Here is a 72,089-nt window from a genome sequence, read left to right as displayed (position 1 = left end):
AAAAAAAGAAACCATGCTTATATATTTAGCCATATGGGAGATTTTTGATCCTATTTTGTTAACGTGCAATCAGTCAGTCATTTTTTTTCCCATGCATTACGACGCAGTTTTATACAACTTTCTTTTGCAGACAATTACATGCAGGAGCTTAAAAAAAAAAAAAATCACTGAAATAGTAAGAATTGCCTATATGCAAATAATTGCTGTTCCAATTCAAAGAGAGAAAATAAAAGGCTTGTGTGGCTGTTGGCATTCACTCACATGATCAAGTAACTTAAAAAAGCCTAAAAAAGCCTATCAATTTTACTGAGTAAAAAAGATGTGCTCCAAAGTAGGTGATTGCTCACAGACTATGTCAGGCATGTGACTAGAAATCCCCTGTATAGTGAAGGGTCAGTGCTGAACCGGTATAGATGCTATTGATTTTCCATATAATATGGTTCAGGCATTTCGCTGCTACGGCACGAGCCTAACTGACCCCCTGGGTCAACCAGCCTGGCTGGATCCTCCAAGTTTGTGAGTTGGTAGATAGTTTACTGCATGAGTAACCCTTTTTCTTTGTAAATCTATAATACACAGTGACAATGCGTACATAAGCAATCATTTTTTTGCACCCCACCTTGTAGATTTGCGCCTTCTCCGCCACCAAAGTAGACCGTTCTGCCCCTTCTCCATACTTGTTTTGCCGAGTTGTGACCTGGCCAGGGAATGAAAAGGAGGTCTCAGAGTGATTCACAACTAGGCTGTAGAGAATGTGCTGACATAACAGTTCAGCTGGGAATAGAGGAATACTATTATCCTCCAGCACTGCCAGGGATACACAAGAGGGAATAACCATTTCTCATTGTAAGGATACAAAACCCCTAAAACAAAATACATAATGGGATGGCCTGGGTGAAAAAAAAATTGTGCTGTGTCTGGACAATTCTCCTCCACTCTTTATTCCAAAAGGCACCTGAAGCTGTCATTGCAGATCAGCCCACACTGCCACCTGTAGGTGAAACCTGGTAAACAGCCGACTATAGTGCATTTGCAGTGAATTTTGACATAGTGTATTCACAGAAAACCTAAATGAGAAATGTGATTTTAAAATATTGTCCTTACCATATTTTCATAATGCAAAATATCTGTATTTAGAATTATGCTCTGGGCTTTCAGGAGGCGAGATGCTGAACGGGTGAACCCATGATACATGCTGGGCCCCAACAGGTGACAGTCTGATCATAACATGTAATGTCCATCCATAATGGGATGGCCTAGGGTGAATAAAATTGTGCTGTGTCTGGACAATTCTCCTTAACTCTTTATTCCAAAAGGCACCTGAAGCTGTCATTGCAGATCAGCCCACACTGCCACCTGTAGGTGAAACCTGGTAATCAGCCGACTATAATGCATTTGCAGTGAAGTTTAACATAGTGTATTCACAGAACACCTAAATGATAAATGTGAATTTTAAAATATTGTTCTTACCATATTTTCATAATGCTAAATATCTGGATTTAGAATTATGTTCTGGGCTTTCCGGAGGCCAGATGCTGAACGAGTGAACCCATGATACATGCTGGGCCCCAACAGGTGACAGTCTGATCATAACATGTAATGTCTTCCACAGCTGTGTCATCACTGGCGACTAACCTCCTGTAAAGGAAAACAAACAAGAGATGTAAGAGGAAAGATGAGAGAGAGAACATGGGGCCCAACAAACAGCACAAAGGGAAAAGTGCCAAGACCTAGGGGCTTCAACCCCATAGCAGCCAATGAGAAAAGTCTCTACTGACAGGCTAGTAAAAGATGGATTTTGTTCAGCTTCTATGGGAGCTGCACTCTGCCCCCTGCACTGTTCATTGAGTAAGAATAAAAGAGAACAATTTAAAAAGAGCAAAAAAGAGGACGGGGGGGGGGGGGGGGCAGCTTAAGGAGAGGGGGCAGACATCAGACAGAATAGAAGCGTAATAGAGAGAATTTAGAGGAAGGTTTAAAGACAGAAGGGAAGAGGGAAGGCAAGGGAGCGAGAAGAGAAAGAGAAGATAGAAAGATGTGAGAGGGAAAAGAGACAAAGTGAGATAGAGGAAAAGCAAGAGAAAGCGAGAAAAGGAAGAGAAAGAGGCAAAAAGAGCTGTAATCTCTGACCATCTTCTGTATCATGCCTGCAGTCTCTGACCATCTTCTGTATCATGTCTGCAGTCTCTGACCATCTTCTGTATCATGTCTGCAATCTCTAACCATCTCCTGTATAAAGTCTGCAATCTCTGACCATCTTCTGTATCAAGTCTGCAATCTCTGACCATCTCCTGTACCATGTCTGCAATCTCTGACCATCTCCTGTAATATGTCTGCAATCTCTGACCATCTCCTGTACAATGTTTGCAGTCTCTGACCTTCTCCTGTATCATGTCTGCAATCTCTGACCACCTCCTGTACAATGTTTGCAGTCTCTGACCATCTCCTGTACCATGTTTGCAATCTCTGACCATCTCCTGTATCATGTATACAGTCTCTGACCATCTCCTGTACAATGTTTGCAGTCTCTGACCATCTCCTGTATCATGTCTGCAATCTCTGACCATCTCCTGTATCATGTCTGCAATCTCTGACCATCACCTGTATTGTGTCTGCACTCTCTGACCATCTCCTGTAATGTGTCTGCAATCTCTGACCATCTCCTGTATCGTGTCTGCAGTCTCTGACCATCCCTTGTAATAATGTGTCTGGAGTCTCTGACCATCTCCTGTAGTACCTCTGTGGTGTGTGAGTGTGAGGTGTATATGTTTTATACAGGCTGCATGTAAGTGAAATTACACAGACACCAACACACAGAAAAAAATATTCACACGTATACTGACAAAACATACACACACAAATAAAAATCACATGTATACTGTCATTACAAACAGAAGAAAAAACTTAATAGCCCTGCCCTCTGTATGTATTATCCTCCTGAGCCCTGCACGTAGCATCCTCCTGAGCCCTGCCCCCCATACGTAGCATCCTCCTAAACCCTGCACCGTGCACATAGCATCCTCCTGAACCCTGCATGTAGCATCCTCCTGAACCCTGCGCCCTGCACATAGCATCCTCCTGAACCCTGCGCCCTGCACATAGCATCCTCCTGAACCCTGCAGGTAGCACCTTCCTAAATCCTGCACCCTGCATGTAGCATCCTCCTAAACCCTGCATCCTGCATGTAGCATCCTCCTGAACCCTGCACCGTGCACGTAGCATCCTCCTGAACCCTGCACCGTGCACGTAGCATCCTCCTGAACCCTGCACCGTGCACGTAGCATCCTCCTAAACCCTGCACCGTGCAGGTAGCATCCTCCTGAACCCTGCACCGTGCACATAGCATCCTCCTGAACCCTGCACATAGCATCCTCCTGAACCCTGCACGTAGCATCCTCCTGCACCCTGCACATAGCATTCTCCTGAACCTGGCACCGTTCACATAGCATCCTCCTGAACCCTGCGCATAGCATCCTCCTGAACCCTGCACCCTGCACGTAGCATCCTCCTGCACCCTGCACATAGCATCCTTCTGAACCCTGCACGTGGCATCCCCCTGAACCCTGCACATACCATCCTCCTGAACCCTGCACCCTGCACATACCATCCTCCTGAACCCTGCACCCTGCACGTAGCATCCTCCTGCACCCTGCATGTAGCACCTGCATACAGGGGGCACACTGACCACCAGCATACAGGGGGCACACTGACCACCAATATGTAGGGCCAGTGGTTACCAGTAAACAGAGGACATAAGAAATCAAGTAAAACAACTACCATGCAACTAAAAAATCTCAAGCGCACAAAGAGAATCTTGTTAGCTGGTTCCCTCATCTAACGCAAATTAATAAAAAGCAAATAACTGCAGCGCTGCCCTACACTTCATCTATAAAATTCTACAAACGGACTGATAAGTGCAATGGTAAAACCTATACATGAATATTCAGTGCAAATCAACCAATGTATTGCAATATAGTAGTGATGATGTCACCCCCCCCCCCCCCACAAAAATATTCTGAGAAATTGCAGAACTTCAATGTGAAAATAATGGTGAAACTCCCTACATACAATAATAATAACAACAGAGCTGCAAATCAACCAATGTATACGAACATAGTAGTGATGGTGTCACCCTCCCTGCAAAAGGTAAAAAATATTGCGAAGCTGAAATGTGCAAATAGTGGTGATTTACCAAAAATATGTAGCAGAAAACAAATTGGCCTAAAATGTTAAAAAAAAAATTTGATTTGTAAAATTTTTTGGGGGAATGTTATATATCAGAATGTTAAAAATATTGTTTTTTTTTTTTTTTTTCAAAATTGTCGCTCATTTTTTAAAAAAAATAAAAAAAATCGCACAGGTGATCAAATACCACCAAAATAAAGCTCTATTTGTGGGGGGAAAAAAGGACATAAATTTAATTTGGGTACAGCGTCGCACGACTGTGCAATTGTCCGTTAAAATAACGCATTGCCGAATCGCAAAATATAGCCTGGTCAGGAAGGGGGTAAAATCTTCTGGTCTTAATGTGGTTAAAAATACGCTCATTGAGAATTTTTTTGTCAAAGACATGTAGCTAAATACATTTTGGCCTAAATATATGACAAAAATTGTATATATTGGATATTTTCTAACTGTCAAAGTAGAAAATGTCAATTTTTACGCAAAATTTTCGCTCTTTTTTTATTAATATCGCAAAAAATAAAAAGCGCAGAGGTGATCAAATACCACCAAAAGAAAGCTCTGTTTGTGGGGAAAAAAGGACAAAAATTTCGTTCGGGTACAGCATTGCATGACCGCGCAATTGTCAGTTAAATTCGCGCAGTGCCAAGTTGAAAAAAGTGGCCTGGACGTTAAGCAGGAAAATCCTCTGGTCTTAACCACTTAAGCCCCGGAGGATTTGGCTGCTAAAAGACCAGGGTTTTTTTTGCAATTTTTTACTGCGTGACTTTGACGGACAATTGCGCGGTCGTGCGACGCTGTACCTAAACTAATTTCACGTCCTTTTTTTCCCACAAACAGAGCTTTCTTTTGGTGGTATTTGATCACCTGTGCGATTTTTTGATCACGCGCTATAAACAAAAAAAGAGCGTAATTTTTGCAAAAATAACAATATTTTTCACATTTTTTTATATGAAATTCCCCCCCAAAAAAATGTAAAAATCTAATTTTTTTAACATTTTCGGCCAAATTGTTTTACGCTACATATGTTTGGTAAAAAAAAATCGCAAAAAGCGTATTTTGATTGGTTTGCGCAAAAGTTATCGCGTTTACTAACAAAGGGAAAGATTTTTGTCATTTTTGGTGTTTTTTTTTTTAACGAGTAATGGCGGCGATCTGCGATTTTTTTTTGCGGTACTGCGACATTGCGGCGGACAGATCGGACCCTTGACTGACATTTTTGACACTTTTGGGGGTACCAGTGACATTACTGCAGTAATCAGTGCTATACATATGCACTGTTACTGCAAAAATGACACTGGCAGGGAAGGGGTTAACTTTATTGGACAGGGAGGGGTTAAGTGTGTCCTAGGGGCGTGTTTCTAACTGTGCAGGGACATTGCTATTGGTGTAAAAACAAAGATCAACCGTTCTACATAGTAGAACTGTCTGATCTTCATTTTTACACCAGGGAGAATGACGGGCGGCTTGTTTACATAAGCTGCTCCGCCTTTCTCCCTTCACAGGAGCGATCGTAGTGTGACCGGCGGACATCGTGTCCGCCGGACACACGCGCTGACTTGTCTGTGAACGAGCCGCGGCGGGCGCGCGCCTCGGCGGGCGCGCGCCCGCCCACAATAGGCTCGCAAGTCAGTGACAGGCGAGTGACGTATCCATACGTCACTCTGCCTGGCCGGGGCTGACCGCCGCAGTACATAGTCGTGCGGCGGTCGGCAACCGGTTAAAGTGGTTACGTTTGAAATTCCCGTTTCAATTTCCTGCAATTCTCTCTTTATTGAGTAGACCCTATGAGCTGATGATAAGTAGGCGGAGATTAATTATGCAGTGGGCGGAGATTCAGGGAAGTGGGTGTGGTAAGTAATAGCTGTGCTGCAAAGTGTCCCTGGAAATTTTTTTCAAATGTTGGCAACTAAGTGATAGATGAGAAGTGCATTGTATATACATTGTATATAGATTGTATATAGATCAGACCATTGTATATAGATCAGACCAAAATGAGGGGCAAAATATGCAAGAAAGAGGGACAGAGGGACTTTGTTCTGAATTAGGGACAGTCTCTCGGAATCGGGGACAGTTGGGAGCTATGCTATGTATAGCACAGCAAGTCAGCAGAACATTTCATCTCTTGTTAGAGTCCAGGAACACAGCTATGGGGTTGTCAGCCTGATAAACTGTTTACTGTAACAGGAAATGACTGAACACACCTTGCTTAGCCCATTCATACAGAATAGTTCATGAATAGTGCAATGTTAAAGCTAAGAATGGAAAAGCAGTGCCATCTAGTGTTCATTTAACAGTATTGCAACAAATCTACCCAGAAATGTGCAATTTACTCTTCTAAATTCACTATAAAACTTTTGTTGGTAGATTTCCTTTAGATTTACCTTCAACTATATAGTGTTAAGCCCCGTACGCATGATCAGATTATCAAATGATCTGTCGTCCGTTTTTTGTGGCATGCTAGTCTGATGTGGAAAGTGAAGAGGTTATTTTCATACGAATTTTCCCGTACGACAGAATTCTACTTCAGAAGTGATGTCATGTGTTGGATTGCTTTGTATGTGTTCTTTCGTCTCTGAGCATGCCTAGTCTTGCTCTTAAGATTTTTTTCCGTTGAAATCTGTACTAATGATATATTGATGTATGATGTATGATATATTGCTAAGACATTACTATGATACATGTATACAATTCTTGTACCGTATTTGCTAATTTTCATATGCACTCTACAAGCTCACCATGGAAGATGTTCCGCTACCCTGTTGTTTCTTATGTTACCTACATCACGTTGATGTTTTCTTGTTCTCATGTATGTTTTCCCTTTTTAAAATGCAAATAAAAATGTATTGATTGAAAAAAAAAAAGAAATCTGTACTAATGAGACGAAAATCAGACGTTGTTTTGACGGACGACAAAAATTTTATAGCCTGCATATCAGGATTTTGTCGGCCGAAAAGTCGGAGTCGGCTGTCGAAAGCACTATACTAACAATCCGAAAATCGACAGATCGGTCGTCGGATGAATTTTACCTTCAGATTTTCGTATCGTGTGTACGGGCCTTTAAGCTTGATACACACTATACAATTTTATTTAGATTTTTTCCTTTAGATTTACCAAAACCATATAATATGAGGTCAGACCTAAACCCTTTCAATTTGTATGCAATCAGGCTGGCCCTTGCACCTCATAGTTGAAGGTAAATCTAAAGGAAATTGAACAAAAGTTGTATAGTGTGTATACAGCTTTAGGCTGGCCTTACATGTTCAATTTTCTTGTACAATTTTCTGCTAGATTTACCAAAAACCGTATAATAGGAGGTCAAAACTGAACAACACTTTCAATTGTATCCTATAAGGCAGGCCTTTGTACTACATAGTTGAAGGTAAATCTAAAGAAACATGTAAGAAAATTGTATAATGTATGGCCACCCTAAAGCTGGATACACACTATACAATTTTCATTCCATTTTTTCCTTTAGATTTACCAAAACCATAGAATATGAGGTCACACCTAAACTTTTTAACCCCTTTAAGACCGGAAGATTTTGCTGCTTAATGACCAGGCCCTATTTTGCGATTTGGCACTGCATGACTTTAACGGACAATTGCGCGGTCGTTCGACGCTGTACCCAAACATAATTGACGTCCTTTTTTTCCCATAATCAGAGCTTTCTTTTAATGGTATTTGATCACCTGTGCAATTTTTATTTTTTGCGCTATAAACAAAAAAAGAGCGACAATTCTGAAAAAAATAACAATATTTTTCACATTCTTTTATATAAAATTCTCAAAAAAAAATGTAAAAATCAATTTGTTTTCTGCTACATATTTTTGGTTAAAAAAAAAAATCGCAATAAGCTATTGCGTTTACTAACTAAGGGAAAGATTTATGTAATTTTTATTGTTTTTTTCTTTTTACTAATAATGGCGGCGATCTGCGATTTTTTGCGAGACTGCGACATTGCGGCGGACAGATGGGACCCCAAACTGACATTTTTGACACTTTTGGGGGTACCAGTGACATTACAGTAATCAGTGCTAAAAATATTACTAATAATGGCGGCAATCTGCGAATCAGTGCTAAAAATATGCACTGTTACTGTAATAATGACACTGGCAGGGAAGGGGTTAACAGTATTGGTGATGAAGGGGTTAAATGTGACCCTAGGGGCGTGATTCTAACTGTCAGGGGGCGTGGCTTGTGAAGTAATCACAGAGACATGTAATCCTATATAGAAGGATCACATGACATCTGTGATCATGTCAGGCTAGAATGACAGATGGCTGTGTTTACATCAGCCGTCCGTCCTTCTCTGTCAGCAGCGGGAGATCGCCGCCTGATACCCGCACTGGCTTCCCCGCGTATGAGCGGGGGCGGGAACGCGCCGTCAGCAGCGCGCGCTCGCCCCCTAGCTCCTCCCAGGACAGGGTTTCGCCTGGGAGAGCCAACTTGCCGCAGCACATCTACGGCGGCAGGTTGGCAAGTGGTTACATTTCTATGCAATCAGGCAGGCCCTTGTACTACATAGTTGAAGGTAAATCTAAAGGAAATCATACAACAAAAGTTGTATAGTGTGTATCCGGCTTTACTCACCCCCCACTCTTGTATGTGTGGATGTTTTTTCTTCAGTTATTGACCAAGATGTGACACGACTGCGTCACAAAATGTATTCATTTTCAAGCAAATTTTAAGAAAATTGGGTTCATGAACTTGGTTAAAGACATAGACGTGCGCACAGGGTGTGCTAGGTGTGCCTGGGCACACCCTAATCACCCCTTGTGGTGCGGATTCCCCCTGTTTAGACCCCTGATATTTCACCAAAGCTCCCTAACTGGGCTAACAAAAAAAATTGTAAAAAAGAATAAAAAATAACAATAAAACTACAGACACCGATCTCTACCCTACTGACACCATCCGTATATACACAGGGATATGTGTTTGAGGTTTGGGGTGCAGACCCTGATGCAATAGGCTGCACACACCTATGGTTAAAGAGAACCAGTCTCAGCTGGGCTTATGCAGGAAACTGAATGTGCAGGCATGCAGAATCTACTGTTCTCTCATTAGAGTCTGATAAAAGTGCCTGTATATGTAAAGTCTGAGAATTTTATAAACACTCACTGGACACTTTATTAGGTACACCTGTTCAATTACTAGGTAACACAATCACCCAATCAGCAAATCACATGGCAGCAACTCAGTGCATTTAGGCATCTAGACCTGGTGAAGATGACTTTCTGAAGTTCAAACTGAGCATCAGAATGGGAAGAAAGGAGATCATTTAAGTGACCTTGAACGTGGCGTGGTTATTAATGCCAATATGCTGGTCTGAGTATTTCAAAAACTGCTGATCTACTGGGATTTTCATCTCTGGGGTTTACAGAGAATGGTCCGAAAAAGAGAAAATATCCAGTGAGCGACAGTTGCATGGAGGAAAATGCCTTGTTGATGTCAGAGGAGAATGGGCAGACTGGGTTGAGATGATAAAAAGGCAACAGTAGCTCAAATAACTGCTCGTTACAACCAAGCAGAGTTGTATAAAGTACTCAAAACCCATACTTGAGTAAAAGTACAAGTGCTCGATCAAAAAGTGACTTGAGTAGAAGTAGAAATGCTCAATCAAAAAGTGACTTGAGTAGAAGTACTAAAGTATTCAACATTTTTTGTACTTAAGTATTGCAAGTAGTTTTTTTAAAAATTTTGCTACTCAAGTACTGAAAGTAAAAGTACCAGTAGTTTTGAAAAAAAAAAATGCTACTCAAGTAGTGAAAGTAAAAGTACAAGTACTGTGTTATGTAGTTATTAAAGAAAGAAGTCAAAAGTTTGAACATCATATTGTTTTTTATTATTTCAAATGCAGCTTTTATTTATACATACAGTAGCATTTATTTTCGTATGCGCTGATAATACACATGTTTTGAGCTTCATGAAACCTGCCATCTACTGTTCTGGCAGTGGTAATTTTTATAATAGTAACGAGGAACTATGCAGCACAAAAAAAAAAAATATCAGAGTAGAAGTATTGAAATCATCGAAAAAATGTAGTGAAGTAAAAGTGGAAGTAGGAGAAAAAAATTCTACTCCAGGAAAGTACAGATACCGCCTTTTCGGTACTTAAGTACAGTAGTGAAGTAGTTCTACTTAGTTACTATACATCTCTGCAACCATGGTATGCAGAATACCATCTCTGCATGTACATCAGCTACAACACATTGAACCTTGAAGCAGATGGGCTACAGTAGCAGAAGACCACACCCGGTGCCACTCCTGTCAGCTAACAGGAAGCTGAGGCTACAATTCCCACAGGATCACCAAAATTGGACAATAGAAGAATGGAAAAACGTTGGCTGGTCTGATGAGTCCTGGTTTTAGCTGCTAAATTCAGATGGTAGGGTCAGGATTTGACACGAACAACATGAAAGCATGGATCCATCCTACCTTGTATCAGTGGATCATGTGGTGTAATGGGAAAATCGCATCATGGAAGTGCAGCCGACAAATCTGCAGTAACTGTGTGATGCGATCATGTCAATATGGACCAAAATCTCTGAGGAATGTTTCCTACACCTTGTGGAATCTATGCCACAAAGAATGAAGGCAGTTCTGAAGGCAAAAGGGGGTCCAACCCGGTACTAGCAAGGTGTACCCAATAAAATGGCCAGTCAGTGTATATTTAACCACTTTACCACCGGAGGATTTTGCTGTCTTACGTCCGGGCCACTTTTTGCGATTCGGCACTGTGCGACTTTAACTGACAATTGCGCGGTCATGCAACGCCATAACCAAACGAAATTTACGTCCTTTTTTTCCCACAAGCAGATCTTTCTTTTGGTGGTATTTGATCACCTGTGCGATTTTTACTTTTTGCGCTATAAACAAAAAAAAGAGCGACAATTTTGAAAAAATAACAATATTTTTCACATTTTTTTATATGAAATTCCCCCCCCAAAAAAAATGTAAAAATCTAATTTTTTTAAAATTTTTGGCCAATTTGTTTTCTGCTACCTATGTTTGGTAAAAAAAAAATCACAATAAGCGTATTTTGATTGGTTTGCGCAAAAGTTATTGCGTTTACTAACTAAGGGAAAGATTTCTGTCATTTTTGGTGGGTTTTTTTTTTAACGAGTAATGACGGCGATCTGCGATTTTTAGCGGGACTGCGACATTGCGGCGGACAGATCAGACCCTTGACTGACATTTTTGACACTTTTGGGGGTACCAGTGACATTACTGCAGCTATAAATATGCACTGTTACTGTAAAAATGATACTGGCAGGGAAGGGGGCTAACTTTATTGGAGAGGGAGGGGTTAATGTATGCCTGGTGCTTACTGACGTGTGTGGGGGGAGGTGACTGAGTGACACAGGGACAAATCGCATGTTCAGCTATGCTGAACCCTGCAATCTGTCACTGTTTGTCACTTAGGAGATCCGCCCGCTTTGTTTACACAAGCGGGCGGATCTCCAAACTCGATTCCCCGACGATCTGGGAAGAGCAGCGGCGATCGCCGCCGCTCCTCCCCTGGCCCGACTCCCGCTGTGACAGAAAACAGCGGGAGCGAGCCTCCGGCGGCGCGCGAGCGCCGCCCAAAAGGGGAGGAGTCCAGCGACGTAGGTCTACGCCGCTGGACGGAATCAAGCCACTTTGCCGCAGTACAGTCAACGTGACTGGTCGGCAAGTGGTTAAACACATATGAACGTACAATATGATTGACCCACAAACGTTTATCATTTCCTGTTAAACCTGCGTATTCAGACTTTGGCATAGCTCCAATGGTGACTGGTTCTCTTTAAGCTTAGCAGTGCAGTTCTGTTCAACAATGCATTAAACCTGAGTGACTTCTCCGTATCACAAATGAAGGAGATCTTTGACTCCCCATCCAACCTCTGCCTTCATCATGCCCGTGTCAGTTTGGTATTATGCTGATTGGAGATGTTGTGTGACCCATATCTTCCTATGGAATGTTCACCAATAAATGGGTGACACCCCTACTGAGCAAAAAGCTAAATGAGATGTTCAGAGGGGCCTAAACACAATTTTCATCTCTAATGGCTTTTTCAAGAGATCCCTTGAAAAAATCCTTTGAGACAAGACGTGTTGGATGGAGGGGCCAAGCACGCATTTTGTCACATTGATCTTTTTCAAGGGATCCCCTAAAAAAAAAAAAAAAAGCCTGTTGTAACTTTTTCAAGGAATCATTTGATATAGCCCTTTGTGATGAAACGCGTCGGTGGTAAGGATCTGAGCATGCATTTCATTACATTTTTTTCAAAGGAATTTTTTAAAGGGATCACTACAAAAAGTCATTTGTGACAAAAATAATTTTCAGCTTTTTTAAGTAATTTGTGACTTTTTCATGGGATCATTTAAAAAGATTCTGTGAGACAAAATGGGTTGGTTGGAGGGGCCTAAGCAAACATTTTGACACAAAGAACTTTTTTAAGGGATCCCTTGAAAAGTCCTTTCTGACGAATAAAATGATTTGTGACTTTTTCTAGTATTTTGTGATCATTTCAACAGATCTCTTGAAAAAGGTTCTTATGACTAAACGCGTTAAAAGAAGGGAGTGAGCATGCAGTTGCACAAATCTCTGCTGGCTGTGGAAAAATATCAGGGACAGAGACAGCTATGTTATATTTTAGCAGATGATGACAGTAATTTATCAGCAGCAGGGGATTCTAATACACATATGCTGTCATGACAGGGGGGGATCCAGGGGGGGCAAAGGGGAAATTGCCCCCCCCCAAGAAACTAATGAGCCAGTGAGCAGGCTGGCAGGCAGGCAGACAGGTAGGTGAGTGCACTGAGCAGGCAGACAGGCAGGTGAGCGGGCAGCCCGGGCAGGCCAGTGGGCGGACAGGCAGGTAAGTGGGTGGGCAGGCCAGTGAGCGGGTGGGCGAACGGTGAGCAGAGAGATGAAATCACCGCCCACCCTGTATCACCGCTGTTTAGCTTGTGACAGAGCCCCGCTCTCACTGTGCAGCCATGGACAGCAGGGATTACATTATCTCTCATTGCCCGCCCTCACACTGGGACACAGCCAATGGCAAGTGACAATCCACTCTAGGTGGCATCTGGTGGCAGGCGAAGTGGCAAGTGACAATCCGCATCTGGTGGCAGGTGAAGTGGCAAGTGACACTCCACATCCGGTGGCAGGTACCGTGGCAAGTGACAAGCTGCATCTGGTGGCAGGCAATGTGGCAATTTGTAATCTGCATCTGGTGGCATGGGACGTGGCAAGTGACAATCCGCATCTGGTGGTAGGTGACGTGGCAAGTGACAATCTACATCTGGTGGCAAATAACGTGGCAAGTGACAATCCACATCTGGTGGCAGGTGATGTGGCAAGTGACAATCTGCATCTGGTGGCAGGTGACGTGGCAAGTGACAATCTGCATCTGGTAGCAGGTGACGTGGCAAGTGACAATACACTTCTGTTGGCAGGTGACATGGCAATTGACAATCTGCATCTGGTGGTAGGTGACGTGGCAAGTGACAATCCACATCTGGTGGCAGATGACGTGGCAAGTGACAATCTGCATCTAGTGGCAGGTGACGTGGCAAGTGACAATCCACATCTGGTGGCAGGTGACGTGGCAAGTGACAATCTGCATCTGGTGGCAGGTGACGTGGCAAGTGACAATCTGCATCTGGTGGCAGGTGACGTGGCAATTGACAATCTGCATCTGGAGGTAGGTGACGTGGCAATCCACATCTGGTGGCAGGTGACGTGGCAAGTGACAATCTGCATCTGGTGGCAGGTGACGTGGCAAGTGACAATCTGCATCTGGTGGCAGGTGACGTGGCAATTGACAATCTGCATCTGGTGGTAGGTGACGTGGCAAGTGACAATCCACATCTGGTGGTAGGTGACGTGGCAAGTGACACGCTCAGGGCACCCACTGATTCTGCATTATGGTGAGTTGAACAATTTCATTTTATATTACAATGTAATAATAGAAATAATGCGCTTCAATTATCCTGACACCATACCAACCATGGTGCCGTGATAATTGAAGCGCCAACACCAGCCATTGCCTGCGATAAACCGCATTGCCCCTCCTGAGACTAGACTCTGGATCCGCCCCTGTCTCATGATCTGGTGCAGTTTTTCGCACCCTTAGATGGGAGTGCAAGCTTTGTTTTTTTATTTTAAATAATGTGATTTTATCAGTATAACACTAGGTGGCGCTGTATGCGTTTTTATATTACCTGGGAGGCTAGGCAGAGTTTGTAGCACTATCAGACCCCATAGTGGACAAACAATTAAAGAACGGAGGGGAGGGGGGGGGGGGGGGGGGGGTTGTTTGAACCAAGAGCATTGGACCTAAATATTCACAAAGGTCATACTACCCTGGTGGGTTTATCTATGAGCACAGCTATTGGGCACAGTGCTGGTTTAACCACTTTACCACCGGAGGATTTTGCTGTCTTACGTCTGGGCCACTTTTTGCGATTCGGCACTGTGCGACTTTAACTGACAATTGCACGGTCGTGCGATGCCGTACCCAAACGAAATTTACGTCCTTTTTTTCCCACAAACAGAGCTTTCTTTTGGTGGTATTTGATCACCTGTGCGATTTTTACTTTTTGCGCTATAAACAAAAAAAGAGTGTTTATTTTGAAAAGATAACAATATTTTTCACATTTTTTTATATGAAATCCCCCCCCCCCCCCCCCCAAATGTAAAAATCAAATTTTTTTTTTAATTTTTGGCCAATTTGTTTTCTGCTACCTATGTTTGGTAAAAAAAAAATCACAATAAGCGTATTTTGATTGGTTTGCGCAATAGTTATTGCGTTTACTAACTAAGGAAAAGATTTCTGTCATTTTTGGTGGTTTTTTTTAACGCGTAATGGCGGCGATCTGCGATTTTTTTTGCAGGACTGCGACATTGCGGCGGACAGATCGGACCCTGGACTGACATTTTTGACACTTTTGGGGGTACCAGTGACATTACTGCAGTAATCAGTGCTATAAATATGCACTGTTACTGTAAAAATGACACTGGCAGGGAAGGGGTTAATTTTATTGGAGAGGGAGGGGTTAATGTATGCCTGGTGCTTACTGACGTGTGGGGGGGGGAGGTGACTGAGCGACACAGGGACAGATCGCATGTTCAGCTATGCTGAACACTGCAATCTGTCACTCCTTGTCACTTAGGAGATCCGCCCGATTTGTTTACACAAGCGGGCGGATCTCCAAACTAGATTCCCCGACGATCGGGGAAGAGCAGCGGCGATCGCGCGCGCCGCCGAGAGAGGGGAATGTCTGGTGACATAGACCTACGTCGCCAGACGATAACGAGCCACTGTGCCGCAGTAGCAGCACAGTGAGCAGTGAGGAAGTGGTTAAAGCATGTACATACTCAGAGATGGAGGATTAGTGCCCCTTTCACACTTGTGCAACTTGTCCTGTGATTTGGGACTGCAAAGTCGCATGACAAGTTGTACCAGTGCCGGGACTCATCTAGAGCCCAGGGCAAACATGCCAAATCGTTCCCCCCCCCCCCCCCCACCCAAGATGTATGATTATGTGTCAGCAACCCCCCCCCCCAAAAAAAAAAAAAAATAAGCACTAATTTGCATGCTCCCCCTAAGCATAAATCCACGCCCTTGCTGAAATCCCCTCTGCTGGCACAAATCTTTACCCCCAGCTTAAATCCTCTCTCCCCCCATATGCCCTCAGCATGCAACCTCCCTTCCTTTCCCCCATGCAGTAATCAATGCCTCATCAACCAATCGCCATGCTCAAACACCAATATTTCACCAAAGCTCCTAAAAAAAGTATTAAAAATAATATTGTAAAAAATAATTTATAAAAGATTAATATTGTAAAAAAAAAATAACTAAAAAAATAATATTGTAAAAAATAATTCATAAAAGATTAATATTGTAAAAAAATAACTAAAAAAATAATATTGTAAAAAAAAAAAAAATATATTGTAGAAAAAAATAACTAAAAAAATAATATTGTAAAAAATAATTTATAAAAGATTAATATTGTAAAAAAAAAAAATAACTAAAAAAATAATATTGTAAAAAATAATTCATAAAAGATTAATATTGTAAAAAAATAACTAAAAAAATAATATTGTAAAAAAAAAAAAAAATATTGTAGAAAAAAATAACTAAAAAAATAATATTGTAAAAAATAATTTATAAAAGATTAATATTGTAAAAAAAATAACTAAAAAAATAATATTGTAAAAAAATAATTCATAAAAGATTAATATTGTAAAAAAAATAACTAAAAAATAATATTGTAAAAAAAAAAAAAAAAAAAGAATTAAAAAAAAAATATTGTAAAAAAAAAAAAGAAAAAAAAAAGAAAATAATAATGTCCACTGCCCTTCTGACACCAATCTTTGCTCTACTATCACCGTCGACTGCTCTGCTGATATACACACATGTGTGTTCGTGCTATGGGGTGCTCACCCTAATGCAATAGGCTGCACACACGGGGATGCATGCAACCTCCTTTCCTCCCCCCCCCATGTAGCAATCAATGAATCATCAGCCAATCACTATGCTCGAACACCAATAATTTTTTTACCAAAGTCTTATAAGGGGCTCCTAAAAAAAAAGTAATAAAAAATATAATTGTAAAAAATAATTAAAATAATAATATTGTAAAAAAGAATTACTAAAACATTATAAAAAATCTTTAAAAAATAAATAAATAAAAAACTACTGACACTGTCCACTGCCTTTTTGACAACAATCTTTGCTCTACTATCACCGTCCACTGCTCTGCTGATATACAGGCATGTGTGTTTGTGCTCCCCATGTAGTAGTAATCAATGCCTCATCAGCCAATCACAATGCTCAAACACCAATATTTCACCAAAGCCCTATAAGGGGGCTCCTAACAAAAAAGTAATAAAAAATAATATTGTAAAAAATAATTTAAAAAAACATATTGTAAAAAAAATAAAAATAAATAACTACTGACACTTTCCACTGCCCTTCTAACACCAATCTTTGCTCTACTATCACTGTCCACTGCTCTACTGATATACAGGCATGTGCGTTTGTGCTCTGGGGTGCACACCCTAATGCAATAGGCTGCGCACACCAATGCTTCTAGATATACGGGGATGCATGCAACCTCCCTTCCTTCCCCCCCATTCAGTAATCAATGCCTCATCAGCCAATCACCATGCTCAAACACTGTCACATGTCCTGAAAGACACCAACGTTGAGCTTACACAGGAGTTTGGCTATGGTGGCGTGGGGAAGGTAAGTATCAGCACAGGGAAGTAGGGTATACCATACGACTAAGCCGGTGTTCTGTAGAAAACTCCAACTTGCCGAGATCTCCAACAACGTTACTTCCGATGGGTGTACACCATCAATAATTGGAGATTTCCACCACTTGGGGTTTTCACAGAACACCGGCAGCCTTTACACTCCGGTAGATGTTATAATTAGTGGAGATTGTTAGTCCGCCCGCTAGTTGTCGCCACCTAGGAGGCGGCCATGTTTTTGGTTACTAGTGGGCAGACTAACAATACTATAACAATAACAATCCAGACCATTTTTTTGCGATACGGCACTGCGTTACTTTAACGGACAATTGCGCGGTCGTGCGATGCTGTACCCAAATAAAATGAATGTCCTTTTTCCACACAAACAGAGCTTTCTTTTGGTGGTATTTGATCACCTCTACAATTTTTATTGTTTGCGCTAGAAACAAAGAAGATCGACAATTCTGAAGAAAACAAAACAATATTTTTCACTTTCTGCTATAAAAGATTCACAATAAAAAAAAAATGTAAAATCTAATTTTTTTCATCATTTTAGGCCAATTTGTATTCTGCTACATATTTTTGGTCAAAAAAATCCCAATAAGTGTATATTGATTGGTTTGCGCAAAAGTTATCGCGTCTACAAACTAGGGGATAGATTTATGTCATTTTTGTTTATTTTTATTTATTTTTACTAGTAATGGCGGCGATCTGTGATTTTTAGCGGGACTGCGACATTGCGGCGGACAGATCGGACCCCTAACTGACAATTTTTGACACTTTTGGGGGGGACCAGTGACATTACTACAGTAATCAGTGCTAAAAATATGCAATGTTACTGTACTAATGACACTGGCAGGGAAAGGGTTAACCCAGGGGTGATCAAAGGGTTAAATGTGTCCCTAGGGGGTGTTTTCTAACTGTGGGGGGGGCAGGCTTGCTGCGTGAACACAGAGACCTGTGTTCCTAAATAAGTGTTTACAATGGCAGACCGCCGTTCTGTCTCCACAAGGAGCAATGGCGGGTGCCCGGCGGCAATCGAGGCCACCGGACCCGCTGATCGGCTTTCCCTGTGGCGAATGGGCGCACGCACCCCCCTGCTAGTGGTCTCGTATAGGTACATCGCTTTGCAGGACAGAACTGACCTGCCACAGTAAAACTGCAGGGGGCGGTCGTTAAGAGGTTAACCACTTGCTGACTGGCCACCGCATATATACTGCGGCAAAGTGGTGCTATTGCACGAAATTACGTACCTGTAAGTCATTTTGTTCAGTAGCCACTAGATGGCGCCATTGCGGATGGACTAAAGTGTCGGGATTGGCCCGCGGGGATGATCATGTCAATCAACAGGTCCAGCGGACCCGATGTCCGCCGGCCATCCGCGATCGTTCCCCAGTAGAGGCAGAACGACGATCTGCCTATGCAAACAAGGTGGATCACCATTCTGCAAGGGGACAAGATGGACATCCCAACCCGGATCTCTGTCTTCCCCCAATCAGTGTATTCCCCCCACCAGTAAGTACGCATCCCCCTAGAGCACCCCAGATGTTTTTGGACTACATTTCCCATGATGCTCATGCACTCTGCAGTGTAGTCGAGCATCATGGGAAATGTAGTTCCAAAACATTTGGGGGTGCCAAGGCTCACCATCACTGGCCTAGGGACACACCTAACCCTGTGATCACCCCTGATGTCAACCCCCTCCTTGCCAGTGTCATTAGTACAGTGACAGTGCATTTTTTTAAGCACTGATCACTTATGTGTCACTGGTCCCCAGAAAGTGTCAAAAGTGTCAGTTAGGCTGGCCATACATTATACAATTTTCTGTACAATTTTCTTGAATACCTTCAACTATGTAGTACAAAGACCTGTCTAATTGGATACAAGTGAAAGTGTTGCTTAGCTTTGACCTCATATTATGTGGTTTGTGGTAAATCTAACAGAAAATTGAACATGTATGGCCAGCCTTAGATGTCCGATTTGTCCGCCGCAATGTCGCAGTCCCGTTAAAAATCGCTGATCGCTATTATTACTAGTAAAAAAAATATAAATTCCATAAAAATATTGCATCGTTTGTAGACGCTGTAACGTTTGCGCAAACCAATCAATATACGCTTATTGTTGTTGTTTTTTTTGTTTTTTTTTAACAGAAATATGTAGCAGAATACATATTGGCCTAAATTGATGAAAAAATTAGATTTTTTACATGTTTTTTATTGGATGTGTTTTTATAGCAGAAAGTAAAAAATATATATATAATTTTTTTTTTAAAATTGTCATTTTTTTTTTTTTGCTTAGGCCCCTTTCACACACGGAGTCCGTTCAGATCCGCCTGAAAAACTGACGCTCCATGCATCCCTATGGGGCATCGGATTTCAGCAGAGACATGTCCTCTGACATCCGATCCGATTTGTCAAAACCGGACGGATGGAAACACTATTTTCCATCTGTCTGGCGGATCTGATCGAATGAGAACGGATAGACGGTCCATTCCCATCCGATTCCCCCATAGAGAAGAATGGGGACCTGACAGCTCTGTCTCCGCATACAGCGCAGAGACACAGCTGCCATCCGCCTGCTCAGCGGGGGATCGGCGGATCCGCCTGACGGACTCTGTGTGTGAAAGGGGCCTTATAGCACAAAAAATAAAAACCACAGAGGTGATCAAATACCACCAAAATTTCTATTTGCGGGAAAAAAGAAGGACATCAATTTTATTTGGTTACAGTGTCGCATGACCGCGTAATTGTCAGTTAACCGGTTGCCGACCGCTGCAAGTACATATACTGCGGCGGTTAGCCCGGCCAGGCAAAGTGACGTACCGGTACATCACTAGCCTGTCACTTCCTTGTGAGCCAATAGCGGGCGAGCACGCGCCCGTGGAGGCGCGCGCCTGCCCCGGCTCGTTCCCTGGGAAGTCCGCTGGTTCGCGATCGTCCGCCGTGAAGGGAGAAAGGCAGGCGGCTGATGTAAACAAGCCGCCTGTCATTCTCCCCTGTGTAGGAATGGTGATCATACGGTTCTGCTATGTAGGACTGTTGATCTCTGTTCTTACACAAGTAGCCATGTCCAATCACAGTAAGAAGCACGCTCCTAGGGACACACTTAACCCCTTCTTCCCCAATAAAGTTAACCCCTTCCCTGCCAGTGTCATTTTGCCGTAACAGTGCATATGTATAGCACTGATTACTGCAGTAATGTCACTGGTAACCCCAAAAGTGTCAAAAATGTCAGTCAAGGGTCCGATCTATCCGCCGCAATGTCGCAGTCCCGCAAAAAAAATCGCAGATCGCCACCATTACTCGTTAAAAAAAAACACCAAAAATGACAAAAATCTTTCCCTTTGTTAGTAAACGCGATAACTTTTGCGCAAACCAATCAAAATACGCTTTTTGCGATTTTTTTTTTTTTTTACCAAACATATGCAGCATTAAACAAATTGGCCGAAAATGTTAAAAAATTTTGATTTTTACATTTTTTTTGGGGAATTTCATATAAAAAAATGTGAAAAATATTGTTATTTTTGCAAAATTGACGCTCTTTTTTTGTTTATAGCGCATGATCAAAAAAAATCGCACAGGTGATCAAATACCACCAAAAGAAAGCTCTGTTTGTGGGAAAAAAAGGACGTCATATTCGTTTAGGTACAGCGTCGCACGATCGCGCAATTGTCCGTTAAGGTCACGCAGTGCCGAATCGCAAAATACCCCCTGGTCAGGAAGGGGGTAAAATCTTCCGGGGCTTAAGTGGTTAATTATACATTTATTTTAGCAGTACACGCTCCTTATATGCTGAATCAGAATATTCCATTTTAGTGAAAAACGTCACTTCCGATAGCAGAATCTGATAGGTATTCTGATAGAACACTGGCCCAAGGACCCTCAGCATTCCTCTTGTGTCTACAAAACAGGAAGTGTAGGGAAATCTCTCCTATGGGACACAGATTGCAAAAATGTTCTGTCTTTCAATAAACTTTATTGTTTTTAGGTCCTCCTTTACTCCATGGCCACCAGGCTATATAACAAAACAATAAAACATACCCTTTTCCTTTCTCACTCCATACTGACAAAAGCCCAGCATTAATAATAATGGAGATGGAGAGGAGCCAGGCCCATGACATCAGCATACAACCAGCCCACATCGCATTTCCCCGCCTCGGGCCTTCCCCCACTGCTCAATCCCCGGACTTGCGTGATCGCGGCTGCCGGGCTCTGTGAGCGGCCTCGGCAGGCACAACGTTCCGGGGTGCCGGAGGAAAAAGTGAGTGGCGGCTCCAGGGCCCCAAGTAGGCAGTGATTGTATGTAGAGGCTTTATTTAACGCTACAGGAGGGTGTAAATAGACGTAATGATAATAATAATAATAAAGCATGATGCTATGTGTAATGTGGAGGAGATGTGATGTGAATGAACAGCTTTTTGTGGAGCACCTCCATTTTTATGTGTGGAGGCCCCAAAACAAGGCCTGACAGCGAGAGAGTGTTATATAGGGGACACCTATAGGGGACACCCAAAGCTGACCGGTGGGGAATTGTCATTTATGTGAGGCTGGCCGCATATACGCCGAAAGATAAACGGACGCTGGAAAACGGCGTTCTTCGTCATATAATTTTATTAGTCCGCAAAGTACAGCGCCAGCCTGCGAAGCTGCATTTTATCACCTTGTGACGCACATCTGTGAACGTACAAGCATTTTAGTGCGCTGTGTCGCCCAAAAGAAGAGCAGGTGTGCGTTTTTTTTGCAGCTTATAAAGGTTTGGCGCATATATTACTGCTGGTGTGTCGTGCGTAAAACGCACACGCCTTTTTTTTTTTTCCACATCAGCATGTGCTGTGTTAAGGCTCATTCACATGTGAGTTGAGCTGCAGTTTTACCTCCCACCTGCACACAAACATACAGAGTCACTTTCATCAGGAGCCGCCGCTGAATACGAATATTGCAGTTCTATGGGCCACATCAAAACAGTACCACATCTGGTAGTACAGCTATTATATAGTTAAATCAGGCAGTGAGGAGGCGATATATTGCCCCCTCGCCATCTGACACCTCTAAAAAGTGATCTAAAAAGTGATCTAAGCGTGAATCGCTTTTCCGAGAAGTGTCAGTGCCAGCCGCACAAATGGCAGCTAATGCGGAACGGATGGGCTGTCACTCAACTTTTTTTTTTTGACCTGCAACTTTTTTTTGACAGCGCAGCGCACTGCACGCCTATAGTGCATTACTGCTCTGCATGCGACACACCTCGATCAGCAAGATACGTTGGGGTGCTATTCAGAATGAAAGGTGCAAAATCGCAAGTGGCATGCAGTGCCAGCTGTTGCTGTAATGTGCACAGGAATGTGCGCATTCCCACAACGTGATCGCGTGACTAGGGTCTAAGGGCCCGCTGCCACCAGCCTGTACACATTATGCTCTGTATTAGGGCCAGTTCACACCACATGTGGTCCAATGCGTTTTTTTTTCTGCATCAAAAACCTATAGAAAGTAGGTTGTGTGGTTTCTAATGGCATAGTTCACACCAGTGCTTGCAGTTCCAGTGCGTTCCAGGAAAAAAAAAGTAGAACATTCTGTATTTTTCCTGCACTGGACAGCTGCAAAATGCATAAAAACGCACTGGAACACACCCGAATGTACCAGAAAATGCACATGTCCTTATTTAGTGCCAGTTCACACCACATGCTATCCAGTGCGTTTTTTTTCTGCATCAGAAACGCATGGATAGTAGATTATATGGTTTTCAATGGCATAGTTCACACCAGTGCGGTCAGATCCAGTGCATTCCAGTTTTAGAAAAAAAAAAGTAGAACATGCTGCATTTTTTTCTACACTAAACTGTACTGGAATGCAGTAAAACACATGAAAAACAGAACGCACATAAATGCACCAAAAACGCACTGGAACATACAAGAGTGGGAAAAATGGAATGCATCAAAAACGCACCAGGAACCTATAAAAAATGCATCAAAAATGCACATGCAAAAAAGCATCCGGAACGGATCTGGACTGCGTTTTTCTGGTGTGACATGGCCCTAAAGGTTAAGAAAAAGAGGAAAAAATGCACAGGACTGCATCAAAAACGCTTCAAAAATGCACATGCAGAAAAGCATCTGGAATGCATCCAGACTGCCTTGCTATGGTGTGAACCGGTCCTAAGACTCCATTGTTGCTTTTGAGCGTTTGTGCAGTGCTTTTTGCTTCTTTTTTCAGGATTTGCGTTTTTTTGTGCTTTTTTTTTTTTTTTAGGCAAATTTTTTGTTTGCAGATTTAAAACAACAAAACGCAAATCACAGCAAAATCATGGTAAAAACGCACTACATGTTTTTGTGCAGCTTCTCCATTTACCACTTGCCTACCGGGCACTTTCACCCCCTTCCTGACCAGGCCAATTTTCAGCTTTCAGCGCTCTCACGCTTTGAATGACAATTGCGCGGTCATGCTACACTGTACCCATATGACATTTTTATCATTTTTTTCACACAAATAGAGCTTTCTTTTGGTGGTATTTAATCACCTCTGCGGTTTTTTATTTCTTACAAAAAAAAGAAAAAAATTTTTAAAAAAATTAAAAGTTTTTCTTATTTTCTGCGAGTAAATTTTGAAAATAAATAAATGTTTCTCCTTCACTGATTTGCACTGATGAGGCGGCACTGATAGGCTGCACTGATGGGCACTGATGAGGTGGCACTGATGAGGAGGTACTAATATGCCGCACTGATAGGTGGCACTGATGAGCACTGATAGGTGGCACTGATGGGCACTGAGAGACGGCACTGATGGACACTGATGGGTGGCACTGATGAGCACTGATGGGCAGCACCATCAGTGCCCACACTCAGTGCCCATAGTGCTGCTAGTCAGTGCCTAGATGAGCAGGCACTGATGGGCACTGACTGGCAGCACTATGGGCACTGGTTGTGGGCAATGATGGTGGGCACTTGTGTTATTTTATTTACCTCTTTTGTAATCAGGGCACTGGTGATCAGTGCCCTGATTAAATTTTTCTTTGTCCCCTTACCGGTGATCAGCTCTGCTCCTTCCTCACACGCAGTCTCTGTGTGAGGAAGGAGCGCTGGCGATGAGAGATGATCTCATATGTTTACATATGAGATCATCTCTCATTGCATGGGCCGATCACGTGGTAAATGGCCGCTGTGATTGGCCATTTACCACGATCTGTGATTGGCTGTGTCCAAGGGACACGGCCGACACAGATTTTCCCCGATGCGCGCTCGTTGGAGCGCGCGGGGAGCCTGTTACTGGGAGACCGTTTAAAGACGGCCTCCCGGAAATTCGAGTCCGCGCTGTAGCCGTACTTCGGCTATAGCGCGGGCCGGAACTGGTTAAAGTCTACTGAACCAAAAAAGCAAAAAAAGCAGCATTTTGCATTTAAAAAAAGTCCCTGACCCTTTCCAAAAACGCAGAGGCACAAAAATGCATTGATGTGAACTCGTTCCATAGGAACCCATGTTACATAGTTACATGGTTAGTGAGGTTGAAAAAAGACATCAGTCCATCCAGTATAACCTATGTTAAAAAATATTGTCCTGCGTTTCTGCAAAAAGCTTGAAAAAAACGCATTGGTGTGAATGGAGCCTAAGGCCATATTTAAAACGGTGATTAACACACATCACAAATTCCAGCTGCAAGAATCTCTGGATTCCTGCAGCTGGAACAACATGGGTGTGCAAGGAGCTGCGGCTGCTTAGCCCACGTAATGCAGTAACAGGATGACAGCTGCAAAATGACTGCATCCAGCCACGATCATCTGTCCCTAAATGCAGGTAATAGCTGACTAAGCAAAGAGCTGCTTTCCGCACAGTCAGTCATTTCCTGTGGTCAGGGACAGATCATGGCTCAAGCAGCCTTTTTATACCCAGTAACAATCACTACATGTAATCGATGGCTGTGCGAACAGTCACAGATAGCTGCTATCCGTGACTGTTCACACAGCTAGCGATTACCTGCGGTCAGGGACAGATGATCATGGCTTAAAGCGGCGTTCCGGCCTCAAAAACAACTTTGGCCCATCCGCTTGCTGAAAATCACCTAAAAAAGAATTGGATAACCCCGATTTTTTTTATTTTTTTTCATTTACTTACCTTGTTTTTGAAGAAAATATACTTACCTTCCTTCCACTTCCTTCCTCTGCGACCGCGGCCACCGTCACTTCCTGCTTGCATTGACTCCTGGGAGCTGAACGTCATCACTCCCAGGAGGACAGATATGGATCGAGCAGCCTTTTTGCATGCAGCCACAATCGGCACAGGTAATCGTTGAGCTGTGCGACCAGTCACATGTACCGGCGGTCGCTCAGTCCATATAATGCAATGACAGGCTAATGGACGACGCAGCTATCTGTGACTGTTCTCACAGCCAGTGATTACCTGTAGTCAGGGACAGATATGGATCGAGCAGCCTTTTTGCATGCAGCCACAATCAGCACAGGTAATCGTTGAGCTGTGCGAGCAGTCACATGTACCGGCGGTCCATATAATGCAATGACAGGCTGACAGCGGGCGCAGCTATCTGTGACTGTTATCACAGCCAGCGATTACCTACTTTCCACACACTCCTGTCATTCCAGCTGCAGGAATCAGCAAATTCTTCCTGCTGGGTGTGCAAACTGCCCGTGTGAATGGAGCACAATGCACAAGGTTGGTGCAATCCATTTTAACCACATTAAGACCGCCTGTCGCAGATTTACCTCTACTGGGCAAACCGACGTAGCCCTACATTGGTCGTGTGTGGTGCTGGGGGGGGGGGTGAGTGCGCACTGCCGGCAACGCGCTTCCGCCCCTACTAGGCAGCAGGGATGCCGATACACGGGGGCCGGCGACCGCGATTGCCACTGGGCACCCGCGATCACAGAAAAAAGAATGGTCAGCTGTTGTAAACACAGCCGACCATTCTTCTCTTTGGAATGATCGCAGAGGGCCCGTGATCCTTCTATATAGGAACACAGATCTCTGTGATCATTTCACAAGCCCCTCTCCCCACAGTTAGAAAACACTCTCCTAGACTTACACTTAACCCTTTGATCCCCCTAGGGTTAACCCATTTCCTGCCAGTGTCATTATTACAGTAACAGTGCATATTTTTAGCACTGATTACTGTAGCAATGTCACTGGTCCCCCGAAAAGTGTAAAAAGTGTCAGTTAGGGGTCCGATCTGTCCGCTGCAATGTCACAGTCCTGCTAAAAATCGCAGATCGCCACCATTACTAGTAAAAAAATAAATAAATAAAAATTACATAAATCTTCCCCCAGTTTGTAGACGAGATAACTTTTGCCCAAACCAATTAAATACGCTTATTGCGATTTTGTTTTTTTACCAGATATATGTAGCAGAATACAAATGGGCCTAAAAGGATGAAAAATTTAGATAAAAAAAAAAAAAATTTGGGAATGTTATATAGCAGAAGGGGGGAAAAAAAAAAATAAATATATATATATATATATATATATATATATATTTTTTTTTTTTTTCAGCAATGTCGCTTTTTTTTTTTTGTTTATAGCGCAAAAAATAAAAATCGCACAGGTGATCAAATACCACCAAAAGAAAGCTCTATTTGTGGGGAAAAAAGGACATCAATTTTAATTTGATAAAGCCTCGCATGACCGCGCAATTTTTCATTAAAATAACGCAGTGCCGAATCGCAAAAAATGGCCTGGTCATTAAGGGGGCAAATCCTTCCGGTCCAGAACTGGTTAATAACTATGTTCTTTTTTTTTTTTTTTTTTTTTTTTACTTTTCTTTTTTTTTTTTTAAACTTTATTAAAAGTGAAAAAAAAAACTTTCATCTTTAGGCACAGCAGCATGGTGATGTGCATTGTGCTGCATACAATTGCAAAGACGCTGCTTTTTATGCAATGCACACTACTGCACAAGTGTGGTGTAAACAATCATTTTCTGTGTGCCCTTGCGTTGAGCCTGTATTAATTATTGCAGATCAATGTAGCTTGACCGACCTGGTATGAATGAGCCCCCTTTTCTGGTTGCAGCTGCCCAAGCGTCAGACAACGACAAACATGCGCTAGATCACATGAGAATGTGCGGATGGAACTGTAAAGATCACAGATAATGGTCTGCATACACTTCAGATTTCTATGGAAGATATGCAGCTATATATGCAGCCCCTGGGTATCGTTCACTCTCTGAGCTCCTTATGCAGCTGTGCGCTTATGTGTGCAAAACTCTATCTGATGACAGGTCCACTTTAAGAATGCAGACGTTTACCACAAGCAACAGCAACGTTGGTCATAGGAGGCATTTGTAAAGAGCGTTTTTCGCCCCTGGTGGTAACGTCGTCCAGATTTGCAGAGATGTATGCATTTTGGTATCATGTACTGTTTCTGCAGAGAAAGCTGTTGTAACATGCGGACCAGATCCCCCCAAATGACAAGGAATTTACTGTGAGTGCCTGAGATTTGAGAATGACATTCTTTACATTCTTTCCGACTTTCTTTAAAAGGTTTAATATAGAACAGCAGAAGGAGTCACCTGATTTCTACTGATCACCCTCTGACATCTGTTTATAGCCCTGTGCGTTTTCCATGGTGCAGCGGACAGGACACCTCTGCAAAGTCCAGCATATACCAGGTTTTCTTTTTAATCTTTTACAATTGTTTGGTGTAACTAAGCAGACGGAATATGTCAGGTACATGGTGCCATCAGGTTATCCATGTATAAAACAGGCCTAACCAGGCTCATAACCAACATAGCAGTGCATTGGGCATTCTGTGTTGGCAACGGTAATGTGGATCTAAGCATAATGTTCCCAGGAACTTCCAATCCCAGGCTTGGGAATAGGGAAACAAGATGGCTACTGGGGCAACTGGGAAGCTCAGGGGGATGTGACAAAGGCCTCGTTTACACTTGCTTTTCTCTTTGAGTGCCGGTTCACATTGGTGCGATGCAGGAACCCTGCCAATCCACTGCGGGTTCCCGCATTGCACCCGACTCGCAGGCAGTTCACATTGCCATATGCGAATCTCTGGGGGGTGTCAATACAAAGTTAATGACAACAACTAGAGAAGGGCACACCGACCTTGTGCATTACCACTAAAAAGTTTATTAAAATCGAAATGGGTAGCGTACATTATTCCCACAAACGTAGGATGTGTACATGCATGTAGGAAATAAGAACCAATCGCCTCCAGAACACTTCTCTACTGCTGGATGGCTTGATGGTGTCCACAAAGACCTGGTCTAATGTATGCTACCCATTTTGATTTTAATAAACTTTTTAGTAGTAATGCACAAGGGGGGTGCGCCCTTCTCTTGTTGTTGTCTTTCAGTGTTTTTGGGTACCCTTGGTCCTGAGGGGGCAGCAAGACCAACTTATCTGTGCTAAAAAGACCATTCAGACCATTCACCTTCCCGCATACCACTTGAGCGCTCCAGAGATACTGTTTTTGGAATCAAAGTTAACCACTTGCCGACCGATTACTATATATATATATATATATATACGGCGGCAGGGTGGCTCGTACAGGCAAAACAAGGTATAGATACGTTGCTCGCTTGGTGGCAGCTAGGGGGCGATCGTCAGCGGGGAAGCCGATGCGTGTCAGGCGGCTCCGCCTGACACCCGCGATCGCTCCCCGATGAGAAAGAAGGACGGTCAGTTGTTGTAAACACAGCTGACCGTTCTTCTCCCTGGAATGGTCATAGAGCCCCTGTGATCCTTCTATATAGGATCACATGTCTCTATGGTCATTTCAGAAGCCACACTCCCCTACAGTTAGAATCACTCCCCTAGGCTCACATTTAACCCCTTGATCACCCACAAGGTTAACCCCTTCCCTGTCAGTGTCATTATTACAGTAACAGTGCATATTTTTAGCACTGATTACTGTAGTAATGTCACTGGTCCCCCCAAAAGTGTAAAAAATGCCAGTTAGGGGTCCGATCTGTCCGCCGCAATGTCGCAGTCCTGCAAAAAATCGCAGATCGCTGCCATTACTAGTAAAAAAAAAAAAAAACAATAAAAATGACATAAATCTTTCCTGTAGTTAGTAGACGCGATAACTTTTGCGCTAACCAATCAAAATACGCTTATTGCGATTTTTTTTTTTTTTTACCAATAATATGTAGCAAAAAACAAATTGGCCTAACATGTTAAAAAAATTTGATTTTAAAATTTTTTTTTGAAAATGTCATATAGCAGAATGTGAAAAATACTGTTTTTTTTTTTCAACATTGTCGCTATTTTTTGTTTATAGCGCAAAAAATAAAAATCGCATAGGTGATCAAATACCCCCAAAAGAAAGCTCTATTTGTGGCGAAAAGAGGACACAAATTTTATTTGGGTGCATCATCGCACGACCGCGCAATTGTCCATTAAATTAACGCAGTGCCGGATCGCAAAATAGGGCCTGGTCATTAAAGGGGCAAATCCTTCCGGTCTTAAAGTGGTTAATGACGACCCCAGATCAGTTTGTATATCGCAGTGTGAACTGTCAGTTCAGACATGAATCAGATCACATAGGTGTGAACACCCAATGCGATCCGATTCTGGTGCTAGCCAAAAAAATGTGTTTCTCACCTGAACAGTTTGCACTAGGCATATGTGACAAAATGACCGAAAAACAGACTAATTTATGTCCATTGACTGATTTATCGATTAAAATTCAGTCATTACATAATGGCAAAATTGTTTGCTCTCACGACCGTGTGTTCATTTTTCGAAAACATGTTCTAACGATTATTCAACAGGTGTATGGCTAGCATTAATCCTTTTAAGGTTGGGTTCACGCTTATGCAAATTTGATGTGGGTTTCCCTTCATCCAATTCGCATGACAGGAGAGTGTGCCCAGCTCTCAATACAAAAAAAAAAATATATGATATTTTCTTTATAGCAGAGACCCTGGAGAATAAAAATTGCAGTTTTCAAACAGCGACAAACGACTGTACTTAAAAATCTCTATAGGCGACACCTTCAAATTTTTTACAGGTTGTTTGTTTATAGTTACAGAAGAAGTCTAGTGCTGCAATTAGACCCAATTCACACTAGCGCGACTTGTCAGGCGACTTGGTCGCCTGACAAGTCGCGGTTGGTCGCCTCCCATTGATTAGCACAGGACCCGTTCTAATAGGAGCGACACAAGTCGCTCCAACTTAGAAAAAGGGTCCTGTACTACTTTGGGGCGACCTGGAGGCGACTTGCATTGACTTCAATTATATGAAGTCTGTGCAAGTCACACCGCGACTTCACAGGTCGCCCCAGCAAGTCGTGTCGCCCCTGTCTGAACGGGGTCTTATTGTTCTCACTCTAACGTACACGGCAGTACCTCAAATGTGTGGTGCAAATGCTGTTTACATATGCGTTTGCTTCTGCGTGCAAGCATGGAGGGATAGGGGCACATTCATTTTTTTTTCTTTTTTATTATTTTTTATTTTTTTTACTTTTAAACTGTACATTATTTTTTTTCCTTTTTTATTATTTATTTTATTTTTTACGTTTAAACTGTTCCTTAATGTTTTTTTTTTAATCACTTTTATTCCTATTACAAGGAATGTAAAAACCCCTTGTAATATAAATAAGGATGGCAGGTCCTCTTTATGGAGAGATCTGGGGTCCAAAAGACCCCAGATTTCTCCTTTACTTTTAAAAGCAAAAGATCCAAAAAATAAATTGTTTTTGATATTTTGCTTTAAAAAAAAAAAATTTTACTTCTGCCCTAGACCAGAAGTGATGTCTCTGTCTGCCTATGTGACCAGCCAGCCGCACCATTGGATTGTTTCACTGGTGTGCGGGTGAAAACGGTAAGCCCAAGAAACGCCAGTGAGCGGTGGGAGAGGGACGTCCCCTCCCGCCGCTTCTGAAAGCGATCCAGCGGCTAATGAGCCTCTTGGACCGCTTTCAAATGAAAGTCAGCCGCAGGCTGAAAAAAAAAAATACTGGGGTTGTGGCTGATGGCTTTAGCCACAACCCTGGTAAATCACTTGCAAGCTGCAACGTATATATACGTATTGCAGTCGTCAAGTGGTTAATATATATTTATATAGCCATTACACACACATGTTTTGCCTTTCATTTCTATTTAAAAAAAAATTATTAAAAAAGCCTTAATGACCACTTTAAACCAGCGTCACTTTAAATCATAGTGTATTATGTAAGGAACCCGCGTTAGGATCTCTCTTCAAAGAGCATTTGACAGGCGCAGAGGAGGTGTTCATTCCCCTCCTCACTGTCTGCTTTAACCTCTTGAACCTCGCGCTAGCACTTTGCTTGAATGAGTCGCGCTCTGCATTGGCTATGCTTGATGAAAGCGGCAGGAGGTATAATTTAGTGTCGTAGTAGTTGCATGAGTACACCCCCCGGCTGCTGCCTCTGCAGCTAAAAAGGGAACAATTGGGGAGCAGTAAAAACACAACTGTGCCCCTCAACCACTCTCATTGCCCCTAGGTCTCCAGAGATTCCTCATCCCCAACACTGCATTGCTCCCCAACCTCCCAATGTGCCTCCTAGCCTGCTGCAAAGCCTCCATAATGCCCCCACAGTGCCTTCTAGACCCAACAGTGACCTCCAGACTCCCACTGTGCCCCTGCAAAGCCCCCAATGTCCTGGAGAGACCCCAGCCCCCTCCAAAACCTCATCCCCTTCATGGCCACCAAGCCTGCTGCAGAGTTTCCTAACCCTCTCCCCCCACTCCTATCTCCCCTACAGTGACACCCAACCCTATGAAGAGATTTCCAGCATTTCAATACATACTTTGCATTCCCATAGGTTTATTGTATGATTATAAATGTCTAATCATTCTTGGGACATGGAAGTTTTAGAAGAATTTACTGGACCCTGGTCTCAAAAAAGGTCGAGAACCACTGGTCTAAAAGTCATGCACAATGCCGGTTTACTGCTGGTGTGGGAGAGAGAACAATAATAGGTTTAATTTGGATTTTTAATGATGGTCACTTTTACCCCTGAGGATGTTCACACTTAAATTAGTCTTAGAAAAAATAGTTCATTAGCCTGATTGCAGCCACACTGTGAGCACAGTAATATTGCTTTGCCTCCATGTGGATCTGAATTTGATACCCATCTGCTCTGTCACACTGATAATGCCAGGCAGGGCTGGCTCAAGGCATTGTGCTGCCTGACACCAAGAATAAAATTCTGCTCCCCCCCCCCCCCCCCCCCCAAAAAAAAAAACAAAAAAAAAACATTCCCACCAAAAGGCCCCCACATCCATTATTTTATATCATGATAATTAAAACTAAAATTAGATTCATCAGGAGGTCAGATTTACATGCAACAGCACCTTGTCTATATGCAAAATTATATGACATACCACCATGTTACTGCTCTCCCATCTTGGCGCCCTAGGGCATCCATGGGTGCAGTGTGTGTCAGCTCAGTGGGCCCCCTCACCCCCCAGGGTCTGTGTGCAGTGAACACGTTGCACCCATGGATGATATGCCACTGGGATAGGGCTGCATAGGGGCAGGCTAGGGCAGTATAGGGGCGGGCTAGGGTAGTATATAGGCAGGCTAGGGCAGTAAAGGGGCAGGCTAGGGTAGTATATAGACAGGCTAGGGCAGTATAGGGGCAGGCTAATGTAGTATATGGGCAGGCTAGGGTAGAATGTGGACGGGCTAGGGTAGAATGTGGACGGGCTAGGGTAGAATGTGGACGGGCTAGGGTAGAATGTGGACGGGCTAGGGTAGAATGTGGACGGGCTAGGGTAGAATGTGGACGGGCTAGGGTAGAATGTGGACGGGCTAGGGTAGAATGTGGACGGGCTAGGGTAGAATGTGGACGGGCTAGGGTAGTATGTGGACGGGCTAGGGTAGAATGTGGACGGGCTAGGGTAGAATGTGGACGGGCTAGGGTAGAATGTGGACGGGCTAGGGTAGAATGTGGACGGGCTAGGGTAGAATGTGGACGGGCTAGGGTAGTATGTGGACGGGCTAGGGTAGAATGTGGACGGGCTAGGGTAGAATGTGGACGGGCTAGGGTAGTATGTGGACAGGCTAGGGTAGAATGTGGACGGGCTAGGGTAGAATGTGGACGGGCTAGGGTAGAATGTGGACGGGCTAGGGTAGAATGTGGACGGGCTAGGGTAGAATGTGGACGGGCTAGGGTAGAATGTGGACGGGCTAGGGTAGAATGTGGACGGGCTAGGGTAGAATGTGGACGGGCTAGGGTAGAATGTGGACGGGCTAGGGTAGAATGTGGACGGGCTAGGGTAGAATGTGGACGGGCTAGGGTAGTATGTGGACGGGCTAGGGTAGAATGTGGACGGGCTAGGGTAGAATGTGGACGGGCTAGGGTAGAATGTGGACGGGCTAGGGTAGTATGTGGACAGGCTAGGGTAGTATAGGGAAGGCTAGGGTAGTATAGGGAAGGCTAGGGTAGTATAGGGAAGGCTAGGGTAGTATAAGGACAGGTAAGGGTGGTATAGGGGCAGGCTAGGGTAGTATATGAACAGGCAATGGTAGTATAGGGGTGGGCTAGGGTAGTATATGGACAGGCTAGAGTAGTATAGGGGCAAGCTAAGGCTGTAGAGTGATTTTTGAGCATGACAGGTTATGCAACATTTGGCCATCCAGCAGATCAGCAGCCACTACTAGAAAAAATGATGGACGCCCTGTCACACAGGACTAACTTATATTACCTCTCTGTTGCTCTCTCCCAGTGCTCCCACAGTCTTCAGTGCCTAGCCTCACGCATGCACCAGAGCAGAAGAAGGCGGGCCGGGCGTGAGGCCGGCTGCACCCCCTCCTCCAGTTCCACCCAATAGAAATGCAAGCTTTGCAAGCTGCACCTGAATATCAGCTGCTGGCGAAGCCGGTGGGGAAGGGATCTTTTATTGCTTTCTGTCCCCTGTGGGTACCCTGGCAGCACACACAACTGAGCTCTTCGTGTGTGCTCGGGTTTTTAACAGCCAGTGTTGGACTGTGTGCGAGCGCCTTCGCTCCTGGCAACTATGAGTATGCATGTTGAGGGCAGCAGGGCGGCCTTTTTACAGGGCAGCGGAGTGCCGCTCCTAGATGACACACAAAATTGATGGAAAAAAAATCTTGGGAGTCAATTTGCCACCCCTCTCAAAGGGCCGCCTGCGTCCAATAGACCCAATGGGGATCAGGGTAGGGTCGGCCCTGATGTCAGGGGTTCCTGATGACTCAATAAGCTGCTCACACAATGGCTGTCTCTACCACATGTTAGTGACAGGTACACTTGTATAGAGCAACAGGTGTGTTGCCCTTGCTGCTGCATATGGGGCCACAAGTGTAGAAGGACCATACTCCAATCAAAGTACTCAGAACTGAACAAACAACTAAATACGCAGTTGAGTTCCATACAGTATGTGAGAGCTATTTTACCTGCCAGACAATTTGTTTCTCTCCAGGCTTCTGACCCAATATTTCTTTGCTGGAGTAAACCAATACAGCTAGGTCACCTCCTTGCCCCCAGCCGGCTGATTGGAAAATGAATAATGGGACATTCTGGGGAATTTAACCCAGCAGTAGTAGCATTATTAGTGAGCTGGTCTGCCCACTATTATTAAACAAAATTAAAATCCATTATAAAGTAGTTGCCCATGCAGGAGTTTTTCCATCATCAAAACAGGACCTTTGAAAATAATAGCTAAGCCACTTGGCTTCTTCTCTTCGGCAGCGTTGTTACTTAAAGCCTGGTCTTTGGGCTTTGACTGGTCCCTCATACCTTCTCACACAGTATCTGTGTTCCTATGCCTCTCCCAGCTCTCCTAGCTCTGCAGTCACTCTCGCTGTTCTGGCTCTCTCAGCTGTCTGGACACTCTAATCTCTTCTAACTCTCTGCTCTCCAGACGCTTTCTGGTTTCCGGACGCTGTCTGCTCTCCTGGCTCTTTCAGTTCTCCGGGCATTCTCAGCTCTCCTGGCTCTCTCAGCTCTCCTGGCTCTCTCAGCTCTCCTGGCTCTCTCAGCTCTCCTGGCTCTCTCAGCTCTCCTGGCTCTCTCAGCTCTCCTGGCTCTCTCAGCTCTCTCCTGGCTCTCTCAGCTCTCTCCGAACACTCTCAACTCTCCGGACGCGCTCTGCTCTCCGGGTGCTCTCAGCCCTTTTGGACACTCTAATCTCTTCTGGCTCTCTGCTCTCCAGACTCTCTCTGCTCTCCGGACGCTCTCTGGTTTCCGGACGCTGTCTGCTCTCCTGGCTCTTTCAGTTCTCCTGGCTCTCTCAGCTCTCCTGGCTCTCTCAGCTCTCCTGGCTCTCTCAGCTCTCCTGGCTCTCTCAGCTCTCTCCTGGCTCTCTCAGCTCTCTCCTGGCTCTCTCAGCTCTCTCCTGGCTCTCTCAGCTCTCTCCTGGCTCTCTCAGCTCTCTCCGAACACTCTCAACTCTCCGGACGCGCTCTGCTCTCCGGGTGCTCTCAGCCCTTTGGATGCTCTCAGCCCTTTGGACGCTCTCAGCTCTCTCTGCTCTCCTAGTGGTCTCTGCTCTCCTGGCTCTTTCAGTTCTTTGGGCATTCTCAGCTCTCCAGGCGCTCTCAGCTCTCCAGGCGCTCCCCTGACGCTCTTAGCTCCCCTGACGCTCTTAGCTCCCCTGACGCTCTTAGCTCCCCTGACGCTCTTAGCTCCCCTGACGCTCTTAGCTCCCCTGACGCTCTTAGCTCCCCTGACGCTCTTAGCTCCCCTGACGCTCTTAGCTCCCCTGACGCTCTTAGCTCCCCTGACGCTCTTAGCTCCCCTGACGCTCTTAGCTCACCTGACACTCTTAGCTCACCTGATGCTCTCCTAGCTTTCTCTGCTCTCCAAGCTCTTTACGCTCTCCAAGCTCTTTCCGCTCTCCTAGCTCTCTCTGCTCTCCTAGCTTTCTCCTAGCTCTGAACACTCTCAGCTCTCCTGGCTCTTAGCTGTCTCGACATTCTCAGCTCTCCTGGCAATTTTAGCTCTCTAGACACTCAGTAGAGCACACCTGTCTCCTCTAACAGGAGCCCTGAGCTATGCCCAAACCTGATGTTATAAAGGCTGTCTGCACCTTTAGACACACCCTGCTAGTCCTCAGCAAGACCTGAACACTGGGTTGAAGACGTCCTGCCTTCCAAAGCTCTTCAAAGTCTCCGAAACTCCAAAACCCGGAGAAAGTTGGAAAACCACCTTTCTATGCTCAAAATCAATATTCCAGAGCCCGCATCTTGTATTTGCGTGAATGCTGTGTCCCATTTGCTTCCTTTTTCACAGTGGCAGCTGGCAGGGCCTTGCGCTGTCACAAGAAGTATAAGCAGGCCGATGAGTCAACACTCTGCTCTTTCCTTGTCAGCACACATGATTGGTTGAGTATTTGCCCCCACCACCCCCTTTCCCAGTTTTCTTAGTTTTTTGATAGTAAGGGGGATGAAATAATAGTGAGATGTGGCAAGGAGTAGCAATTATATGGGCAGCTGTACTTGTAGACACAACTTACTGTAAGTACTTAAAGCAAATTATTCCTCTGCACTCAGCCCTGCCAGGTAGCAAATGGGAACTAATTAAATCCTGCTTATTAAGTGAAATGCCCTGGGAGCTCCTAACAAAGGTGTAGTCTAAGCAGGTGACCCCATGACCGAAGGGCATGCTCACGATGAGGGCCAAAATGAATCTGGTTGCACAGCAAGTCTAGAGCTACCACGGCAAAGCAGATGTCTTTTTTTTTACATTACTTGACATTGTAAATGACATTCATAGTGTCGGCTTGTATAAATTTCACCCAGTCCTGTTAGTGTCAATATTTAGGTCACTTAGTCTATCATTTATGTCACTGTCATCAGGTCACGTTGGACATCCGCCAACTCCTTATCATGTTCTATTTGGCCTTGTTTGGCCAACCTATTGCAGCTATTGATGAACCACAGGTCCCAGTATACCCACTGTACTTCTTCAAAATTATTAGAATGTGCCTGAGCATACAGCATACCTGTTTCTACTGGAAATCACATTCTATCCAAGTAAATATCTGCAGATCAGAGGTCACCTTTTATCAGGATAGAGCGTTTCTCTGGCACAGCAATAACTGGCAGTACTTTTGTCCTCTGCAGAAAGCACTGGGATTTCACGCTGCCTCTGAGACTGCGGGGTCGTATTCTGGACATATGGGGACAGATCAAGATGAGAGTGGATACCGGAGACAGTTCAATGCTGCAGTGTCAGTTATTCAGAGCTTGCCCAAAAGTGGTATGTATCATAACTATTTTTATATTTGCTGTCAGTGTCCCTGATGAGATTATTTCCTCTCCCTTCCTGTTTGGTCACTGGCACAGGAAGTGAAGGTGAATCAAACAGGGGCACAGCTATAAAAGCCCCTTTTAAAAGTAGAGTGAGAAAGACATAGATCTACAACCTCTTAATGTGGACACCCATCTTAATTTTTTTATTTTAGGTGCACAAAGCCAGCTCCAGCTCCAGTTTGATTTGTTTTTGTGGAGGTACTCGTGGCCTGCACAGAGCCCTGATCTCAACCTTTTGGCATGAACTTGAAAGCCAACTACGAGCCATGTCTTGTCATCCAAAACCTGTATATGACCTCACAAATGCTCTTTATGGCTGAATGGACACAGATTCCCACATACACACTCCAGAATCTTGCAGAAAGCCTTCCCAAAAGATTGGAACACAGAGGGCTACAACTCCTTATTAATATCTATGTTTTTATCAGGGGTGTACGTGCTGGAGATGCAGTGGTTGCAATTGCGACTCGGGACCATGCTCCAGGGGGCCATTGTGGTCCCCTATACACTGGGATAGGAGGGGCAGTGGGGGCAGCATATAGAGGAACCAATCCGTGATTCAGAGGCTGCAGGAGAGAAAAACCAGAGGGTATCCGTTCCTCTACATGTCGCCCCGCTGCCCCTCCTATCCACCTCCTGCTTTGACCAGGCTTCTGTGTACTCCCCCGGCCATCCTCTATCCTGCTGGCTGCTGCGGGGTATGCATTCAAGATGGAGAGCAGAAAAGGCCCCTTTCATGTCTTAATGAATGTAAGCACAGTTTACTATGCCTCAGTTATAATAAAAACCAAAAAGTGCAGCGCTGAAATCAGTATACAATTATATAGCTGAAAAGCTCATATAAAGAAAACAAAAAAGGAGAGGGGATAATGTCCAAATGAATAGTCCCAATATTAAGTGCAGAGATGTGAATCCACGTGCAAAATAACTTTCTTCCAGTGACACCAGGGAAAAGTGTAGGAAGGGGACACCCTTGTGCTCAGGTATAACAAGCAGCTTACCGAAATTCCGTGGCTGCTCAATTTAATGAGACAGCCTCTCCCAGCTAGTAGTAAACCAGTAGGTCAACCGATATCAAGCTCAGGTGCTTCGAAAGACGCCGAAAGCCGTTTCCGGTGTGTTGTTAAACCGATCACATTAATATGTGGCACACTTGGAACTTCTCATATACTCCATTGAACGTAAAGCCATATGTAGAAAGAAACAGAGGCCCATAGCGTAATCCCGTAAACCAATAGGTAAATTTATTAAAAAAACTACTTACAATTTAAAAGACAAAAACAGGCATGTAGTATGTGCCGGTCATGGATCTAACCGCGGCGTCCCGCAAGTCTCCAGATCAGCATATGGATAAACGGCCGGCTTCGTTGGGGGGCGTGTGGACGTTTATGTCTGGGATCGCCAACGTTTCGTCATAAGAAAGACTTCTTCTGGGCGTCCAGAAGAAGTCTTTCTTATGACGAAACGTTGGCGATCCCAGACATAAACGTCCACACGCCCCCCAACGAAGCCGGCCGTTTATCCATATGCTGATCTGGAGACTTGCGGGACGCCGCGGTTAGATCCATGACCGGCACATACTACATGCCTGTTTTTGTCTTTTAAATTGTAAGTAGTTTTTTAAATAAATTTACCTATTGGTTTACGGGATTACGCTATGGGCCTCTGTTTCTTTCTACATATGGCTTTACGTTCAATGGAGTATATGAGAAGTTCCAAGTGTGCCACATATTAATGTGATCGGTTTAACAACACACCGGAAACGGCTTTCGGCTTTTGGAGTCTTTCGAAGCACCTGAGCTTGATATCGGTTGACCTACTGGTTTACTACTAGCTGGGAGAGGCTGTCTCATTAAATTGAGCAGCCACGGAATTTCGGTAAGCTGCTTGTTATACCTGAGCACAAGGGTGTCCCCTTCCTACACTTTTCCCTGGTGTCACTGGAAGAAAGTTATTTTGCACGTGGATTCACATCTCTGCACTTAATATTGGGACTATTCATTTGGACATTATCCCCTCTCCTTTTTTGTTTTCTTTATATGAGCTTTTCGGCTATATAATTGTATACTGATTTCAGCGCTGCACTTTTTGGTTTTTATTGTATTTTTTGAATCACTGTTAGTTGATTTTGTGCCAGCTGCTCACTATTGTTCTTAATCATTTGGTTTTCTGTCACATCTAGCGCGGAAATTTTTCTTCTATTTTACATATGCCTCAGTTATAAACAGAGTCAGTGACTTGTACGGATCACTGACTCTGTCTGTTCATAACGGAGGCATAGTAAACTATGCTTACTATGCTTTAGTTTGTGAATGAACGGGAAGCTCTTTACAGAGCTATTCCTGTACATTCATTCTATGCTGCTGAGGCTGCTAAGATGGAGATTGAGGGCTGTGTTCTCAATCGCCTTCTCTGTCTCAAAGGTGAAACATCAGAAGTCTGTTTAGACCCCTGATATTTCACCAAAGCCTCTCAAGGGGGCATCTAAAAAATTGTAAAACATAATTAAAAAAACAACATTGTAAAAAGATAATAAAGTAAAATAAAATGGTAAAAAATAATAATAAAATAAAGTAACAAAATTACTGCAACCAGTAGCAGAACTACCGGGGTTGTAAATGTTGCACTTGCAACTGGGCCCTGGGGTTCTGCCACCGTGTGGGGGGGGGGGGGGGCCTTATGGTTTCATGCACTGAGGCTCTGAAGGTTCTAGTTACACCTCTGGGTTTTCTTATGATTATACAGGATTTATATACATCAGTTTGTGCAGCGCTTTACAATAGAAGGGAAAAAGTATAATTATAATACAAGAGATTAGGAGGGCCCTGCCCATAAGAGCTTACAATCCAAAAGGCATGGGAATGGGACGTTTAACAAGCTTATATACAGAATATGTGAAGCCTTTGACTATATAGCAATCAGACCCTTTTTAATCTCTCTTTCTCTAGGCTCCTATCGCCCTTCCTATGAGGAGATGCTTCTTTTTTACAGCTATTACAAGCAAGCCACGGTTGGATCCTGTAACATCGCCCGCCCTGGTTTCTGGGATCCCATTGGAAGATATAAGTGGTATGATCGCTGCTGTATAGTTGATGAATAAGAAGGCAGCTATGTTGTTTATGGAAACAGCTTAGCTAATGTCATATTAGTCACAGGTGTTACCTACCTGCCCCTGTACAAATCAATGACAGGATGTGAGGAAACTATGGTAAAGATTTAAACAGATTTAAACGTATAGATTTGTACAGGTATGGATGTACACCGCTGACAGTCTGCTATGATTGATGCCGCACACAGCTGAAATGCGTTAGCAGACTTTATCTCATGTTTAGTGTTTGCTGAGTGAAGAATAAATGGTATTTTAGAACTTAGGACCATGGAGGAGGGGGGGGGATTATTCAACGTACACTGTGGCTCTATGCAACATCTGTGACTTCCAGGTACAAAAATAAGATCAGAGTTTAGGCTGTACAGACCTCTCAGCCTATGTGAATGAGCCCTAATAGACTTTGTATACACAAGATTCACTGAGCTAATTACACACACATATATATATATATATATATATATATATATATATATATATATATATATATATATATATACACACACAGTATATTCAAATATATTTCACAATAAAATGTTAATTTATATTCCATGTGTGTTCCATAAATTTCAACAGCCAATTAACTTTTCTCCTTAAGATCATTGATTTGCAGTGACGCGCATGTAATGACTATAGGCACGTGTAAAGTGGACCTGTCAATTAAAAAATAACCCTTCACATGAATCCTATCAGCCTAACTGCAGAAAATTGTCACCCGAGTCACTTCTATTAGATCATCCCCTGCAGCTATTACCTTTTGTCCCATCTCCCCCTTCCTTTAGATTGTAAGCTCTATGAACAGGGCCCTCCTATTCCTTCTGTATTGAACTGTTTTGTAATTGGACTGCCCCCCCCCCCCCCCCACATTGTAAAGCGCTGCGTAAACTGTTGTCACTATATAAATCCTGTATAATAATAATCATTATTATTATAATTGTGGGGGAAAAAGTACCTCTTTCTTGCTGTGGAGCTTTGCTTTGGAGCTTCCATTGTGAGTGGTTCATGTCATTAGAGTTTGCAGTGACACTGAAGTAATGCCTATAGGTACATGTAAAGGGGACCTGACATAAAATAAACACTTCACATGAATCCTATCAACCTAACTACAGTAAATCACCTTATGATTGTGAGGGAAAAAGCACCTCTTTCTTGCTGTGGAGCTCTGCTTTGGAGCATGCTGCTTTGGAGCTTCCATTGTGAGTGCTTTATGTCATTAGAGTTTTGCAGAGAGATTGTAGTGGTTGACCCACCAGACCCTGATCTGCTTGCATGTTCCTGATCACTGTCCCGACATAATGCAGCCAGAGACAGCCAAGCAATTAGCATTTTTTGAGGGAGGTCAGCAATGACCAGGGGAGGACTGGGCCAGGGGGCTGGGGGGCATTTGCCCCCCAGGCCACTCTAAAGCCCTGTAAAAAGGCCGCACTGCTTCTGCCACAGACATGCCTAAAGGATTCCTGGTGAAGAGAAGTAAAAAGTCCCCACCGCTGACCTACTGAGCACAACAAGGACAGAGCGAAGGCCTCCCCCCCCCCCCCCCCCCAGCATGAATGATGTAAACTGTGTCTGAGCAGAGGCCGGTTCCATGCCCCACTGGAGACTCTCCTTCCCCTGGCCAGCCCTAACCGAGCTGTCCCAGCTCCCCCCAACCCTCCCCAGGTAGCCAGGTCGGGAACCCGGATTCAGCCAGTGAGTAGAGAGTACCCGGAGCAGAGTTTCAGCATAGAATGGGGGTTTAGGAGGAGGTCAGGAGGAGGGAGAATGGGAGGAGGGCCGAGTAGCTGCACCATGAGCCTCTGGTTTGTACTTGCCCCCTGGGTCAAAAGTTGCCAGTCTGCCCCTGGCAATGACAGCCCTATGTTGCCCACCATTGGGATTACTACAGATGAGTGCTAGGTGTAAAGTGCACTAAGTGCTTGTCTTTTCAGTGCTGCCATGCAAGCCTTCCGTGAGACCCTTTTACACATCAGGAACCCACACAGGAAAAAATTGGTAGTATTGTGACACCAGTGCCTCAAAATGCCAGGAGCACTGCTGTTTTTGATTATATGCAGCGCAAAGCAGATGCTTGGCTTAGTAAACCCTTTAGCCTTGACCCTGGGTGCAGTCAGCTTTTTTATGGCCTTTGATTTCTAATTATCATAGATCTTTGATAGCCAGACATGAAAATGAAGGTGAGTGTATGGATTTGATGACTGCAGGCTTATTACATATCATCAATTGATGTTTACAGGGATGCCTGGAACAAGCTGGGTCAGATGAGCCAGGAGGATGCCATGTGTGCTTATATCAGAGAAATGAAGAAAGTAGCCCAAAAGGTAACACACATACCTGCTCATTTCATTACAATAGAACAAAGTTTTTTTTTTTTAAATAAATGGCAACCTGTCAGATTCCTGATTCTGCGGACAGGTTAGCAGCTAGAGAGTTTTATTCAAATAGTCCTAATGCAATTGAGACATGGTGGTGGGATTGTTTGGGGCAGTGCTATTCTCACGTCAGTTGGGACCTCAAAAAAAAAAAAAATCTTTAGGGTTCAGTTCATTCAAAGGTTGACAAAAGAGCGCTTTAAGCTGTCTTTCACCCCAAGGGCTCTTTCACATGGGGGGACTCTGCCAGTGGATGCGCCTGCTCAGCAGGGAATCTGTCTGCTGATCCCTGCTGAGCAGGCGGTTGACTGGTCCATGTCTGCTCCACTTATGCAGAGGGGACACAGACACAGCCTACTTTGTATGGGTGGTCAGATTAAAAACAGTCCACCTGTACATTTACATCTGACTATTATCTTATCCAATCCACCAGAAAGATGGGAAACAGATCCCCCATCTGTCTGTTTCCAGCAGATAGGATCAGATGTTGGCGGGTGTAAACTGACACATGTTCGTTTACATCTGCCGCTCCATAGAGGGCAATAGATGGTCTGAACGGGCCCGTCTCAGTTTTTAAGGCAGACCCGATCGGTCTGTCTGTATGAAAGGGGCCTTAAGGTCATGTTGTTTCACCCTGCATCCTCTTTCCTCCTCCCTGTCTTACAAATTGCTGATTTTCCTGCCTAGACTAGAAGTTCTCTCTGTCTCCCCATCCAATTGTCCACTTGCTTGCTTAAGCTGGCCACACACGACCTGAATTTCAGCCCATTCCTGCTAAATCCACTGAAATTCAAGCTGTGAGAGTGGCTCCTAGCACCATCCGAATCAAAAAAAGGTTGATTTAAAATTCACCTGACACCTGACTGGTGGAAAATTATTGACCAAACAGTAACTGCAACCTCCCAGATGCAGTCACTGTTTGGGTAGTCAGGCAGTTGCATCAGCTGCCTGAATACAATTGCTGGGAGTGGAGATTTCTCCATCCACGCTGCTTAGCATAGATCAATCAACAATCAATTGATTTTCTGTTCAACTGTGTATGGCTAGCATTTGTAATGTACATAAAAACAAAAATACAACAGGGAGAGTAAAGATGGCCATACATGGTGTAAAACTAAAGCTGTGGATGGCCCTATTGGTACCCTTCCACCCAACAGCCTTTGCTCTTAAAATCAAAGCAGCTAGACAGAAAATTATCAGCTGAACAACAGCTGCATCCAACCAGATGCAGCCACTGTTCAGGTTAGCTGACAGCCATGGGCACCCACAGTTGAAATACAGTAGCCTGCGGGGAAAAAAATCTTACAGTGTATGGCCATTTTAAGACCCCTTCAGAATAACTGTGTGTTGTTGGTGGGGCTGAGACCTCAGGTGCACAAATCCTGCTGGCCCCAAGAGAAATAAGAAAAACAGCAGGGACATTCAGATTACCATTATTTCCATTTTCAATGCTATTGCTGTACACACTATTCAATTAAAAGAGAAGTATAGCCAAAACGGTTTTAGCCATACTTGTCTTGTGAGTCACTGGAGCGCACTTATTTCTGCACTTTTTTTGCTTTAATAAAGTTTGGTTCACTTTGCATCAGTCACTTTATATATTTTTTGCACTTAGCACTTTATTTTATATATTGCATATTTATGAATTGATGATTTTATGATGGTTTTTTTTTTAGCATGTTACACGTATGGTATATGATTTAAGGTGTTTTTTCTAATTTTGATTGCGCATACTTAGTTAGATACAGTATGTGGATCAGCGCTGCTCACTAAAGCAATCCCTCTTTGCTATTAATTGGTTCCATTAATTAGGGCAGCAGCGGTCCATTAAATTATTTATTAAGATTTTCTGTCTTATCTGTGGTGCTGTTACCCTAATAGACAACTTATGTAGGAGAATTGGTTTTATCTCTGTATATCACCTGAGGCCAATCACTTCACTGGGTATATGTAAGGGTTTACTGTACAACCACTTTTAAGTTTAAAAAATATTGTTCCATTTGAAGTTTCGCTTTAACACTGAAGATGTAAGTCGTCATTACTATATTTTATTTCAGATTATCGACACCGTCCCTCTGGAAGACACATCACCTGACATGTTTGAGCCTTTCCGTCCCCTGTATGAAGTTATTCCAGATATGCCCCGCCCTCCAGATTCCTTTTTTAAGACTATCACTGGTGAGTGGGGGTCCTTACCGGAATTTACACAATCTTGTTGCATCTTCCAGTTAAGTGGGGTACACACTAGTAGAAAATCTGCCGAAAATTCCCGTACGAGGTAAAATCGTACGATTTTCGGCTAGTGTGTACACAACTTTCAGCAGCCGATGCCGACATTTTCAACAAAACAAAACGGAGGGACAAACACCAAAATTTTTATCGTTTATCGTCCGTCCCCAGACAGCCAATTTTTGTTTAATGTGTTTGCAGTACGTCGGATACGAAAGACCGCGCATGATCTGAAGTTGCTGACAACCCGAAAGTCTAGAAACAAATGTCCCAAAAAAAAAAAATCGGACGAGAAATTTCGTGAACATTTATTCACTGTCAACTAAAAACGGTTATGAACGCTGAGCAAGAGAGAGAAAAATCGGAGGATATTTTGTCTGATTTCCGTCAAGTGTGTACAGGCCTTAAGCCATGCAATAGTGCTAAAGTCAGAAAATGCCCTTAGTTGTAAGCAACCCCCTGCAGAATAAGCACACACAGCTCTCTATAGGGCAGTAGCAATGTACTTTTCTGAAGCCTGTGCTATTTAACCTCTTTCTTTCTCAGCTTCCTGCATGGCCAAGCACATACAAACTTCCAAGGCAGGTTTAAATCTGAAAGGGGCTGTGAGAATCCAGTAGAAATCCTTGCCTAATTTTCCCATAGCAGCTAATGCCTTGTTACTATGGGTAACATCCTTAGCTTTTCTGGTTCTACATTTTATGAATCATTCCCATTGGTGCCAAAGGTGAATTAAATAGTACACACTAATATAATGTATATGGAAAGAATGCTGGTGGAATTGGTAACCTAGCTTGGCCAAGATTTACCTTCTCTCTAGGAAAGTGCTAGCTTCCAAATAGCATTCACCATCCAGATGTGTCTTGATGATGTAGGCCAGTGTTCTCCAAACTGCACCCCATTACTTACTTTTGTGTGGTAATATACCTCCCACTGACACCAGAAATTAAGCATTATTCTTTCCACTGGCACCAAGGATGGGGCATGTTTTACTGGCACCAAGGATGGGGCATGTTTTACTGGCACCAACGATGGGGCATGTTTTACTGCCACCAAGGATGGGGCATCTTTTACTGGCACCAACAATGGGGCATCTTTTACTGGCACCAAAGATGGGGCATCTTTTACTGGCACCAAAGATGGGGCATCTTTTACTGGCACTAAAGATGGGGCATCTTTTACTGGCACCAAAGATGAGGCATGTTTTACTGGCACCAAAGATGGGGCATGTTTTACTGGCACCAAGGATGGGGCATGTTTTACTGGCACCAAGGATGGGGCATCTTTTACTGGCGCCAATGATGGGGCATCTTTTACTGGTGCCAACGATGGGGCATGTTTTACTGGCACCAAGGATGGGGCATGTTTTACTGGCACCAAGGGTGGGGCATGTTTTACTGGCACCAAGGGTGGGGCATGTTTTACTGGCACCAAGGGTGGGGCATGTTTTACTGGCACCAAGGGTGGGGCATGTTTTACTGGCACCAAGGATGGGGCATGTTTTACTGGCGCCAAGGATGGGGCATGTTTTACTGGCGCCAAGGATGGGGCATCTTTTACTGGCGCCAACGATGGGGCATCTTTTACTGGCGCCGACGATGGGGCATCTTTTACTGGCGCCAACAATGGGGCATCTTTTACTGGCTCCAACAATTGGACACTATTCCTTCCACTGAAAACAACAATGGGATACTGTTCCTCCTACTATTACCAATAATAGGCCATATTCCTAATGGCCATAGGTACTGTATGTACAGTATGTAAATTATGTATGTAAATGTTTTGCTCCCATTGACACTGGGGCATTTTGGTCTCCCACTGGTGACAGTCCGGCCCCCCTAAGGTCTGAAGACAATAAACTGGCCGTTTTGTTTAGAAAGTTTGGAGGCCCCTGATGTAAGCAATAGGTGACAATAAAGCAATAATGTTTGCACAAAAAAAATTGAGAACTTATTATACTAGGATCTGTTTTAGGAATGTATTTATTTAGAATGTTGCAAGGTTGTGCAGAAATTGTTGGTATTACGCAAATCTTTCATTCTGCATAGGAAAGGAAAACTCCTGCTTTCATTAAAAAAAAAAAAAAACACATAAAATTGCAACACAAGCCATTCTGTGTTAATGGCATGAAAAATTACCTTTACATTTCAATGCACAGCTGCTGTAATTTTCTAAAATTGTCATAAAATTCAATGCAATATGGCAACCTGGAGACGTTCTGCGCAGAAAGCCTCCTGAAAATGTAATTTCCTGCTTGTGTGATTTGATCTCTGAACTTTCAGATGTCTGCACGAAGATACAAATTTTAACAAATCCTGCATTAGAATCTAATTTTTGGTGAGATATTCCCTAAGACTTGGCTACTAAGGGGATACAGACACTGCAGCTTTCCTTTAGAACACTGAGAGTGTACTAGGTAGTTATAATGAATACAGACCCTCCCATTCAGAAATCCGGAAAGGATGTGGTGAAAAAAACAGCTTTTTCCTCAGAACTGAAAATGTAGGAATCTGCCACAATTTTTAATGTGATACCAAAGGCTTTTTCCAAATATATACTGTGTGTGTGTGTGTGTGTGTGTGTGTGTGTATATGTGTATATATATAATGTGAGTATGTATGTATGTGTGTGTGTATGTGTGTGTGTATATATGTGTATATATATATATATATATATATATATATATATATATATATATATATATATATATAGTTGTATAGGCAATCTATTTATATTGCAACGTTGAGCCCTGATTCACACCGAATTCGATTTTGAAATTGTGTGACTGCACTTGAAATCACACAATTTCAAAGCCGCATGTTAGTGACTTCATTCACAAATGTCTATGCAAATCGCACCTAAAATCACCATAAGTAGTGTAAGAACTACTGTTTTAAATCTGTGCTGCACCATAAAGTCGGCATTGCACCGATTTCAACAGTTCCATTGCTGACAATAGGGTGTGACTTGTCGTGCGTTTTGGACCTGTCAAACTGAATAAAACAAGTCAGACCAGTGTGAATGGGGACCTAAAGTAGTTGTAAAACCTGAAGGTTTTTACCTTCATGCATGAAGGTTAAAAACATTCAGTATGCAGCTCCTCCTAATACTTACCTGAGACCGATTGCGATCCAGCGATGTGCATGAGAGCAGCTGCTGTCTCGGCTCTCTGCCTCCTCATTGGCCGTTGTCTCCCGATGCTTTCATTCACAGCCAGTGAGGAGGGAGCAGGGACTGAGTCGAGACACATTCCACGTGTCTTATGAATACACAGAGGCAGCTCAGGAGTAAGCACACATTAGTGCCCCCACAGCAAGAGACTTCCTATGGGGGCACTCGGCAGGGAGAGGAGCCCAGTGTGTCGGTGGGGAACCTAAGAAGAGGATGTTCGGGGTTGCTTTGTGCAATATGTATATACATACATATACAGTATATATACACACAGACATTATATATACATATACACACACACATACATACTCACACACACACACATTATATATATATATATATATATATATATATATATATATATATACACATATACACACACACCTACATACTCACACACACACACACACACACATATATATATATATATATATATATATATATATATATATGTGTGAGTATGTATGTGTGTGTGTGTGTGTGTATATATATATTTTTTCTCAGCAAAAGTCAAGCTATTTTTAAGGGGGTGTAGAGGCGGTTGTTTTTGTATAGTTGTTTTTTGTTTGTTTACAGTTGTTTTGTGGCCAAAACCACTGCATGGACATCTACCTAGCACTTGGTTCTCTTTGCCAAAAACAATGTGTCGTCATAGGGTATCTGCACTTTGGCAGTGTGGGGAGTGTTGACACATTGATGAACTCAGTAGGTTTGCTTCAATGTTATTGGCTGTCTTAATAATGTCCCAGTAGTTGGTTCAGTAGTAATTCCATATATATTTTAGGGCTCTTTCACACGGGCGTTCCGATCAGATCCGCCTGTCAGTTTTTTAGGCGGATCTGATCGGATGCCCCATTCAGCCCTATGGAGCAGTGGATGTCAGCGGTGACATGTCCACTGACAGCCGCTGCCATCCGCATCCGATCCTGTCTGTGAAACCTGGAAGGATGGAAACCCTATTTTCCATCCGTCCTGGGGATCGGATCGGATGAGAGTGGACAGGCGGTCCTCTCTCATCCGATTCCCCATAGAGAGCAGCGGGGCTCTGACACCTCCCTCTCCGCACACAGTGCGGAGATGGAGCTGTCATCTACCGGCTCAGCGGGGATCGGCGGATCGATCCCCGCTGAGCAGAGCATGGTCCGCAACGGAATGCAGACCGTGTAAAAGGGGACTTAGGAAACACATATGAAAATAGCAAGTCAAGTGTCTGCTACTGATCCCTTTAAGCCACACCCATCCAGAGCTGATGATTATAGGTGGGCATCCATGATTGGAACAGCCCACGGACTTACTATATCTTTAGGGGACTCCAGCAGTGAAAGCGCATAGAGTTCTGGCACAGGCAGCAGATTACCCCTATTTAACCTGCTAAAGCTTACAGAAAACTTTAAAATAGTTATTCTGGGTGTGCAAGGATGGTGCTCAGTCTTTTTTCATCTGTGGCAGACATGCTAAGCATTCCTTTGTTTTTATGTTGCAGAAGAGGAGACTTTTGAAGATGATGAGTACCAGGCATCAAAGGAGGAAGGAGAAGAGCAATATGGATCCAAACCAGAACAAACAGAACTGGGTGTTCACCAAGGTCTGGGGGAAGAGGAGGAACGCAGAGACCCTGTAGGTCTGTGTGCTATCCACATTCTAGTCTGTAATTGCGGTTTACTCTAATGGATGCTGTACTCATGTCTTTAAGGTTGTAATGGCTAGTATGTATATTTTTATCTTTTTAGAATTTGTTAACACTGAAAATGGAAAAGAGGAATCTCAAATCTCACTTTAATCCTCTAAATTAGTGGTTCTCATCTCCGGTCCTCGGGACCCACCAACAGGCTAGGTTTGCAAGATAACTAAATTACATCACAGGTGATATCATTTGCTGCTCAGTGATTGCAGTATTCTAGTCTGCATCTCCCCAAGGTAATACTTAAAATCTGGCCTGTTAGTGGGTCCCGAGGACCAGAGTTGAGAACCACTGCTCTAAATGGTCAGTAGAGTGGACAGTTAGCATGGGCATGGATGTTCCATGGTTCTTTCTTGCCTGTTCTCATATTGTGCAACATTTTTCTAAACACTAAGTGTTTACTATTCACATCAGTCTCTGTCTCACTGGAAAGGAAAAGTACTTTGTGGCAGGTGTGGATCGCCAAAATGTGCCAGCTTGGTGTGTCACACTAGAGTACTGACTTGAGGATGAACTCTGGCAGGTTTTGTGCTCAAGCCCTACCTACACTCAGGCTGAACCCCTGATCATTTGAGAAATACTAACATCTCTGCTCCCCTTGAGCTGGGTAAAGCCGTGCATAGGGGGATTGAATCTCGATCGGCTCAGCAGGAACCGGCTGAGATTCAAACCATGTATGGGTAGGCTGAATGTACCCAAGTTGATTGATCATCTTGGGTACAACCAGCCTGCTGGATTTTACAAGCAATAATTTCTAGTGGCTGTTATAGCAGCTAGCAATATTCACTGTTCTTCCAAGAGGGACAGCTTCCCCCCACCCCCGCCTGGAGAACACAATGGCTCCACAGGAGGGAGTCCCCTGTAAACATTGTCTGTGTTGATGGAGGCTTTGAGCAGTTTTTTTCAAAATTGCTCGGTCTATGGCCAGCCTTAAGCTTGGTACACTTGGGCAGAATATTGGCTGGTACTGGGAGGTTCAACAGAAACTGGCTCCTCAGTTTTTTTTTCACTCAGCCTGCTGGGTTGAACAAAAAAAAAAAAAACTGACAGTGTGTAACTATCGTTCCATACTGAAGCCCATGGCTGCAGATTGATCCTCTGATAAGCCCACAGCTTACGGCGAGCTGTAGATACTATTGATTTATCCTATTTCATATTAAGATTTCAATGCATTACTCAGCATGTTCTTGGTTTGTCCTTCTGATTTAGTGGCGCTTACAACCTACAAGCCACTATCATAGTCACACTAAGCACTGTTATATACTGTAATCTCAGTACTCAGTTGGTTTGTGGATAGGCATTCACTGACGTATTCATTTTTCACTTTATATCCGAATGATTGTCGACAGTTGATCATCATACTTACCTATATGGCTAGATGCCCCCCCCCCCTTCAAATTATCGATTTCAGGTGCTTCTGTTAAAGCTGAGTTCCACCCAAAAGCGGAACTTCCGCTTTAAGTACTCCTGACCCCCTGACATGCCACATTTGGCATGTCATTTTTTGGGGGGAGAGCAGGTTCCTAGTTTTGACAGGTACCCGCTCCCACTTCCGCTCAGGCTGCCTAGGCGGCTCAAGTGAAAGTTCTGTCCTCCTGCCTCCCTGCAAACTTCTGGGACATGTCCGAGGTCCCAGAAGATTGCCCGAGTATTCAGGAGGTGCATCGCGACTCGCGCATGTGCAGTGCATACCCGGCTGTGAAGCCGCAAGTTGTCACAGCCGGGTGCCCACACTAGTGATGCCGGCGCTGCCGAGAGAAGAGGGAGAGGAGCGAGGCTTCGGGCGACTGCATCCCTGGATCATAGGACAGGTGAGTGTGTGTTTATTAAAAGTCAGCAGCTTCACTTTTTGTAGCTGCTGACTTTTAATAAACACAGAAATGTCTTTAACTCCGCTTTAATGTTACTGCATATAAAGACATTTTAGACAATTCCGCACTTCTAACCTTGTGGCAGCATTTTGGGGAAGATGGATTGGAATGCCAATTGCGAGCCAGGTCTCCAACTTCAGTATCTGACCTCACAAATGCTCTTTTGGCTGAATGGGCCCATATGTCCACAGACACAATCCAAAATCTCCTGAAAAGCCTTACCAGAAATTTGAGATGCATAACTTCACTAATACCAATAGTTTACCAGAAATATGGATCTCTTGTAGCCACAAATAGATGGATAACTCTGCGTTAATACCCGTAGTTTTGGAATGGGCTGTTCAGCAAGGTCATAAAGGTGTGATAGCAAGGTGTCAACAATCTTTTTTCCATATAGTGTACAGTATGATGACCAGGTATTAAAAGTTTTAAGGAACATACCCTCAAGGAGAAAAGGTGTACGTATATAGAATGTTCACTAGAGCAGTTTATTCAGTGTCTATAGAACAGGGGTGCTCAACCTTTTGAAGAGTGAGGTCCACTTTGGTAATCAATCGTAGGCCACAGTGAACTATGGGGTTTTACCGCCCCTCACACTGCAAATGTAAACGAGCCCTAACTGTCCTGAGCCTTATGTGAGGCTACTTTCACACCAATGCACTGCAGTTTACCCGCACTGCAGGTGGAGCGCAGTGCACCTGTGGCTTTCCTGTAGGTTAGCTTCTAATACATCTTGTGGGTGAGGTATAGTTTCTGAAAGTGTGCCAAAACTCCTACATTCAGGAGTTTTGGTTTGATTTCAGAAAGCGCACCAAACCCACAGGTTATAATAAAAGTCTATGGCAAAGCGCAGCTAACTCGCAGGAAAGCCACAGGTGCCCTGCGCTGCACCTGTAGATCAGTGTGAAAGCGGCCTAAAAAAACCTTTTTCATAAGTGCTAATATGCCCATTTCAAAAATGCAGTGTATGTGATGTTTACTACATTGACCTTTTCCTCTTCCAGCTTCTGCTGACATTGCTCTCCAGGCTGCTAGAAAGGTCCCAGGCAAAGTGCACTTGTTATCCCTTGGACAGGAGACAGCACTATAGAGGCTCCTGCTGCCTCTGTAACTGCTTGTTTTTATCGCTGCCAGCACCAGCTCTATACACTCTGATGCCCTGGGATGGATGATAGGCAGCCTGTTGTTGACGATCTGGGCTTGCCGACCCGCCATCCCTGAGCATGACGTCATGGGCCACATTAGAGGGCTCCATGGGCCACATGTGGCCTGCAAGCCACAGGTTGTACACTCCTACTATAGAGCATACTTCACCAAAGGAAAAAACAATCCCTGTGGTTTTATCACCTCTGGAGATGTTACCTGAGTCAAAATGATCAGTTTCATGATAGGAGTAGATCAGAAGATCGTACTAAACTCAGGTTATGATGGAAGAGCAATGCTGATGTTTCTATTTATTGTGACATTTCTAGGTGAGGCTGCCCAGTCAGAAGCAAGTGATAGGAGACTGGGAAGTTGGGGGTCAGAAAATGAAGACTTCTCTGATAGTCTGGAAAGACTAGGACCTGATCAGGTGAGGTCAAACCATACTATGACCACTGTTCTTTTCACATGACAAAGCCAGGGTCCTGAATGATCCAGAACGCTCTTGGGAGAAACACCTGGGATGGAAAGTTAAAGTGTTACTAGACCCACAACCGTAAAATCAGTCTTTATATGCAGTAAAGCATGCTTGTTATACTCACTGTGGAACCTAGGGGGTAATCCTGTGCATTGTATGAACAGGCTGTTTGATTCTGTCTTCTCTGACTCTCCCCTTCTTCCACTGTCTCCAATCCATCTCCTGATAGAACAGAGCTTTTTGGGGCACTCTGCACATGCTCAGTTTGGTGTGTATTGCTAGAGAGGAAAAACATACAAAAAGGATCTCAGACTTTTAAGGCCGCATAAGGAGTCAACAGTTTATTTTAAAATTATACAATTTATAGGTTTTTTTTATTTTAAAAAACAACAGATATTAGTGCAGATTGTGTGCATAATCCTAGACCAAAGCCGACTGCTGGTAACATAAGTCCTCATATGCCGATGAAGACAGCAGTCATCTCAAGCACAAGAAAACACCAGCACCATTACTCCCTGGGTGGCTGCACGAGCACTAAGGATCCCCATCAAACACACCAACTGAACTCAAGCAATCTGCTTGAACCGATGAGCGGCCGACGGCTCCTTATTTTTTAGCGGGTGGTATTTCAGCTCCAACTTCTTGTACCTGGAAGACAACCAATACACACGAGTCACCGACCTCATCCATAGCACTGTACACGGCACGAGAGGAGTTTACACTCTAATGTCCCCTCATAGTCACACATTATTATTAGAGATGAGCTCAGGCATGTTCGAGTTGCTACGTGCCCGATCCCGCCAGGAAGTCGATACCGCACTCCACCAATCACAGGCACTGAGACATTTCCCGATCCTCAGCTGCACAGATCGGGAAATGTGTCACTGCCTGTGATCAGTGGAGTGCAGTGTCGACTTCCTAGGGGGATCGGGCATGTAGCAACTCGAACACGCCTGAGCTCATCTCTAATTATTATCATTATTACTTATTAGTATAGCTCTGACATATACCGCAGTGCTGTACAGAGAACACTGTCACATCAGTCTCTGTACCAGAGGAGCTTACACTCTAATGTCCCCCCACTGGCTATTAAGCAGAAAGATTATTTTCTACGACTAAGGCCATTCATCCCTCAGTTTTAAGAATGAATAACACACATAGGATACATGGGGGAAGATATTTAAGTGTGCACTGCGGAGCTTTGAAAATATGGAATATTTGGGGAAGATATCCTGACCCACCCCCCCCCCCCACCATCATTCTTACTGGAGGGAAGATATGGTCGGTGTTACCAAATCAACCCTTTTCGCTCCCATTAATGTTGCCATGGCATTGCAATTGCTCTGCTTAGATAAAAACCCATAGTAAAACACTGCAAAAAAATCCAATCTCTGTATATGATTATGGTTAGCCTCTATTTTTCAATTCAATGGCAGTTTTTGTGGTTGAATAGACTGCTTTTTTAATATTTTTGAAACTTACCTTATGTTGAGGATGGTGCAGCAGGCCAGGTGCTGTCAGGTGGAGTCGGTGTGGAGTGGACACACCCGGCTGCCTGTCGCTATTCCCTCGGCTCTGAGCTTGAGCCGCACTGCTGCCCGGAGAAGAGGGATCTGAGTGGAGGCGGAGCCAATTATAAGCGCGGAGAAGGAATTTGAATTCCTCCTCCTCCGCTCTGAACGCTGCCTAGGAGCCTCTCCTGCTGTCACGTGATGAGTGACATCACTGGTTGCTAGACGCCATTTAGCAGGCCGTACTAGCATCCAGTGTGGCGGCGGCAGGCTAGGCCTTAGAGCCCAACAGAGAGAGGAGGAGGATCATGCTGGACAGTGAGACACTTGGGGTTAATAATGATAATTATTCACAGAAGACCCAGGACTTTTTGGGGGTCCACTCGGGGGTCCACTCGGGGCTACAGCCCCGGTCAGCCCCCCCCCCCCTCCTGACGCCACTGGCAGGCTATAAAACTTTTATTGTACGTGAACACAATGTCCAATTTTTGTTTAATTAGTACAGTTTTCGTCCAAAAAAATCGTAAGAGCAAGACTAGGCATGCTCGGAAATGATAGATTACATACACAACAATTCAACACATTACATCACTTCTGAAGTAGAATTCTGTCGTACGGAAATGTTCTTATGTGGAGTAACCTTTCAATATGAGGCTAGCATGTAACAAAAAACAGACGAAAATTAGTCCGATAATCTGATCGTGTGTATGAGGCTTTAGACCTTTGCCACTTACGGTAGCTGGAGATCTGTGCCAGTGTCCCTGTTGTAAAAACCTAGCAATATCCATGAACACAACTAAATTGTTATGACTTAGATATATTTTCTAACAAATCCTAAGTAGACAACTCTTTGTGTCCACAATTTTCTACCTTGCAGAACAATAAAGATGATGGCTCCGTGATTCATCCCCACTTGTTTCAGGCTTCTGGGACCACCCATGAAAAACAAAAGCCTAAGGCCAGGAGGCACAGCACAGAGAGGCGGAAGGGTCATGACTCAGGTACATATTGAGGTGTTTAGTTAGGACAGTGTAGACTTAATTTTGTTTTTGACACACAATGACAGCTAGCTGTGTACAAATTGGTCTAACAAATTATTTTAATTTTAAAAGGTTACAGCTTGGACATGGATTATGGTATCAATCACTCTATGGAATTCTTGCAATATTTATAGATAGAGATGTCTGCTGGAAAAGTGGTGTCCGGGGACTGTCTGTTGCTGCAGCAAACGACAGAATTGGGCTAAATATGCTTTAAAACAAGCCCTTACTAACCTATGTAGCTGCAGACAATGTGGAGCAATTTATTCTCCACTTTCACAGCAGAAATTATGAAGCTGCTCAAGTCTCCACTTGCTTCCCACTCTTAGCAGTAAACCAATATTCCCATCGCACACATTTCTGCACAAGGCCTGAAGTAAGGGAAATTCATAGCAACTGCCAGCAGGTTAACTGGTATCAGCATGAATGAGAATATATGTCACTAGCACACCAAGGATCAGTACTCAATAGTCCAAGCATTTGTTGAAAAGGATCATTGCACTACACTGCTTGTGATGTGATTGGTTTTAAACAGTTGGGCTCTTGATTACTGATCCTTGGTGTGCTGGAAACGCATGTGTCTAGCAGTTACTCAGCAGCTTTGCTCAACTCCCCCATCTCAGCAGCTCTGCTTAACTCACCCTGCTTCCCTTTAAACAGTGAGCCAGGAGCTTAGCTCCCCATGCACCCCTTCCTTCAACAGTGACTGAGCAGCTCACCCTGCTCCCCTCCCCCCCAGCAGCGACTCAGCAGCTCAGCTCACCATGCTCCCTCCCCCAGCAGTGGCTCAACTGTCTTCTATTCTATGATGTAAAAACAAAGTAGGCGCTCTTGGAGGAAAGAGCACTGATTCACTGCTAAGAGGAAGGAGCAGGGTGAGCCTACCTGCTGAGAAAACAACTAAAAAAAACTTCAGTTGTAAATTTTGAGGATGAATTGCTTCATGGTGCCTGCAGCTACAAGTGTCAGTAAGGTGTTGTAAAGCTGCTAAGAATATGTAAATGGTTGAATATCCTTAACCTGTCCACAGTTACACGTTATGACCCTTCTGTTACCTTACCATATACTGTATGCTGCTCTGTTTTCAATATACTAAACGGTTCCTGTCTCCAAACTGCATCCCTTGTATTCCTTAGTATACAGTATGGATTGGAACTGTCTACTGGCAGAGCCGGCACTGTAAGGCCACTGTGTTAAAGGAATCAGTCCAGTGAGAAGTATGCAGGCTGCCATAGCTGACCTCCTTCAGAAAATGCCAGCCACCTGGTCATCTTTGCCTTCAATACTTTATTCTGAATCTGAAAGGGTGATGGTGATTTGAAAAGAAGTTCTTCCTGAAAATAGAACAGGTATTTTAAATCTAAATATATTTTTATTTTATTTAGGGGCACCGTCCTTCAGCAATGCCTGCTTGAGGAATCCTGGTGAGTCAGACAGCTCAGACCTGTCCAGGGAATCGCAGAATAAAAACCGAAGTTCACCACACCACTTGAGCCCTCAGATTGCTGCCACGGTGGAGGCTCTACAGGCCTCAGTTCAGGGACTTTGTCAGCGGCTAGAAGGTCTGGAGCGAGCGTTACAGGTATTATAGCATAATGACACTAACATTGCATCAGACTGAGTAACAGGATCACTGATAATAAAAGCTGTAATGAGAAAAAATAATTCTGCTAGAGAAATCGTGTTCTCATATTATCCTTACACATGATGTCACATGATTCATCCCTTTCCTTCAGACATACACTATATTAGTAAAAGTATCGGAACGCTTGCCTTTACACACACATAAACATTTAATGGCATCCCTGTCTCAGTCCGTAGAAATCAATATTGAGTTGGCTCACACTTTGCAGCTATAACCACTTCAACTCTTCTGGGAAGGCTGTCCACAAGGTTTAGGAGTGTGTCTATGAAATGTTTGACCATTTTTCCAAAAGTGCATTTGTGAGGTCAGACATTGATGTTGGATGAGAAGTCCTGGCTCAGAGTCTCCGTTAAACTTAACATTTAACAATTATGCTGCTCATTTTCTTCCATACTTCTTGGAACAAGTATGCATACCAGTCATAGGCTCTGTAAGCCCTCAAGCCATCAGCCAAAGTCAGGCCAACAATCTATAAAACATAAGGAAGAAAAAAAGTTTCATAAGATTAAATTAAACTAGTTGAATGATCACAACATATTTCAAAAAGGAAATGTGCTTTAAGGTGAAACTCCAGCTATGTAGGCTCCACCCCAACATGTATTACACATATGGCAACTATTTTAGACAAATTTAATTTAGGTTCTTACCTCCTTCTATTACAAATCCTTCTTTTCTGTTAGCCACTTGAAGACCAGGGTTTTTCTGGGACTTTTTGTGTACATGTAACAATCAATTTTTTTTTTTTGCTGGAAAATTGCATAGAACCCCCAAACATTAAATACTTTTTTTTTTAAGCAGAGGCCCTATAGAACAAATTAGTGGGTTTTACAATTTTTTTATGTCACACGGTATTTTGTAAAATATAAAAAAAAAATCTGTTACGCCGAGTAAATAGATACCCAACATGTCATGCTTTAACCACTTAAGCCCCGGAAGATTTTACCCCTTTCCTGACCAGGGCCTATTTTGCGATTCGGCACTGCGTGACTTTAACGGACAATTGCGCGGTCGTGCGACGCTGTACCTAAACAAATTTGGCGTCCTTTTTTTCCCACAAACAGATCTTTCTTTTGGTGGTATTTGATCACCTGTGCGATTTTTTGATCATGCGCTATAAACAACAAAAAAGAGCGTCAATTTTGCAAAAATAACAATATTTTTCAAATTTTTTTATATGAAATTCCCCCAAAAGAAAATGTAAAAATCAAAATTTTTTAACATTTTAGGCCAATTTTTTTTTTTTTTTTACCATATGTTTGGTAAAAAAAAAAAATCGCAAAAAGCGTATTTTGATTGCTTTGCGCAAAAGTTATTGCGTTTACTAACAAAGGGAAAGATTTTTGTCATTTTTGTTGTTTTTTTTTTAGCGCGTAATGGCGGCGATCTGCGTTTTTTTTTTTTTTTTTTTTTTTGCGGGACTGCGACATTGGGGCGGACAGATCGGACCCTTGACTGACATTTTTGACACTTTTGGGGTTACCAGTGACATTACTACAGCAATCAGTGCTATATATATATACACTGTTACTGTAAAAATGACACTGGCAGTGAAGGAGTTAACTGTATTGGAGAGGGAGGGGTTAAGTGTGTCCTAGGGCTTCTAACTGTGATTGGCTGTGGCTTGATGTGTAAGAACAGTGATCAACGGTCCTTTATAGTAGAACCGTTTGATCATCATTCTTACACAGGGAGAACTGACAGGCGGCTTTGTTTACACTAGCTGCCTGCCTTTCTCCCGCTGTCACTGATCGCGAGTGCCCGGCGGACATCGGGTCTGCCGGGCACACGCGTGGGGGGGCCCGTGACCGCGCGGGAGCGCGCCTCCGGCGGCGCACGCTCCCAAAACCCTCACAGGCTAGCGACGTAGCCCTACGTTACTCTGCCTGTGAGGGGCTGACTGCCGACGTAAATAGTCGTGCGGCAGTCGGCAAGTGGTTAAAGCCCTTACAGGATTACACTTTAGGATTTACAGAGACAGTCAGGTGCTAGAATTACTGCCAATGATCTGACGTTGGTGGGGAAACCTCGCGTTTGTGGGACGATTGTCGTTTGCGCACGTGCAGGACCAACGCATGCGCTCGCCTTTGCACGCAAGCACGGGTTGGCAAGGGCACGTTCATTTTTTATTAATTTATTTATTTGTTTTTTATTTTACACTGTTGCTTTTCATTTTTGTTTTTGATCACTTTGAGCCCCGGTTCACACTTGTGCGTGTGCGGGGTTCGCATGTAATGTCGGAGCGCACTGCTCCGACATTACATGCGATCGGCTGTGCGGTGCGAGTTTAGCCATACAGTTTGTATGGCTAAATTCGCACTGCAGCCGCACCAAACACGCACAGGGACCCTTTTTGGAAGCCGCATCAGGATCGGATCGCACAGCGGTTCACACTTGTGCGATCCGATCCTGTGCGAACTGCACGATCGCACTGCGATATGCGATCAAACTGGGGGTGTCGTTAAGATTACATTGACACCCCCAGCGTATCGCATATGGCAGTGTGAACTGCCGGGGGTGCATGTGTGATGCGGGAACAGGCTGCGGATTCGCAGCCTTCCCGCACTCGCATAAGTGTGAACCGGACCTTACTGCTGTCACAAGGAATGTAAACATCCTTGTCACCGGTATTCTTTATGGAGAAATCTGGGGTTTATAAGACCCCAAATCCCTACTCTGCACTTAGCATTTAAAACACCAAGATCAGGGTTTCTTAATGCTCTTGACTTTTTTAAAATGGCGGCGATAACATCTGGGTAAACCGGAAGTGATGTCATGGCTTTGAAGGTTACTATACCCAACAGCCGATCAAATCTAAATCCAGTAGGATGGGAATGCCTCCTGTCCCCTCCCGCTGCTTGTAAAAGCAATCGAGCGGCTAGTTAGCTGTAAAAACATTACCAGGATGATGCCTGCAGCTGCAGGCACCACCCTGGTACAATCACTTGAAGATCAATGACATACCAGGTATGTGACTGGTCGGTAAGTGTATGGCAGCCCAAAACTGATTTTTTTTTTTTCAATTTTATAGTGTGGGGAAGGATTTTAACCGGTTGTTATTGCTATTTGGGATTCCGTTAGAGAGGTTTTTCCTCACTTACGGTCATAGCGACAACAGCTTCGCCAGACAGAAAGTGAGGGAAAATCTGCAAGAGGAACGCAGACAGCAATGAAAAGATGAAAGAGGTTCTAGTCTTCCTCTTCTCTACTGAAAAATACCTTTTTGTTGTCTTGGGTAACAGTAAAAGATCCAAAAAAATGTTTTTTTTTTAATCCTTCTCCCACTCTGTTCAAAAAAAAATGGGGTGGGTTGGACATACACCCTAAATCCCAATTAAACTTTCTGACTCTTACGATTCTTTCAAAGTCTTATGGTTCTTTAAAAAGCAGTCATAGCCTGAGTAGAAAAGCCTGTCCACTGCAAAGAAGGACCTTTGCTTTCTGAGCATTACGGATTGGGTCTGACTTAGCAGCGGGTGTTTTGGACCTCTGCGGAGACACCACTGCTTCCACACAGGGAGCAACAGTACTCTTCAGCATTCTAGCAAGAGACAGTTTTTTCTACTTAGGTTACTGTATGTCTGCTTTCTAATGAAAGTAAACTATAATACATTGCACACCTTATGCTTTATGTGCATGGAATGTTTTTAGCTGATTAATTTGAAAGTTCAGTTGGGCTTCAACTAGTCACATTTTTCAGAATGTGAGGTTTTGCAGAAGTTATGAGCTCAGTGCAGAGCTTATCAATTGGTGTAAGAAAGGGATACATTTGTTTTCCTTTAGTACCTTACCTTACTAGCACAGGAACACTAATACAGTATTAGATATCCAGGAATGTTTTCTAAGCATCCAGGCTACATTGCAGTCAGAAATCCTTTAGTGGTGTTCACAGGGCTACCCACAGCTCGAATTTTAGGAATCAGCCAAAATTCAAGCCATATATGATCAGCTTAAAACAGAACTTCAGCCTCACCTAGTTCCCTCCCCCCACCCCGGCGCCACCATAATGGCACATGTGCAGATCTGCCCAGCCTTTGGCTCTTGGCAGCCCATTAGATAATTTTCCACGTTCACACAAAGACAGGGAAGGGCCTGGACTTCCTTGGTAGCAGTCTTTGCACTTTCAGGGAAAACTCTGCACGTGCGCCGATGGCCAGGGAAACTAGTGCATGTGCAAATGTGCTGCAGGGCTCTCTCGGGACCAGAGCCCAGTGGCACATCTGAACATGCAATGGTAAGGACCTAGATGAGAATTGCAGAATTGAAACAAAAGAAAAAAATATCCATGTGTAGGAGAGGGAAGGGGATAAGGCAAGGTAAGCTCAACATGTTCTTTAGGGTGAAGGTCCGATTCAGGGATAGCCCTACAATGCTCAATTTGTCTTGTTCAGCCCACAGGCTCAACCAGTGAAGTGCAATAGATTCTCCTAACCACACTAAAAAGAATGAATGGAGGAATGTCCTCTGCCGGCTATTGTATTCAGCAGCCACAGCACTCACCCCTGCCTGAATACACCATATGTAGTCACTGTTTGGCCAATACTTTTCCACCCAGCTCATTGGATGCTTTGCAGGGTCACCCACAGCTTGAATTTCAACCATATACAATAGATCAACCTCGCGCTAAGACAAGTGCTTATAAAACAACTGCTGCACTTAAAATTCCTTGAATACTGGGAAAATAGGCAAAAATATTAAGTGCGCTGTTGTGTGAAAAGATTATTATAGAAATATACTTCAGTAACAATTCATCCACAAATTTGTTACTTAACTTCAAAACTTCTTTTGAATGTAAGTAATGAATTTGTGGATCAATTTTTACTGAAGTATATTAATATAATAATCTTTTCACACAATGACGTACTTTATTTTTTACATTTTTGAATTTTTAACCAATTCAGCAGGAATTGGATGAGATTCAGGCTGTCTATTGCCATCTTTAAGGGAAATGGAAGATGCTATATCAGGAGACCTATGCCTTACTCTCATTGTGACTCATTTCATAAAATAATAGAAGAAAAACCTAACAAAAGCCCCAACTAACCTCCTCCTCCAGGTGCAAGCCTACTGTGCCCAGCACCAAATCCATGATTATGTATTCTACAGTATACAGCCAACATTAATGAGTGGATTGGATATGTAGAGTCACAGTGAGAACACATAGACCTGTAATATAAGTCACATCTACCCTGTGGTTTCTTTAGTTATTGTTGTACAAGTCCTAGCAGCAGGTGATCCAAAGTCAGCTAAGACTAATTATTAATGACTCAAGATGTAATTGTGTGAAAGAACAGTTTTTATTGCCCGTGGCAACAACTATGGATCTCCCATTCTAACCCTCACTGGTAGCAAAAAAAGGAATACGCTGATTATGTGCCATTTGCTATAACAAACAGTCCTTGTTTTCAATACTTTTATGCAGTTAGGCATTCTCAGAATGTAGGCTTAACCTTCCTTTTGTGTAATAATTATAGGACAGCATTGTTTAGATAAACTTTAGATTTTTAAGTTGCTAAGTACGCATTTGTTTTTAACACAAAGAACCTTTTATCTCTAACAGGATCAACAACAGTACATACGTGAACGAATGCACAGATCACCCAAACACCCGGTATGCCAAGGTTGTGAGAGTGTGGCTGGCATAGGAGTGTTGGAGACAGGAGTATATAGAACAACTATATGTGTTGTACATTGTGTTTGATAAATAGGAGTCTACGGTGCTATTGGGTAAAGGTGGGCATGGATGGATAGAAATTTGGCTGGTTCAGCAGAGACCAACTGAATTTCGATCTATCTACCTATGGCTGTCCCTGCTACAAAGGAGTCAATCTAACAATCGGCTTCTCTTGAACAGGAATGTTGGAAATCTTTCCTATGAGCAGCTGATTGGTGCTAGAGTAGAGCTGGGAACAGATGGATCAAAATTTGGCCGGTTCAGGAAGGACCAACCAAATTTTGATCCATCTATGGTCATTTCTGGATGGGAAGTCAATCTAACAATCAGCTTCTCTCGAATGGGAATATTGGAAAATTTTCCTTCCGATTGGCTGCAGTGCCGATCAGTGTATTCTGACAACGGAGAATTCCCTACTGTCAAAATACAATAACACAACAGGCAGGATTCCTTCATCCACCTCGACTGTGTGGATAGGGAAATCCGTTCAATTTTTTTTTTTGACAGCCAAAAAAAAAAAAAAAAGAAAAAATCCACCTGTGGCCAGCCAAATATTAAAGCTGAACTCCAAGCAGATATGACAAAGACCAATTGCTGTGATGTATTCATAATAAAATGTGTATTCAAAGGCAGCTAGTGTAAGTACATAACTTTGATTTGACATCAGCCTTTTGGAGTCCCTGTACAGCCGCACTTCGATTGGAAGAGGAGGGGAAGCACAAGAAGCCAATCAGGTGTGTTGCATGTACATCAGTTAGCAAGTAACACAGGGGTGAACTGCTTCCACTCCTTAACTGTCCAATCACAGGTTGGAGCCAAGGAGATAACCTTAAAGGAGAAGTATAGCCAAAGCTATTTTGGTTAAACTTTTCCTGTGATTCACAGGAGTGCAATTCGTTCTGCACTCCTGTGATCTGTTTTCAGCCAGTCCAGGCTTGGGAAAGATCTCGACCATATAGTCAGGATCCACACAGAACCCTGGACCGACACCTGGGTCAGACTTTTAAAGATCCCCTGAGAGCCTGAGCCAGCCCCTCCTGCTCCCTCCACAGCCCAGTGCTCCAGTGAGTGCTGGAAGGGCAGAACAAAGAGCCAATGACTGACAGTCACTTCTCTTTGCTCGGAGTGGAGAACTAAGTGATCAGTGGTGTTTGATTGCTTAGTTCTTACTGTAGAGTCTGCAGGGGAAAGATGCAGCAATAGATCGATGCTGCATCCACCTAGGTGAGTATAAATGTGTATTTTTTTCTAAGTCCATACTCCTCTTTTAAATGCAGCAGGGAAAAAGTGAGGTTACCAGCCTGACTGTGTATAGTCTGTAAAGTCTGTTTAAATCATGGGACTGGCTGGATAGACATGCAAATCCTTGGACAACTAAATCAGCTCCCTTACTTACTTAAATGTGTATTTAGCTATTTGCCCGGAGTTCAGCTTTAACATGGTCATGAATAATTTATATATATATTCAAACAACATATTCAAAAGGGAGAGAGGCAATGCACACAGAATGTGGAAAGGCACCAAGAGGATGGTGCCAAGTGTAGAGGCATAAATACAGGAGGAAGTGGCACTATGCATTTCCAACTACTCACGGCTAAAACTGGTCACACATAGTTAGATCTCTTTAACAAAGCTGCTGGGGTCCACGGGCATAAGGAAAGAAATAAGAAAGATAGCAGATTTCTCCATCCATGCTAAAAGCCCGAATCCCTCTACATTCAAATTGCAGCTGCATCCAATTGGATGGAGCTGCTGTTTGGCTGAAAATTCTCCGACCGGCTTCTGCAACAAAAGTCGAGCAAACTTTTGTCAAAAGGAGATGAGCCCGCAGGGCCATCCACTGAGCAAATTTAGGCTGAGCCAGAAAGAACCGTCGAAATTCGCTCAGCTATGGCTGAAATATTTACCTTTCTTTGCATCCTTCATATTGCTGATGTCAACAGTATCCTAAATATTTTGTCCCATTTTCTCTAAAGTTGCAGATCAGAGTGCAGATTGGCTGATTTTTCTAACCATGCAACCAGATAATGTAGTCCAGCATTTTATCCTGTCTTAGTTCATAGTGAAAGGGTGCACCAGGTGCATATCGATGCCTTTTCTGACAGGGCTTTAAGTAAACCTGTGACTTGGCTATGCCAAGCAAAGTAGCAGTTTCACTCTACTGTCACGTTTCCCAGCTTTACATAGTCAGCTACCCTTTACTATCCTGCTGCTCTGTTTGGCCACTGGGAATGAAGAGAAATGCCTGTTATGTCTAGGTATGGGGAGCATTTGACTCACTCCTCTTCTTCCTTGTTAAAGCACTGGATCTTTGTAATTGAACACTATGGGGTTGATTTACTAAAACTGGAGAGTGCAAAATCTGGTGCAGCTGTGCACAAAAACCAATCAGCTTCCAGGTTTTTTTTTTGTCAAAGCTTAATCGAACAAGCTGATGTTAGAAGCTGATTGGCTACCATGCACAGCTGCACCAGATTTTTCACTCTCCAGTTTTAGTACATCAACCCCTGTGAGCTGTCATATGCAGTGGGGAGAGAGTACTCGGCTCTATGTAAGTGCCGGTTCACACTTATGCGCTTGCGCTTGCAATGCGAATTTGCAGTGCGAGTTTCCCTTGTGTTTTTCAATAGTACCAGCGCGATTGTAATGAAAATTTTATTACGTTGATTATGTTAATTAAGCTCAGGAGGGGTGGAGCTGAGGGGAAAATCAAACAAAAAATAAAAATTCGCACATAAGAATTCGCACATATCTGAACTGATAATGCGAGTCCAGACCGATTTACATTGATGTCTATGGAGACTAAATTCGCAACGCAACTCTGTAAACTCGCACAAGACCCTTTTTATCATCGCATCACATTCGCATCTGAATCGCAACGCATAGATGTGAACGAGCGTCACGAATTCAATGAATTTTGTAAATGCATGCGATTGGAGACTATTTAGAACGCATTGCATTCGCAGTACAAGCGCATAAGTGTGAACCGGCACTTATGCCCAGTACATACAATCCGAAAATCGGACGACGTTCCGTCCGTTTTTGTTTGGTTGCTGGAACTCTCAATTATATTCGCAAATGGGAGAGGTTACTTACGATACGAATTTTCTCGGACGATGATTCAAAACCTTCCGGTATGCGTAACCACGCCGTAGCGTGTGAGGGGAAATTATGTCTACTGCTCACCATTTTTTTCGGATGAACAACATACTGATAATACGATTATCGTACAATGTGTTCTAATACGATCAAAATTTTTATGCTTGCACGACCGGATAATATCGAGTGAACTGTCGTGATCGCCTCTCGTAAACTGTGTACTAACGATCAGATTAACGTCCGATCTTTTCACAAGCGTTATTTTTCGTCCGATTTTCGGATCGTGTGTACGGGCCATAAGCTCCAAGTAAGAATTCCATGTCCCTGATGGCAGAACAGAGTGGAAGTGAAGGGGGAAGGTCAATATGTACATCTGCTGAGGGTGGCAGTCCTGTGAACTGACTGCTTTGCACTGCATGGGCAAAGTACAGGTTCACTTTAAGGATTAACACCAAACTGGAATTATAGAACACAATAAAAAAAATTAAATTACCATTACAAACCAATGAAAAAAAGCAGTTAGTCTGTAAGTATTGTCAAATGTCATTTTTTTTTTACATTTTGGCAAAATAATGCCATAATCCCCCATAGCATTATACAATGTTAAAGATATAACAAAAGAATGTACAGGAAGCACAGTAAAAAAAAAAAAAAGGTTCAAAAGAACAAACACATACAGTTCTTTAGTAATGTACCAAAAACAGAAAGCAATACCTTAAAGCAGAATTTTGATATCTTGTATATTTGAAAATAATGTAGAGATGCTAATGTACATTGTTAGAATTTGATCAATGTCCATAATAATTTAAGGAAAGACTAATATCCTCATCTCTTGGCTCTCCACACAGAAGCCGCAACACTCCGGAATTGGCCGGTCCCAGACCCTCGTTTTCATCGTTATGTGGCCTTTCTTTGTACACTGGCTTCTTCGAAGACTTTATGGAAGAAAAAGTTGACCTTTCTTGAGAGCCTTTTTGACAGACACCCTTAATTGTATCCCTGGAGGAAGTGGACAATCAAGCATATGAGCAGGGGCTGTCACTTTCTAATAGCTTTAAAACTAATTTTGGGGCTCAACGACTGGTAAATTTGATGCTGCTTTGTTTTTTGAGCCTGGTAATGAATGGGTTAATTATGTTAATATTTTCTTGTACTCTGTATAATATTGCATTGTTTTCTTTTATCTCCTCCAGTGTGTCTGCAGTGGTTGATTTACCTGATAAATGGCCTTTTCTTTGAAACACCCCAGGGAAAGCTAAGGCCAAGGTGACATAAACGTGCTAAAGCCAGTATACAATGGAGATAGGCACAGCAGCAGATCATACACAGTACAGCGAGTATTGAGCTGATCATGGATAGAATTGATTTCCGATTTGGTGAGGACTAGAAATTCAGCACAGAGCTGGCCTGGGTTTGGAAGCATGCATAAAAATAGCCTGAGTTAGGAAGTGTGCAGAGCTGGCTACATCTTGGAAGTAAGAACATAAATGGTCAGGCCTACGAAGAGAGTATAAAGCTGGCCTGGGATAGAAGCAAGCACAACAGATCATGAGTAAAAAAGGAGCAAAAATCTGGTAAGGGATCAAAGCAAACACAGAGTTATGCAGGACTAGAAAATGCACAGACCTGGTGTTGATTAGGAAGTGAGCCCAGAGATGGTCAGGACTAGTAATCGAACAAAGAGCTAATCAAGACTAGGGATCAAGTGTGGAGCTGGCCAGGACTAGGATGGGAACACAGAATGTCAGGACTACGAAGCAAACACAAAGCATGTCAGGGCTGAAAAGTATGTACATAGCTGGTCAGCACTTGGAATTAAGCACATATTTTGTAACAGTGATAGATCTGGTCTGTCTGGCATAGTAAATACAGAGTTAAAAGAGAAAAAGGAGGACAGAATTAGTAATGGCTGAATTTGATAAACTTGGCTGGTAAAGAAAAGATGAGGAATGCAACTGTAGTCAGGGAAAAAAAGAGCATAGAGCTAGTCTAGAATAAGGAGAAGAGGACTGGAATGGATGAGATAAAGAGTAAAATGTCGGTCACCTAAAATTCAACTGAGAAATGATCTGTAGAGGATAGTGAGCATAGGGCTGGATTGTAAATATACCTAGTCAGGGCCAGATGGCAACCATTTACCCGTTGAGGTGGTACAGCAAACAAGTCAGCCAGCACAACCCCTCCCCCTTCAACTTTTGGATAAAGTTTTTTTTTAAGGGGGAGAGTGAGAAGGTGCCCGCTCCCACTAGGCCATCAAAGCAGAAGTTCCCTCATTTCCTCAAACCCCCCCCCCAACCACCACCGCTTTGCCCACAGCCTTCTGGGACACATCACAAGTCCCATTTCACAAAAGATAGGGGGGAGGCTGGCTGTGAAGCCACAAGGAGTAACAGACGACTTCCCTTAGTAAACATGCCGCCACTTGGCAGCTGAAGACTGGTGAAGAACAGGCTCGATTGAGGATGGAGCTGGATCCCTGGACAGGTAAGTGTTCTTTTATTGAAAGTTAGCAGTTACAATATTTGTAACTGTTGACTTTTAAAATTTTCAGAACCAACTGAAGAACTGCTTTAATGTTCAATGTCAGATAATGGTCATGGTGCTGCAGAAGTAAAGATAATGAGCGCAGAGCTGGTTAGGACAGGGGAGTGAACATTGCGCTAGCCATGATTTAGGTCAATATTGCCCAACTCCAATTTTCTAAGCCCACTAAATTTGACCTCTTAATTGGGTCAGCGCCATTAAACTCGATGAAGAAGGTAGATCTCCCAATGGCAATCGATCAAAACAAACAAATAAAGGCTCATTATTGAGAACACCGATGGTATCTTGTTCATCTCCTCTGTTTAATTTCCCTGCATCAGTTCTATTCCATCCAGTGCTGTTCAGAGTCTGGAGTGAGTTCAGGCCTGCCTTTAGATCAGACCCATAGTAACATTGACAGCACGGAAAGCAGGAAAAAAAATAACACCAGTCCCTACAGTACATTTAGACAAGAGCCACACCCAAAACTGACATTTCAGTCTTGGATGGGCACCCAAGGGATGATGTCACCTGCTAGCTTCTTGTATCTCATAAAGAGCCAAATAGTGAGATATTTATGCAGTGTGTTTCCACCTCTTCTCACCAAGACCTTAAAGCAACATGGTCACTTAAAGGGCTCTTTCACACGGGCTTTCCGTGTGAAAGGTCCGCTGCGGTCCTTTTTTTTTTTTCACGGAGCGGATGACATTTCTGTCATCCGCTCCCTAGGTCCGCATATCATCCCATCCGTTTGCGGATGATATGCGGACCTAATGTAAGTCTATGGGGATTGCGATTTTCCTTCCTTTCCGTTTTTTGAACGGAACAAAAATAGGGTTCTGTTCCGTTCGAAAAAACGGAACAGAACTGAAAGGAAGGAAATCGGATGTCAGCGGATGGTATTCCGCTGACATCCGCAATGCCATAGACTTACATTATGTCCGCAAATCATCCGCAAAAAAATAGGATGATTTGCGGACATACGGAAAGCCCGTGTGAAAGAGCCCAAAGGGTGTTTCTTTATTTTAGCTTTTAATGGATATGTGCATATGCATCTGCTGCACAAATCAAAACACCATTGATCTCTATTATAAATCAATATTGTAGCAGGTAAGGAGTGGATGTTAAAACATTCTTACCAGGTCCCCTCGTCTCCTCACCAGGATAGAAAGTGATGGGGGAATACAAGATTTTACAGCTGTCACCAGAACTGGATATAAGGGAAAAATAAAATCTTCCTATAGAAACATCCATCTCCAATGACTGCTGTCCAAAAGGGAATTTTACCTTATTTTGTAGAGATGTCCCCTCTTCTTTGTCTTCTTTTATCTTTGGGACAGGAAGTGAAGGGACATCTCCCCTATGGAAACCCTATCACTGGTCTAAACTAAGGACTGTAGCTACACTTTCATTTCTTTTCCTTGTCCCCCCCTCCACCCTTACCACCGCATCGGTTAGTGCCCCTGATACTCCCTCCAGGAATTATAGTAAATGTATCCCCCAGTGTTGCAATATAGGAGAAAGGGAGTGGATCACATGATTTTTCATACCCAGAAGTACTGGGTATTTTATTTTGCTTCCGCTAACATCATCAGGTGACACTTCACTCTGCAATGGCAGTTGGCAGAGCTGTCATTTCTGGTATCTATTGCAACCAGAATCCTTGTGTAGGTAATTCAGCCAGCTAACACCCGTGCAAATATTAGTTTTTGGTGGACTTTTCCTTACATAGTATGCAAACCAAATTCTTAAAGCTGAGAAAATGAAGCATAATTTTACAAACAACCTGCATAAACCAATTCTCTGAATATACTCTAGTATCTTGATTTTATCTATTATTCTGAGTGCTTATACATGCTGGGTCTTGCTACAGACTGACAGCTGCACAGAGCTTGGTCCGGTTTTCCTTAACAATGAGCCATGGAAGTCAATTCAGAGAGAAAGCCATGAACTGCAGTGGACTAGAACTGAAATGAAAATAATTTTCCTCAGGTGACGAGTTAAAAGGTATTTAAAAAGTTTCTGTTGAAGGTGTCACATTCAGAATTATTAATACATCCTCTTACCATAGAGATTTAATCCTTGCCTGCAGCGTCTTTCATAAAGTGACCCAGTTACAGATTGTATTCTGAAAATCAAAATTTCTCTTTCGTTCATTGACAGACACAGCTCCTGGTCTTCATAACCATTGGGTTATACTGCCCCTACAGGAGTAGGACACTAGGCAGAAAAAGAATCTGGCACTGCCGAAAAAAAGCACCTCCCACACTGTAGTAAAACACAGGCTAGGCACAAAGTTAAACCTTTGATCGCCCCTGATGTTAACTCCTTCCCAGCTAGTGTCATTAGTACAGTGACAGTGCATATTTTTAGTACTGATCACTGTATTCATGTCACTGGTCCCCAAAAAAGTGTCGGTGCCCAATTTTCTGCTACAACATTGCAGTCCCACTCTAATGCCTCGTACACACGCATCGATTATTGGCCGGGAATTTTCGGCCAACATCTGATCAGCCGATTTTCGGCTTGTTAGTATGATGCTTCCGACAACTGACTCCGACTTTTCGGCCGAAAAAAATCTGGTGTGCATGCTATAAAATTTTTGTTGGCCGTCAACACAACGGCCGATTTTCCGTTAGTCAGTACAGATTTCGGCAGACAAAAATCTGATGAGCAAGACTGGGCATGCTCAGAGAAGAAAAAACACACGGAAAGTAAACCAACACATGACATCACTTCTGAAGTTGATTTTTGTTGGTCGAGAAAATTCGTGTGCAGTCTAGGCACATTCCAACCAACAAAACACCACTCTGGACAAAAGTCGGGCGATCGGTCGGCCGATAATCGTTGCGTGTGTATGAGGCATAAGTCACGGATTGCTGTCATTTCTATTAAATAAATAGAAATTTCATAAATCTATCCCATAGTTTG

General features: G+C 43.5%; 1 protein-coding gene across 1 annotated transcript; it reads left to right on the top strand.

The window, feature by feature from the left end:
* Positions 1 to 37,408: 37,408 nt before the first annotated feature.
* ACBD4 (acyl-CoA binding domain containing 4) lies at positions 37,409 to 68,516 on the top strand. Its single transcript, XM_082271393.1, has 10 exons — positions 37,409 to 37,568; positions 40,570 to 40,690; positions 42,961 to 43,045; positions 45,154 to 45,274; positions 49,980 to 50,117; positions 53,521 to 53,621; positions 56,058 to 56,181; positions 57,606 to 57,802; positions 63,423 to 63,473; positions 67,484 to 68,516. The coding sequence occupies exons 1-10, from the start codon at positions 37,487 to 37,489 to the stop codon at positions 67,589 to 67,591; spliced, it is 1,128 nt and encodes a 375-aa protein (XP_082127519.1). The 5' UTR covers positions 37,409 to 37,486; the 3' UTR covers positions 67,592 to 68,516.
* The last annotated feature ends 3,573 nt before the right edge of the window (positions 68,517 to 72,089 follow it).

This window comes from Pelophylax lessonae, assembly GCF_965119305.1.
Source record: "Pelophylax lessonae genome assembly, chromosome: 11".
Classification (NCBI taxonomy): domain Eukaryota; kingdom Metazoa; phylum Chordata; class Amphibia; order Anura; family Ranidae; genus Pelophylax; species Pelophylax lessonae.
The sequence above is the reverse complement of the archived record's forward strand: the minus strand, read 5'-3'. Positions and strand labels throughout refer to the sequence as shown.

Bases quoted from the DNA above. Each gene is read 5' to 3' on its own strand.
- ACBD4 (XM_082271393.1), top strand. From the start codon at position 37,487: ATGGGGACAGATCAAGATGAGAGTGGATACCGGAGACAGTTCAATGCT. The intron at 37,569-40,569 runs GTATGTATCATA...CTCTTTCTCTAG, and splicing joins TCAGAGCTTGCCCAAAAGTG to GCTCCTATCGCCCTTCCTAT. The intron at 40,691-42,960 runs GTATGATCGCTG...TGATGTTTACAG, and splicing joins CCCATTGGAAGATATAAGTG to GGATGCCTGGAACAAGCTGG.